Here is a 72,089-nt window from a genome sequence, read left to right on the forward strand (position 1 = left end):
GCGTGCGTCTCTGCAGTGACTGTACTCTTTTCAAAAAGAACACCCTGTGGTAAAATAAGAAAAATAATCCTGATACATTGCAGCTGAAACCTTCATGTCCACCTCCACTCAAAAATACGTTCGACTTATTTTTACTTCACCTTCAAGTTTCACCTGCAGACTTTGACACCAGAAGTCTGTTTTCACTTTCATCTGCTGAAGGTGGAAGTGTTTCTCTGCTTACCTTCAGTGTGAGTTCAAGATGTGCACAGAGGAGCAGTACTTTGTGACATCACGAAGCCACTCATGGTCCGCTCGGGTTTATTTGACTTATTAGTTGAAAATGCATCAGCAATGCAAAAAAAACAAAAAACAATTTGCAATATGGTCGTAGCCCTATACTGTCTCAGAGCAGCCTGTCAGGTCATTAATGTAGTTAACTGAAACAAAGGTTTATGTCCAAATCAATTGCAAGGCTCTAATATTTTTAGAGTTAAAATTTGACAGTTTTAATTTATAGCAAAAACCTGACTGCACCACAGGCCTGTCAATCAAACAGACTCGCCCCCAAACATACCACTCTTTGAGCCGTAGTGAAATTACGTCGTAATAACTTTTGGAAATTTTGTTTTAATGACTTTGTGTTTCACGAGAGAAGTTGAATGGGAGTCTATGGAGCCGGAACCTTTTCAGAGCCGACCCCTAGAGGCCCTCAGTGGTATTGCTGCTTCATGTTTAAGGCGCTAATGCCACTTTGGCTCGCTCCTCAAATGCTGACTGACAGTCAGACAAGTGAAGTCCATGCCCACAGATGCGATTACCGCTAATCACCATAGGGGGCACCAAAGAACATAGCGGAGATCTTTGACTGTGTAACTTTAAAAGGGAAAGCAGTAGAGTTAGATTCTTATATTGATGTATTATGAGAAATAGTTTGAAATCCTAACTAAAATTAACAGTATTACCTACAGTTGGCAAATATGTTCTTTCTAACTACAATACTACATTTTCCAACACTATTTTCACGTGTTTCTGAATCCCCACTTGAACAACAACTAAGAATACATATGTAATCCAGGTACCATGATATTTAGTGAACAACTGAAACCTTGAAAATATGTGGTTGTCTTACTGTCAAAGCAGTTTACCAGTCTAACAATGTTTTGAATAATTTCTATGTACATAAAGTGTATGGGAAACCTTAAAAAACAAACAAATCAACAACAGTAACTATTAGTCTAACAGTATTTTTTTTTTTTTTTTTTTTTTTTTTTTTTTTTACTTATCAGGCAAAATAATAGAGAAAAACATACTTAAACAAAAAAACACACGCATACAGCTACTTTACTTTGTAAGTGTCCACCAAGCTGAACTAATTATGTAAATACTTGAGTGCTGGTGCATCAACGAGTCAAGCGTTAGTAATACAATGTTGTGTCTAGACACAGCATTTAGGTAGTTTTTTTTTTTTCCTTTATTTTTTTAGAGGGGGGCGGGGGGGCTTCGGTCGGTTAGACGCTCAATAATTTATAGGCTCAGTTGTTTTTCCCATTTTCTCCTTGTCTGTGTTGCTGGCAAACGAGCAGTGCCAGAAGTCCTCCGTGTGCATGTGTTATCTTCAGGTTTTATTGTGATAGAGAAGTGTGTGAAAACTCCGCGCTGTTAAAACAACACAGAGCCGTGACTCACTCCCGTGTTGTCCACACTGCCAAAATTAGGTTGTGAATTGATGGGCTCGTGTGTCATAATCGCTAATGGTACAAAACGTTCACTGAGCCCTTCCCCTCTCACGAGATGCTCGAGGTGTAACGCAAAGGCCCGTGACCCCGCGGTGTCTCCGCGCGGTGACACGGTGGTCCTCGCGCGATCGCCGGAGCGTAACGTCCTGTGCCGTTAGAGACAGCAGGACGTTTTGGTACAGTACCTGGTGTTTGACAGCCTCTCACACCGTCTCCGCGTTTTGATGACCGGTGCTTTCGTGCCTTTGCAGGACCGGATCCCCCCCCCAAAAAAAAACAAACAAACAAACAAACAAATAAACAAAAAAAAACAGGACAACTGTGTGAGTTGTTGCGGGTGCGACTGTGCAAACTCGCAGCGTCACCGGGACTTTTCATGTGCTGGTAGTCACTCCATACACATTCGGATGAGATGGTTGCGGATTCATTCCCTCCACGCCTACAGAGGCTTTTATTGTCATGCTGCGGGGGGGGGGGGGCAATGCCTCCCCGAGCTTCCCCTGCACTTCCAGTTCCCTGCTAGTGGGTCAGAGGGATTCACCCAGCAGCCTGTCAGGCCACAGCTTCCAATTACTTGTCTTTCACCCACCTCAACTCTGCGCTGAAGCTTTGTTTTACCAGCACCCTTCCCCGAAAACACATCTGAGCTACACCAAAACCTGTCAGCAGAAGGGCTTTTAGGAGCCCACTTTGCCCTTCCTCTTCCTCTGTTGTAACTTTCCTCACCCCCCCCCCCCTTCTTTTTGCCTGTGTTCCCAGAATCCTCCCCTCTACCTGTGTGTCATCCCTCTGTTCTAATGAGAGGCAGGGATCAGCCAGGCAGACCCCTGGAGTTTGATAGAGCTACCTGTTGTGCCTCCATATTTCCTTCCTCCACAGCTCGCTCTCTCTCTCTCTCACCTCCTCTCACACTCTCTCTGTCTCCGCCTCCTCTCCCTAAACACCAGAGCTGTCGACTCCTGGCAGTTTGATTCTAAACTGTTCCCCCACGTCAGCAGTACCTGCCATGACAGAGAATAAAACGAGTGAAATGTCGAGTTTGTAGTGAACAATGTGAGGATGAGTTTCGTCTCTTCATGGTGTGTGGAAGGCCAGGGAGCATCCTTTTTCTTTTCTTTTGTATTCAGGCAAGGAGGGATTTTTGGTATTTTGCTGGTTTCTGCAAAATAAATAACTTTTTTTTTTCTTTTTTTTTTTGGAAGGACACTTATTTGTTTTCCTTCCAGCAGTAAGCTGGAAAAAAAAAAATCACACCAGTCTTTTTGTCTTTGCAGCAGTGCAGAAGACAGACATGTCTCGCTCAGCATATAGACTGACATCGGGGTTTGCCTGCCCTTTTTAAAACGTTCAAAAATATTGCTTGAGCTCTCTTATTTATGACCTATCCTGTTGATTGAACCTGTACACAAACAGAAATATAAAAGCGACCATTTGTGATATCAAGCAAACATTCAGCTCTTTTGTTAGTGTTGTAAATGTTTTCCTGGATTCCTTTCAGCAACAGACTGTTAGCCTTTATCAACTCCCACATTTCTTTAAGTATGAGCTTCCCAATTATGTTGCCTGCGTTTGTTGATTTCTTTCCTTAAACAGTTTCATGCACCATGAATTCAGCAGATATGTTGTTTTTTTTGTAACTCATACAAGGCTTCATTCAACCTCTTTCTGGCACCAGCTGTAGCAGTATTTACGCATGATTTTACATATTTTTTTAAGGGTCTATTGATTTTAATGTAAACATCGCAGACCCATGTTTGATGGCTTTAATAGAAAAAAGCTATTCTACTATTTAATAACCATAAATCCATTACCATCTTTAATCTCCATGAAAATAGACTGCACAGTGAATGCCATAGACTGTGTATAAAAGTGGACGTAGCTTCCTTGTTTGAAAAGTGAGACCAATGTGGAAGTACCTTAAACTGTAATACCACCAAGGGCCACCAGGGGCTGGATCCAAAAAGATGGCAGTGGCCCAAATGCCAAACTTGGGTCTTCAAAACATCAGTTCGCAGACCAAATGCCATGGTTGGTTGTCACCGGTACTCAATTTGCTGAGAGCGCATTTTTAAAAAAATATATTTCCACCTCTTAACTCTGGAGCTCAAACCACAAAATATTGTTCTGTCTTTCTGAGTGTGTGTGTACAAGTGAGAACACAAAATTTTGTTTTATTATGAATTTACTCATTCTTAATTTTGAGACTTGTTTGCAGGTGCATTATTCATTTATGTTAGGGTCAAAACTTGCCTCCAGTTTTCATGCTAAGCCAAGCTAAACAAACCTTGACTCTATAGCTCCATGTTTAACACACAAATATGAGCTTTATATCAGTCTTTTTTTTTTTTTTCTTTTTTCTTTTTTATAAGATATGATTAACAAACGTCTGCTCGTTTACACGTTGAAGATTCCTTAACTGCAGTTTCTGTGTCTACCTCTTTCTCTGCAGCACCACCTAGCTGTGATGCAGGTTGCCAGATACGAGGATGAGCACCGGTTCCGTTACGATGGCACCAAACCTGGCAACACGTGACTGGCTTATTTTGTCCTCCCAGTATCTCCAGCTCTTGCAAGGGTTGCCAGATTTTGGTCTTGGTCTCAGCAAAGGTAAAATGCTTCCAAACCTGGCACCTCACTGTGACAGAAATAGTTCAGGAGGCGGTGCAGACTTGCTGTGCACAGCTATTATCATGAAATGGAAGTAAACTGCTGTTTAGCTAGAAAAGCTCCAACATGCAGCCAGCATTACATTTCTGTTGGTGAAACAAACAATATACAGTGTTAAGGAGCGAGCATCAATATTTTCATCACTCTCAGGAAAAAAAATCAGCAATATAGCGTGTTTCCCCAGAACTGTTCCTTTATGTGTTCTACTTGGCAGAATTAACAAATGCACTCCGGTTAAAACGATTAAAAAAACAAAACAGAAGAAAAGCAAAGTTTCAAATCCGCTGCAAACAAAACCGTGGTGGTTGTGTAAAATCTGCGGATCCGTTGGATCTGGCTCGTGTGAAAATTCATAAATGTCACCATTGTGGTGAGAATTCCTGAAGTAACATGAAACGCAAACAAACTGTAGGCTTCAGCGCCCACCTCCACTGCCTCGACACTTATTTACTCACACATCGCAGAGATTGAGAAATTGCTCCGCAAATTGTGTGCTTTAAGTCATCCACGTACAGCCAAGAAAACAGGACAGAGAAAAAAAACTTTTGTGTGTTTTTTTTTTTCTTTTTCCTTCACATGTTCAGCTGAGATGTTATTTATTAGGGCTTTTAGCCTTACCAGCAGTTACCATGGCAGCCATATAGTGAGTGACAGCAAGAGCATTTGAGCAGCTACCGGCGTGGTGCTCTATTTCAGGCTGGATGTTTCCAGCATTAATGCAGGTCTATTTGAGGTCAAGTAGATTATCTTAGTTATTTGAACTGTGACACTCTACCAGCTAGACGTTTTCATCTTTCATATACAGCATTACCACCACGCGTTATTGTATTGATTGTAAGAATATAAAATAAGCTCGCGGACGTACAAATGGTTCCCTCTGCAACTTTGTTTTCTTTTCTTTCTAGACAGTGATAATGTCTTCGAAAGTTGTTGTTGTTTTCTTTTTTAACCTAAATGCTCCTCATATGACTCCTAAATATACAAAGTAAGTTAGACTCGTGGCAGTGAAATACCAATTTGTGTTGCTTCAGTTCATGTTGTAATTTACACCAATGCAGCACAACACAAAATGGAGAAAGTGAGAAGAGAAGGAAGAGGAGACAGTGGGAAAGAAAATGACTTCTCAAGCTCTCACTGTTCAGCTCACCACTGTCAAGTAGGTCAATGCGACAGGCTTGACTGATTTCTCTTCTGTAGTGTTTTTGTTCGGGCTCTCGCTGAGTAGGTGCCATGGTGGATTCACCTGTTTGATAAAGCTTACACAAATGCAGAGTGAACGGCATGTCTGATCTTGTGTGGAAAGAAGTCTGCGGGCTTCCTTTAGCCAAAGCCATTGAATATTCACAGACCTAAACAGGGGAGACACTCGTCAAATCACAAAAAAAAAAAAAAAAAAAAAAAAAAAAAATGTTAAAGACTAATGAGGATCATCTAAAGTTGATCAAATGCCATTGGACATGTGATGCTCTTTAAGCTTGGGTGCTTTCTTTTTTTTTGTTGTTGTTGTTTTTAGGGACAGATAATCTCCATGGGGACCAGCTGAGCCGTTCTCATTGAAGTCATCTTCCCTCACAATTGTACATTTTGCAAAACGTTGAGCATAATGACTTGCACCCTCCACTTCACGGGCCCTCTTCCTGCACACTCAGCTGCTTCAAAAAGACCACATCTGACTCATAATAGACCTCATTAGACTCGTATTGAATAAGCTTTGAGCCGGCGTAACTTAGCCTCACTGTTAGCTGCTTTTTGCCTCCGTGTGTATGCTCCATTAGAGAATTAAAGCTTAATTGCTAAATTTCTCCAGTTTAAAGCATTGATTAATTATAGTGAGACTCACTGGTGGATCCAGAAGATTAATGTTGTGAGATTCGTTCCCTTTAGATAGCTATTGATTCTGATTTGCTCAAAAATGCCTGTCTTCGCTTCCCGGGAGGGCGCAGGCTGCATGAAGCACAAGCAACGTGCCAGGCAGCTCTAAATTACATTTTGTGAGGCACGGCTTAAAATATGAGCGTTGTGAATTAACATTCACTTAATTGGGCAGCAAGTGGTTGTGCTAAAGAGGTTACCAATGGCAACAAAGAATCAAATGCGGTATTAAATAAAAAAAAAATAAAAAAAAAAATTGTCTATTCAAATCGGGCATTAGCAAGCCACAGAAGGATTAAATGTAGCCCCGGTTACTGTTGTGATGCCGAAGGACACTTCCTTGTTCTTACATCAAGACGCTGTCTGCTCTGTGCACAATTTCTATTTCAAGATTTCAGTCTAGGTCGCCTTTCTAGCTTCGGCTCACGCTGTCTCCTGCTGCCCACGAGCAACGCACAGTTACAGTACCACAGGCAAAGATGAAGACAATTGTCTTTTTCCTGGTTGTCACATTTTTTTGCTGTTCAATCTCAGTCTCAGTCACAACATATCAGAGCGACTGAGGCATTTCATCTGTTGGAGACACAGGGTTCTTTATTATTTGCGCGCCACTGGGAGGTAGTCTTCCAAACACCGGATTATGCCCATTGTGATCTGCCTAAGCACACCGTATTAGCCATATTCTCATGAAATCACATGAAAGCCACTTTGAAACGTAGGATGCCTCTGATATGCCTGTGTCAGGGGAACACGCAGCATATCTGGGAGCGCGTGATCTCGTATTCAATTATGGTTCCGTTTTAAATGAGATATCTTTGCAGTAAAAAAAAAAAAAAAATCCCAGATTGTAGCTCTTTGAAATGGAAAGGGAGTAATTCACGAGACCTACGTGTGATCTGAAAAAAAAAAAAAAAAAATGTTGTATCAAATGGATTTGCGATGCCGGTCTCTGTAGACTATTCATCCTTTTTTCACAGCCAGCGCAGGTATATTTAACATTGCATGGGAATGGGGGAAAGATATGAGAGCATACATGAGACTGTGTTGATGGAAAATTGCAAATACACAGCTGCTCCAAGTGTAAAATCAGAGGAAAAGCTTGTATTCAGAGGCCTTGGCATTGGGCTGAACATGACTGAGCCTGACTGGGTGGTAAGAGTCTCACAAATATCTCCTTTCTTTCCTCTCCTTTGACTTTCTTTCAGCGCTTGAATATAATTCTGGCACACCATGACAACAAAAATATCCCCCTCTTCCTTCACAGGCGATGACTTCCCTGGACGTTTCGAGTAGACGTCTGCGAGGCCCACCGTCCCAAACCTGTAGAACTCAATCAATGGAGCTAAGATGGGCCGCTGGTTGCGGGTCACGTAGGCTATGTTGGGGGAATGTTTGTCTCTGTGATTGAACCGTCCCCCGGGCCTACGTTAATTGAGCTCCCCGTAATCGCACGCGGGCCCATATGAGCGGTGTCTGCGGCCCCGCAAAAAAAAAAAGGGGGCTGAGATTATCCTCCCACCTGGATGTTCCATTTGGAGTCCGTAATCGAAATAGATTTTTGCCTTCTTCTTCTTCTTCCTTCATTCTGACTGACAGCCGAATATCTGCGACTCACCGAGGCTCCTCACAAACATGTACTCTGTGACGAATCCCTTGAACTTTTTCTTAAAGTTTTCAGTAAGTGTTTCAGTGACGGTTACAAAACACTGGCAGCATATGTCGGTCAGCAGGTCCGCCACTTTGGATCCCGGTTGAAATACCCCAGCGAATTATTGGCATGGATTGCATGAAATGTTCAGGCGTTCGCGGTCCCCACAGGAACAATCCTGACTCGGGTGCCATTGTCACTGCTTTAGCTCATTCAGCTCAAACCTCCTCTGTAACAAACAGAGCTGCTGGTTTAGCACTTAGCCTAGCTATTAGATTTTTACTGAGCTGACACTAGTCTAAAAGCATTTTCTCCAATGGAACAAAAATCCATTTTTAAACGCTGCCTTTGCCACCAAATCATTAATGAAATGTAAATATCAGTGTTTCCACTTCATATGAAGCAACATGCATCACTTATTGGATGGCTGGACAACTATATGTAAATTAGCTATCTTTATCTACCTCACCGCTATCTCCATTTTCTATCTGTTTATTGTTTAATGCAGCCTCCCTACTTTTTCCTGCTCTCTGTACATTTGTAGCGTGGAGACGTAATGTTCAGCCTGCCGATATAATCACATATTTTTCTCTCAAGTTGAAAAATGTTCGAATGGCAAAAATGCGCTTTTACCTTCAATTACTTTTCCCAAGTTGCATTTTTCTTTTACAGCAACTTAATGTGTATCTACAGCTCCTCGACAATTCGCTGTGTGTTCAATCCTGACATCTCGACACTGTTTAAAAAAAAAAAAAAATCCCCCAAATCTATCTTCCTTTTTGGAAGGCTTCGGGGCAAACCTTTATGTTTTGCGCATTTTCTAGAAAGATAAATGAAGCTGAAATGATTATGGATAGAGTGGAGGGGGGGAGGGGAGCATATCATTTGTCTCTTTTTCAGTTACTTCGAGTTCGACATCTATTTCAATAGATCTCTTTATGTGCAACCTGCGAATGAATGAATGTTAATGTATAGGCTACTCTCGAAGAAGGCCCTGGACCGAAGCGGCGCCAAAAGAGTGAGAAAGTCCTCTTTGTCCTCTATGGATTGTTTTCCGATCACATCACAATAAATCCCTTTGCAGTAATGAATGAGATACATGCTCAATTCATCTTTCTGGTGAAGCCGGGCTGTCTAATTTGAACAAATATTTCTTTGGGTGGAAGCAATTAACTGCAGTGATTCACTAAGGTGACACTGCAGCGCTAAATCATACCTCAGATGGTGAACCAAAATAAGATCCAGCGTGTTCTCTTTAGTTAAATTCATTAGGGCGGAGAAGCCATTATCTCAGCTAACTGCCATGGCTGAATAATTAATCATCCCATCACTTGTTTGTTTGACCGGAATGTATAACATTTATTCCTCTCTCCTTGCCTCCTAATGAAATCCTTACTTTAATTTGAGAAAAATGTTGGCTAGTCATGTTTCGCCCTGCCGGGCCCTGGCTGACTTTTGATTTGACTAATGCATAATAAATTGCAATTAGGTGGCACTTTTGAAATGGAAGGTCAGAAACACCTTGAGATATACCGGGAGGCCTTTTGGATTTTCAAAGTAATGTGCGAGTATAATTTGTCATCCAAGACAAATATGTTGTGGGAAGCGGGGACTTCACTGCTCAGTCAGACCTGCTCGTCATAGTGCAGTGACTCATTCATGCAGCCGTGGCGGGAGCACTCAGATCCCTTTAGCTCAGTAGAAGTCGCAATACTCCACTGGAAAATTTCAAGTAACATTGGAATAAAGTAAAGGTATCTCAGTAGTATTGGCAATATCTTCTCAATTACCTGCAGTAATAATAATACTCGGTGCCCCCCCCCCCCCCCCCCCCTTTTACTGTGACACTACTACAGTATGTACGATACCATCGGATTATTCTGGCACATTTTGCTGATTATTTTCATTATTGATTCATTTGCTGATCATATTCTCATTAAATCAGTCCATCAGCTTAGACTGTAAATGATCTAAAAAAAAATAGTGACAGATAGCCATCAAAATGAGTGACAAGGTGACTTCTTCAAACTACTTTTGTCCAAACAATCATCCAAACCACCAAATGATTTAATTCACTGTCGTTAAAGACACACAAAAAAAAGAATTTGAAAAGCTGGAAAGAAAAGATAATGGGCTTTTTGTTCTTAAAGGATGATGTAAGCAATTAATCCCTGATCATAATAGTTAGAAATATTTTATGTGGATCAACAAATTGATTAATAAACCTTTCATTTCAGCTCAAATTTCATTATACTACATCATCTAATTTTCCGCACTGCATGTAGAATCTTTCTTGTGAGGTAAGTAGCAGCCACAGCCTCTGATTAATGGATGTTTTTGAAATGCAGTGAAGTACGAAGACGGATAAACTGCAACTATTAGTATCTCGGTAAAGTATTTGAGAAAATGTATTGAGTTACTTTACACTGCTGGATTCTTTTACAGCTGCTCTGATTCATTGGTTGCTTGTACTGTACAGTAACACACGTTTTGTCTGTTTGTTTGTTTGTTTGTGAAAGGCTGACATTTTGAAGCTGCAGTCCAAGGCTTTCACTTGGCAACGGTCAAAACAACGGCAACAATAGCGGGCGAAGGTTAGAATAGATTTTGGTTGACAACAACCACAGCTAATCATGCATGTGCAGCACGGTACAATGGGGTTCTTGTGCTTTTAAGCCCTAATAAAGTCAAAGTAAAACACCCTCTGCGCTCTCATGTGTCCCTCATTTTCCTGGATTGATTTTTCTTATTGTAATTGATTAGTGGGTGAAATGATACAAGGACCGGCTGTGCGCTGTGTGGTGAGTAAACACGAGTTTTAAAAGCACAGATTGCAAATTGACCTGTGTTTTCTTAGCCAGCTGCAAACAAATGTCCTTTTTAAAGGATTGTGCCATTCACGAGAGTATTGACAAAGAATAGTTTAATGAGCTCAAAGAAATGCACTAATCTCAGATAAATTAGCTCATGATTAACTTTCCACTGGCTCCAGTTTGACCCCTGTGTCTTCACTGTTGAGTGCGGTATGATGCTCTTGATGAAGCAGCACGAACCGGTGTCATCAATTAGGGCACAATGTGTTGTGATGGTGTTATAATGAGAATGCACTATACAAAAAAAAAAAAAATACAAAAAAATAAACAATGGAGACATGGAGGAAAAAAACTGCTGCTGATGAAAGAACTTATTTTCTCAAAAGTCAGTGCATTTTCTTGTATAAAGACTTGTGCCGGAGGCTGAAGGCTCAGACAATTGGCTTTCAATCAGAGAAGAGCTCAGAAACTCGCTCTTCTTCACAGACATTTGGATTTAAAAAGGGGGTGCGAAGATCAAATTGCATTTAAGAGACAAAGTGTGAGCAGTCTGAAGTCGCTGTTTAACGATGCCCTTTGTTTGTTTTCTGGGAAATTCACTTTTTAATCTCTTGGACTGCCTTGCCAGGGAGCGGTGCCACATAAAACCCCTTGATTTTTATTTTATCTGCGGACAACCAAATCGATCGTCGTTTCCCCCCCTGCACCTGCTCGCCTTCCCTCCTTCCCCTCCAAAGAGATAGGCTCGAGCTGTCCATCCTCCTCTCCAATCACACTTGGTTAAACCAGGCTATTTCAGGAGGAGAATGAGGCACTGGGTGGTCAAGCGCTCCTCAGTGTCTACCGGAGACAAGTGTGCGTAACAAAAAAAAGAAGAAAAAAAAAAAGCATTGAAATTTCCCAGGATCTTGACACGTCTAATTGAGATTTCATGCCCTATTTTCTCAGAGATCCGAAACCTTGCTCCGTTATACTGCAAGCAGTATTTCCCCAAGGATCGAGATGAAAGAAATTGTTTTCAGGTTTTATTTGTTTCTTTGTTGCTTTAAGGGATTTTTTTTTTTTTTATTTTATTTTATTTTTTTTATTTTTTTTAGCACGTTTGAGCAGATTTTCAATAAAGTGTCTTTGTTTTTTGTTTGGTGGACAAAGTGACTGTGCTTGATTTGTCTGAAAAAATTAATTCCAATAAAGTTTCTGTTTCTTTCAACAGAATAATTAATTTGACTGCGTGTATAGATTTGTCATGATTGTTGCAAGTAAAAAAAAAAAAAATCTGCAATAGTTTTCACAGCTGGTTTAATTCATTTTGTATTCATCTGACCATCACAGGATGCTTTCAGTTGTTACTAGCTCGGCCGCAAACATTATATTTAAACTAAGGATATTTTTTTACATTGTAAAAGTGTGACCCCAAACTACTACTACTATCATACGTTTAAATACACACAATAATTCAAGTTCAATAAAGCTAATTTCTCCCATATCACATTTTCTTGCTGTATAATGTGCCACTCTGCCACTTTAGTCTCTGTGGTCCTTGTGTTCTTGCGATGACATCACCCAGTTTTACATTACATAGCTCTATAACAGGCACAGTGGGAGCACTGGCTTCCCAGCAGAGCCCATATTGGATGGTCTACAATCAGTGACATCATACACGAGCATCAACCTTAAAATACCACAAGGAAATAAAGAAAAATTGGAAGTGATCTCAGACCCCCTGAAGGCTTTATTTATTTTTTTTCTCCTCTTTTAGTTCAAAGCAGGTTACATGGCAGCAAGTTATTAGCATCACAAGAGCAAAAGACCTTAAGTGATCGTGTTCTTCATTGTGTGAGATTTGATGTTCTTTCTGTTTGTAATTTTCATTTAATGCTCCACGCCTTTAGTTCTAACATAAAAAGGTTTGTAAAAAAACACACAAAAAAAACGGTTTACATTGAGTGAAACATTTTTGTATGTGAAAAAGATGCAGTACAGAAAAGCCATATCAAAGAACAGATGTCAACTACAATTGGGACGTTACATACCTTTCTTCTAGCATAGAAAAGGTCTTACAACACTGTTCCTACCAAGCTTCAGTGTTTGTACTTTGATGATACATGCAACTGGTTTAAGAGTGGACAGAAGTGTTTTATGGGGAGGCGGCTGCTTCTTAAAAGTGTGTAAAAGGAGTGTTTTCCAGGGACTCGATAGATTTCTTTCAAATTCTTCAAAGCAATTTACCAGAACGTTTGATGATTTATGTTTCTGCACCCTGAAAAAGTCATTTTTCTACCGAGAACAAATGCACACTTGACATAAACTTCTTAAACCTCCTTTAAAGCATTTCATGGTCAGAAAGAAGCTTTTTAAACGTTTTCTATCCGAGTTGTTTTATTCACGGGGTGACAGAATGACTGCAAAGGATCAACGAGTTGCTAAATAGCCTGGTCCTGTGAGTGGTTTGACTCCCGATTCATTAGAGACATTCATGTAAGAAAAGCACCAGAACGGGAGCTCGAACTGTATTTCAGCTCAAAGGTTTTCCCTTGTTTGGCGTTTTCAGCAGTCTAAGAAGTGTCCGGTTAAGGCTGCCAAGATGCTCCATAGAAAAGTCTTCAGTGCTCGCAGCTGTGAAACCTTTATATGCGTGGTTCCTGAAATAAAGGTTGTGCTTTTGACATCATTTCTGAGGTGTTTTTTGATGGATTTGATTTGCCTGTGTTTATTTCTGATACTCGTCTTTTCCACAAAAATACAGATATATTGCACAACTTGAACCCCCTTTGGGTGTTAAAGGATTCAGATTTGACAATGCGAGTGATTAGTTGCATGATATAGAATTAAATGAAGTGTAACATCTGGAGAGGAACATGTGATTTAAAATGGGTGGCGTGGCCATTTAATTTTAATGGAAATAAATAGAGTTGTACCCAGAAACACAGTTGTTATCTTTAGAAATAATTGAGCAGAGCTGCAGTTTGTCTCTCGAAGGAATCCTCGGCGATACTCTCAGACATGCCGGTTGATAAAAATCTGCACTGTCTCATTTAACATTCAGCCTCCACAGTTCTGTCTGATCATAGGAATCTTTGGGCTAAAAGAGGAAGAGGCACATTCAAAGAGATCTTTTACAGCAGTTTTGCTTATTACCCTCTTTTGCAGCCTTTCAGGAGCCTCTTCTCAACAGGTTTTTTTTTTTTTTTTTTTTGTCCACTCCCAGCAGGCAGCATTAATAATCACCTCCGTGGAAACATCGGGACTATTGTCACACAAGAGGCTCCGGTACAGGGGCCGTTAATGTCTCAAAGGAACCGCTATTGACATCTTAGTCCTTCTTGCGGGAGTCTATTGGGGAGACGGCGCGCCTGCGTGTGATGAAATGCTTGCCCGTCGTCCGCGCGGGACGCTCGAAAGTGTGCAGGGAGGGTGTCGAGGTCAAGGGCGCTCACCCTTGACATTTAATAGCAGGAGGTGGGGCGCGCTGGATCAGTCATACAGATTATCAATGGACAGCGAGGAGATGAGAGGGGCCAAATGGAGGGGGTTATTTTATGACTTGTACCAGGGCAGTACTTCAGCAATGGAAGTGTTGTTTTCCCACTTTTGAAAAAAAACAAAGCAAGTAAAGACAGCATCAAATGTTATTCATAAAATATAGTTTCCATCAACGTGTTTTTAACATTAGCATATGATTGGGGTTTAGAGTCATTAGTTTTGACTGCTCGCTGTAGGCTGGATCAATGAGGTGCATGTCTGAGGTGGTGGAGAAATATTTTTGACATTTTACTTTAGTAAAAGTAGCTCCCAAGTAAAAATAAATAAATACAAAAAAGTAGAAGCTCGAAGTCGTACTGAACTGTGAAAAGTTAAAGTTCTCATTAAGCTGAGTCTATATGGTGAAACACGGTTGATAATTATCATTATTGATGCATTGTTGAGGACACAGCATAGTTAAATATAAAACATTATATCTGATTTTATGAACTGATCAAATTGTTTTGTTTGTAAAGTATTAATCTGAATAGTAACCATAGTAACCGTGACGAAATAAAACATGTACGAGTACCTAAAATTGCTGAGTGGCCTACTTGAGTAGATGTACCTCCGGTTTCCTCCGTCACTCCTCCCCTCGCACGCAACATACTCCAAGAGACACGTGCGTCCGGGATATTTAGGAGTCACCCGGACAAGAAAAGAGCGCCCCCTACTGTCAGGAGTCGGTGCCCAATTATTGATCCGGAGTAATATTGAGACCTTTGACGCTCCGTGTCACACAGATGGATTAGGTTAATGACCCCTGGCAGCGACCCGCGTTCCCTCTAAGGGGTGAACATACAGTATGACACATACGACTCATATTTGTGCCCCTGAAATGTAGAAGGACGTCTGATCTCCAGTCAGGTTTTGGACGTACACTTGATCTCCGTTGGAGTTACACAGCTCGATATAATCATGACTTGTACAAGAATATTTGGCTTCGAGTGTGTTTCATGTCTTTATACCACTGTGTCCCTTTAAGGCCGCCACCCCCACCTCCCCGCCCCCCCCCCCACACACACACACACACACACACACATTCAGGAAATTGTTTGCCACGCCTACAAGTTCCTTTGAGAAGCTCAGAACAGGAAGTCAGTTGATGCATGCAAACACAGATGGCGGTCAAACTTACAAAACAACAACAGCTGCTGGTGGCAAGAGAGTGTGGACAAAATGAATTCAAGATACCTACTAGCATACATACAAGCTCATAGCTGCTGGTTGAATGCTTTGCATCCACAGTGGGGGTGGGGGGGGGGGGGGGTAACAGTGAGCTAACCATGACCATTTCCCTCCCAACAGGAGAAGGAAGAAGTAGTAGTTAGCTGGTCCAAACACTGAGGAGGATTTAGGGCTCTTGGACTCATGAATCACTTTTCATTTGTTTTGTGTGTGCCGTGTCCGCGTGATCCACCGTCCTTGTTCCTAAAAAGCTGTTCAGTTCTCAATTAATCTTCCATTTGATCAACCGGAGGGTGCTCGAAACCAGGCGAAGTCAAACACGCCCGCCCTCCCACACCGTGCTGGGCTTGCTTTGTCTCCTCGGTGGAGTCAAGACGGCCGGTTTATCTGGCTGCTCCCTGGGTATGGTGTGGTTGGCCAGGAGCATGCTGTGAGGGCCTGACAGGAAGACAGTGCTGGACCAAAGCTACGGGACTCTGGTAAGATTCACTAATGATTGTTGCCTTGGCTGCCGTGCAGGGGGGGGATTCTCCCGAGCAGCATAATATTTAATACACCAGTGTTCAGCAAGTTCTTCAACCCCGAGCCCCAAAGTTATTGACTGCCAGACTGTGATAGCGTCTCTGGATATTCAGCTTGTCAGACTTTTAGGAAGCAGCCCAGCTGTACCTGAAGCGAACCAGTTGATTTGTCAGTTTGTTTGAATGATAAACAAAAAAACAACAACAACAAAAAAGCTTCGCTGCTCCCTTTTTTTTTTTTATTATTGTGTTAATTTGCTGCCTCCGTAATTCTTTTACTGAAAACAAGTCGCACAGAAATACCGATGCCCTTCTCTTCCCCTGGTGTATCTTGATAGTGACCCTTCCTTGTGTCTGATCTTTTAAATATAATCTACCTGCCGCCTAAGTCTTGCTGACATTCTTTTGAGACACACTTTCACAAATCACCATTAAAAATAAGGCCAATAGGTTCATGTTCTCTTTCATTTTAAGAATTCTTATATGCTATCTAAATGCTAATGATCTAATTGATATTTGTGGGCATGAATAACTTCCCCCCCCCCAAAGCCAGAAACCTAGAGAAGCGAGGCTTTAACATGTGCCGTCGTCAAGACGTAAAGCCGGGAAAGAACGTTTACGAGATTGATTTTGATGATTTTCTTTCACCTTAAAATGTTTAAGAAAAAAGAAATCATCAAAAGCAACTTTCTAAATGGTATTTCTAGGCTTTACATCTTGAAGATGTGCAGATTGTGCACATTTTAAGGAGTGCGAACCAAAAAAAAGTGTCCCTGTGTCCAATGTTCTTGACTGATTTTTTAATGGTGCTTTGATTTGCCAGTTCCAATTACTAGAAATGTATGAATTATTTTGTTTTGTACTAACAGGAAACGATGCACGCCCGCTGACGTCATTCATGTTGTCACTGCTTTCAACTGTATGGAGTAATTTGCTTTCTAATATATTTATCTTACAGTTTAGAGCTGCCGCCAAAGCTGTCAGACTGCCGGCCGACACCTTTTACCTATTTTCCAGCTGTGAGTAGCTCTTCCTTACAACACCAGTTGCTATTTACTGATGGTTTCATATATCATGTGGATTCCTCTGATCGCCCCTCCGTTTTCTTTATGCAACCTCAGCGTCCATTTAAAACACTTTGAAATATGATGTTTTTAATACACGTGAACAAAAAAGTCTCCCCATCAGCGGACTACAAATTAACGCACAGAAGTAGTGCATAACATCTAAGAATTGTGAGACATCGCTGCACATTTTAATTCACGAAATTCAGTGTTATGTGTTTGATTTTTGACTTCCTCATCTCCAGTTCTACAACGTATTGTTTGAACACAGCAAAATTCCCCTGTGGCATTGAAATAAATTCCTTAGCTTTCCAAGCTTGTACTTAATGATTGGTTGATTTCAAACGACAACCCGAGAGGTTCTTGAAAGTGTTTACTTTTTTAGAATTGAATAAAAAAACACTCATGCGTACAAGTTTGCACGAGATCTCGTGTTTTTTGTTTGTTTGTTTGTTTGTGCTTTAGATCGTTTATGTAACGCGAGCGTGAAAAAGAGTTTTTATGAGTATTTTGACACGTATCCGGTGAAAGCAGTGATTCAGGTGTTATTTTAATGGCTCACAGATGAGTGCTTAGTTATGGTCTTTGTGTTATATTTGCTGAGGTTGGGGGTGTAAACTAAAAAGGCATTGTATTCAGATCCTTAATTTAAAAGTAACAATGGAAAAAAAAATACTCCGTTACAAGTGAAAGTCCTGCGTGAAAAATACTCGACTTAATGTCCTTTTTGGTCCCATCTGACTGACATATTATTATACATGATATTAGATCATTAATACTGAAGCGTCGGCATCACTGTTGTAGCTGCTGGTAGATTCAGAGAGGTCATCGGATGATTACTGGGAGAGGACACACAAAAAAAAACAACATAATTGTTTTTTGTTTATGGACTTTTTCCTCTGACGTTGGATCATTTCAACATTTTTGAAATTAAACCATGCGAGAAGTTCAGAGGTAAAAAAAAAACAAGTAAAAAAACCCACTTTGGTGGAGCTGTTAACTCGTAGACATTTGAATTGTGACCCCGACTACACAGGTTTTTGTAAGATGTCAGAAGCCAAAAAGGTTGGAAACCACTGGTTTTAATATGTAACGATGTGTTGTATTTGAAAAGATTAGTATATTATCTATCATGTCAAATCTTCATTTAGAAAACAACTGTCAAGTAAATGTAGTGGAGGATGGAAAATACAACATCTCCCTCTGAAATATGGTGAAGTAGAAGTATAAAGTAGCATCAAGTAGTGTGCAGTACCTCAATACTGTTTATACAGTAGAAGTACAGTACTTGAGTGAATGTACTTAGTTACTTCCCACCAGCTTTTACATCCATAAGGACGTCTAGCCATGATCTCAGATTACTCTTAGCAGAATGGTTGTCTATAACTTGAGATTTTAAATTGTTTGTGCATCTTTCAAATATGACTAAAAGTCTGCCGCAGCAGCTGATGATACAGATTTTTCCGTGCAGAACTTTGTTTTTACACCGTTTATTTAACGACTGGGTATTTGTGTCTTTTCAATTAGCCCTTAAAACACTAGAGAAATTGTTGTCTGGCGTTTGCATACATCTGAATATCCGTGTGTTTGTCGGACAATATTTTGAGATGTCATTGCCTGGTTGAATTTACTCCGATACGGGTACTGTAGTGTTGAATTAACTGCAGCGGTGTGCTGCTGCCTGTGTCAGAAAGACACCTTCCACTCCTGTAAGCACCGCTCTCCCCATTCATTTATATGTATGCCAGCCTAACTGTTGCTCCACCCTCCGAAAGTTGACAAAAAAAAAAGATGTGCATGGGATGACTCTCTGCTGTTAGCCCGTGCTTTCCAATCCTCTGCTGTAACATTACTGAGCTCTATTGTAATGTCAGGGGAGCCCAAATTAACGCCCACCTTTGTTTGTAACCTGGAGGTTGAATACTGAGGGCTGATCATTGACTGTAGGTCTCTGAGGCAGACAGAGGGAGGCATGGACTGCTGGGCAGCATTAACGGGGCACCGTGCTGGAGAACTGCGCTGTCCGAGGTGCTGAAACGCTGCAAAGATTTGCTTTCCGTGCCCGTACGGACAAAACAAAAGAAATCAGACGCTGATTTCAAATATATTGTCCTGACAAAATGATGATGCGAGAGTACTGAAATGGCGCAGACAGTGGGGAGGCATGATGTAGCGCAAAAACACGGGGGGAGAGGGGGAGAGGGGGGGGGGGGATGATCGCGGTTGGCCCTTAAGGATAACGTCTCAGTTGTTTTATTGTCTCCGACTGACATTGAATAAAGCCTCCAGTTAGAAAAACGAGCGATTTCCAACACGTGAACGCAACACGGAATGACTTGGGAGAGGGTCGCCTTTTTTTTTTTTTTTTTTTTTTTTTTTTCTTTCTTCTTTTTATTTTCCTTTCCTCGGATGATGGTGACAGCGTGTCGTAAATCAAATGTGTAGGTTACAAAAAAAAAAATATACGTGTATGTACGGTACTCTGAAGCCGTGGTGTTATTCCCGCCCGCTGGGCTTGCCCATGTCTTCGGCAAGGCGATGTTTGACTTCAAATGCCATATTTAGAGAAAAAAAACGCTCGGTCGCTTTGAGTGACTGGGGCGAGGACGAATGGCATCTTGTGATCTGGAGGAGACGGCCGAGCCCGACGAGGACCGCGTTAGAGCCAATAGCGTCGAAGAGCTCGCGTGTGCATGAGCGGTGGATGGAGCCACCCTGCGTATACTTCCGCGTCCAATGCATGTTCATGTGTAGGTTGAATGGATGAAACGGGGAGTGCGGAGAGGTATAGGCATGCTGTGATACGGCCCTATATATATGCCGGCAGGACTATCTTCCTTTTAAAGACAACCTCCTCCTTGCATTGGTTTCCACTCAGTGATGTCGCGTATTTGTGTGGCGCACCTGTAAAGAGCGAGACGGGCAGAAGCCGGCTTTTTTAATTATTTGATTCCTTTTCTTTCTTCTGTTCTTTTTTTCCTTTTACTTCATGCATTTGCTGAAAGGAAATCATTTCTGTGTTTTGATTTAATAAATATTTCATTTCCTCATTTTATCTTGTTTGTGTTGGCTTTTATGTTTCCAAGTTTGATCTAAGAGAGCGGAATTCATCCTTTTACGCGCTATTGGCCAGGTGTTTCATTCAGAGATTGTTTGCCTAAGGACGTCCCTAACTTTCATTTATAGAAACGGTAAGATATTTTTTCCACATTTGCTCATTCACCTGAAACCTTGTTAAATCGACATTGTAGCCTGTTTCGATTCTTTTGAGGACAGTGTGCAAGAGCAGACCGGTCACTGTAGTCTCATTTTATTGCATGGATAGGAAAGTCACCGTGATGCATTCGTGTTTCAACTGACGGCTGATTTTCCAACTCTGAATTGCGGTGCTTTGCCATATGAGAGACTTACAATAGGCTATGTGCGCACATGGGTAAAAAAAAAAAAAAAAAAATCAGACATGGACGGGCGCATTATTGCTCTGGTGTGTAGAAATATAGGCCTTGGTGAAACGTGGGACCCCGTACAGTAGTCGGATATTTTTTTACCGCATTTAACGGAAATAATAGGCTATGTTATTATGTTGGGCAATATTGGACTGGCAGCACCGTTTTAGATGCAGCGTTTCATGGCAGTGGTTAAAGAATGGGCGCAGTAAATAAAACACATTTCATCTATTTGATTTTCAATCTGAGCTCTAAACTTGCATTTAATTCCGATTTAAAAAAAAATAATAAAAAAAAACCATGGCCACGTACAAATGGGGATTTAGATTTACAGCCAGTCCCAGTCGGGGTACCACTTCTTCAGTTTAAATGTAAAATAGCCCATAGGGCTGCAGATTTACTCTAAAAAAGGAGTAATACCGGGCTATATAGGTTAAGTGCAGCCTGCGTGTTGTGCTACTTAAGAGTTGCTGGATGAAGTTCTGCTGTCACGAGCATATTTCTATGCTATTTCTGAATTTCCGTGTAGGTATAATTTATAATGTGTGCACAAGCTTATCCTTCCTGTTCTAAGAAGGAGAAAAAAAAACAAATCATAATGTTGATTTAGAGGCTGTCCTTTTTCCATGTCAAAGGACACGAATCAGCATTTTGATTATTGTATAACCTGCGTATAATTCCACACGTGTGTGTAAAAAAAACAACCAAAAAACAGCTCATGATGAAATCTGAAATAGAAAATGCTGTTATAGTTCTGCCACAATTGGAGAAGATCCCCATTTCTAACGTGTCTGGGTTGTTTTTCCCCTGACTACTCGTGGGACCCTGGTGGTGCAGCTTTCAGGGACCTCTGCTAAAAGCTGCCCCCCCCTTACCTCCCTCTCCTCCTCCTCCTCATCCCCCCCCTGTTGTGCTTTATGTTTTTTTTCCCTTTGCTCCGTCAACGCGTCTGCACCTGCAGCAAATCAATTAGTTAGTAGTTTATTTCCGGGTTAAACACGGGGTCTCCCGCTGATTGGCCCGAGCCGGCTGATTAGTTTACTTTGGATGGCAGCGTTCCCGCCACCGCCCCTAACACCGCTGCGCAAAAAAAAAAAAAAACCCCACTGCGACTGAAAGTTTGACCGTCCCACGCTTTACACCAATAAATACCCGCAGCGGCGTTACGACACCTCAAGGTAAGACACCTCGAAGGAATAGTGTTAAAAAAAAAATAAAAAAAAATGCCGTCGAAAAATGAACGTAGAAGAAAGAAGAAAGAAAACAAAACGTCGCGTTAAGCTAGCAAAAGCCCCTCCAAAAAAAACAACACACCGAGCAGGACGCAGCGCGCCGCTCCGGAACCTCATTGGAAATACTTCGTGTTTTAACTTGGCTTGACGTTAGTCCGGTGTTGGCTAAGTTTAAAAGCCGCTAAAACTTCGTCGCCGAGCGAATAACTAAATCCGGGGCGGTTCGGCTTCGATATCGAGACGTGAGGACCCCGTAAAACTTAAAAAAAAAGTTCGGCGTCAAGTCCCGAGTCAGATCCCCGACAACCGCGCGCGTAAAACCTTAATTGAAATTAGCACCGAAGTTGGAAACTTTTAAACGGAAGATTTCACGCTTAAAATGTGAAGTTAATTTCTTTTTTTTTTTTTCTTTTTTATCCGGTAGAAGTAAATAAAGGTTCAAAGGGGGGGGGCTCGTTATTCTCATTTTGGGGGATTTTTCAGCTGGCCTCCGTTTGCGCAGTTTGGCCGCTGCAGCGCAGGTGTGGCAGATGAGCCAATTAGACATGGCAGCTCTCCGCTCTGCCCCCCCCCTCCACCCCCTCCACCTTGTGCTTCACCTCATTAGAAATGCCTCGCCTTTACCTTTTTATTTTTCATAACAATGGATGTAATTAAAAAAAACCTTCTTTTTTTTTTCCCTCCCCCACTTTGCTTTGAACAAAATAGCAGGGTTTAATCTCTGCAGCGGTTATTGCCAGTGACGTCAAAATACTTTGCTGTAATCTCATCAGTACCTAAATTAACACTACAGAAATGAGCTCAATATTTGTTTAGGCTGTGAATTTGTTCGCTGTGTATACACTATTACTGTTCTACTAATAGTGAGGGTTTTGTATCACCCAGTAAATGAAACTGTATTTGCCTTTGTGTGTGTGTGATAATTGACATTAATGGTTGCAGTTTTAATTTACCGCCTGATCTCGTAGCAGGTGATGCCATTACCCATGCCAGTTATCCTCAGGAAAGATGTTGGGTTTTTTTTTTTAGAGAGATAATTCAGCTCCCAAGTAAAGAGGCGGTGTGTTGTTCGTTGTAGTTTCAGACCTCAAAAGAGCTGCTCGTGTTTGTCAAGACTGTAATCTGCAGTATAAAGAAAGGTGTTTATTTGCGTTCTTGGTTTTGTACGCGTTTACGGTTGTTGAATATTTGAGGGACTCTGTTGAAGCCGCGGGGGGTAGTCAGCGGTGAGGGATCCTCGGTAGGTCGGTTGTGGAAAGATTACATATCGTGGAGTCAGCAGCTGAGAGCCAGACAGGTTAATTCGCCAGGATATTATCCAAGTAAGGGACATCTGTGGATAAAGGCGGACAGGAAAAGGAATGGTTGTTTTTTTTCACTGATGTTTTAAAACGCAGAGCGAAGATGCCTGGTGCTCTTAGATTGATCATATTGTACGAGTAATGTGATTAACAGATGAGTAATGCTGATAAAGTAGTTGTCTGTGTGGTCTTTTTGTCAAATCACCTGATTAAATATGCCATAAAACATAGCAAGTCTTTGTTGGGTGGGGGGATTTAGAATATAATTGCATTTTTATTCAGAGGTGCCACCCTAATCATTTATTTTGTTTCTGGTATTTTATGGTTTTAGGAGCACTATCAGTTAGATAATGATAGTAGGACATCTTTCCATTCATCTCAGTAATGTTGAGAGCACAAGAGATCCTGATATAAATGAAGTGTCACTGCAGAGCTGTTCGCATGTATGCAACGTGTATATATATATATATATATATATATATATATATATATATATGCTGCTTTTAGGCATTTTTTTCCTTCCTCTCTGTTCATGCAACGTCTACAGTTTCAACAACCTCTGTGCTCCTGAGAAGGACAAGAGATGAGAGCGGTTGTCTTTATGTATTATTGAGCCCCCACGTTAGCCTTTCTAAATAAAGGCTGCTGACAGAGTGACTAAAATGCAGGACAGTGAGTGAACTTCCACAGGCCACTCATCACTGTGCTCTCTACAGCAATGCGTGCTGCTGTCAGAATTGGGTTAGTATACAGTGGGTGGCTTCAGCAGCAACAACAACAACAAAAAAAAGAAGCAATTTTCCCCCCATTGTCCTCCTTAAACGTCCATCCCATCCCCCTTTCTTCTCTCCGTGGCCTCGCCCTCAGCTCCCCTCGATGCAGTTGAGCTAGTCGGGGCTCTGTGGATGTTGCACAGGACCGTTTTCATTTATTGTCTGTTGGCCACAGGGTGGCCCTCCCTCTGCATGTGTGGGTCATTACTGGAGGCCAGCAATGCATTGCCCTTGAACCTTGTCACTGCATCACAGCAGCTTTTAAAGATAGCCACGTCTCATGCTCTTAAAGGTGTTGTGGTGTTCAGTGTGGTTTGTTCCTGTATGAGTGTGCAGGCCTGTGATCAGCAGCGATGGTATAAATATACTCGGTGCCGTTTAAGCCTCCCTAGACCTTTATTCCTAATATCCGCAGATTGGATGTCTGAAACCAAAATGTTTTTGTTTGTGAATTGTAAAATCCTCCAAAATAAGTTTTAGGAGATCAAGACCTTCAGATGAAAATGATGAAATAGCTGAGATGTAAATGTGTCAAATTGTCAAAAACACTACATTCAATTTTGTTTAAATACTAATCAGCACCTCTGAATTGGCACTGATGTAGTCCTAATATTGTTGTGTATTAAACAGTTGCAGGGAACTGAAAGAGAGACTTTTTCTTCTGACGATATACTTTCAAGAAATAACAGAAAATGGTGACGGATGAGCAAATATGAAGAATCACATGTAATGACAAATTGATGTTGGTGCATTGCTTCTCTAACAGCATCAAGCCAGAAAGAATAAAACGCCTCTGGTCAAGTCAATATTGATGAACATGAGTTGCAGTCTCATGAGCAATACAATCCACCCAACTGACTTTATTTCAGGCGAGCTCTGTAGTAGTATTGTTTTTTTGGTTGTTTTTTTTTCAAAGATTTTATTCTCCCAACATTGCTGGATTATTCCCTTTTTCTCGCCCCCCCCCCCCAAAGTGTCGGGGAGAAATCCTGCACTTCTACTTCGGAGGCAGACTGCCAATTATAACCCAGAATTGCATCACTTTTCAGTATTATTCTGACATGCTCTGGTTAGCGCGAGGGAATTGCTGCATAACTACCCTGTTCTCATCCCAATGTAGCCGTGCATCATCAGGACGAACTTCGTCAAAGTATTAAGAGTCCATCTTTTATAGAAACATTTTTTTTACTCGTCTTTAAATGTTAAGCTGAAGTAAGAGCTGACTTGCAAGTAAGAGCGGCAGGGCAAAGATAAAACGGTGCACTGTGCAGAGTTTTGATACGTGGACTACCGAGAGACAAACCTAAGAGACCGTGTGTGTGATGCAAATGTACAATCGGTGTTGCCATATCAGCAAATTAAGTTGATTTGCAGAGTTCAGTGGACCAGGTAGACACTGAACTTTGATGTTTTTATGGCACCGACCGAATTGCTTCGATACCTCCTAATATAAAAAGATCATGTCGTGCCATTCAGCACCAACATTTTTACACCCACGCTACATCCCCACTAATACGTTATGATCTTTAAAATTCATATGTTTTGCTCCTTTTGCGCAGGAATAAATCCCAACGCAGACTCAAGTGAGCCAATTCAGCGCTTCCCATAGATATTCTCTGCTTGGGTGACCCGCCCAGGTAGATACAAATCACTGTTTCTACTTAAGTAAATCTCACTTTAGGGCACCTTATTTCATGCTTGTGGAGCTGATCTTTGACCACACACCTGTCTGAGATCTATCTGCTGCACAAACTCTGGGGACTGGAAGAATCTGTATGCAGCTGGCTAGCTAGCATCAATCAATAGCATGCATGTGAGGCGTTTAGGGGACATCTGTAAATTGGAGCTACAAAACAAACAAAAAAACCGAGGTTGCACTCTCTTTCCTCTAAACGCATGAAATCTAAAGATTTGTACCGTAATGTTGAATGTAGTTTTTTTGTTTTTGTTCAGATGGATTTGATCAAATTGGTATTGTGAAAAGTGTTCTTCACCAAGTCACAGCAGCAGGATTGAAAAATAAACTCGTTCCTGTTTAAAAATAATTTGAGGTACACTTGATACAACTGCGTGAAAACCCCATTCAGTTCGCATGAAAATAAAGTTGACTGACTTTGAGCAAAAAGATAACTTGACTAATAGTTAATTTTATAATCGCGCCTTGTATTTGTTTCATCAGGGTACAAATAGTCGGGACCGTTTGGCAGTGTTGTCTGTTCTAGCATTTGCCTTTTGTACACTTAGCGTGTGGGTAGACTAGTCACATCTGTGTTTTCAGCTGGGATATTTTGAACCGTTACTTGTGGGCTTTTAGTTTTCAAGGACAGGTTGTGCATGTCAGCGTGTGCACTCTGGAGTTCTGTACTCTGCAGCTTGTCACGCATACTTGGTCAATTTAATCCTCCAAGGAGGTAGTAGCAGAGATTCGTGCCTCCTCGCTTTAAGTGCTCAGTGTCACATCAGTACATGCTCATCTCACTTGGCTTCAGGTTCGAGTTTAAAAAAAAGTTCTACAGTCAGTCGGGTCCGGAAATGAGCTAATGTCAAAATCTTAAAGCTTCGTCCCGCTGCAACTTTTCCCTCCATTAATGTTGTGTTTCTCACGACAGATCTAAAAGAAGCTATTTACCCAGCGCAGCTTTTTATATCATTCCTGAAATTGACGAATTAAGATATCTGTCTGCTCCTTCGAGGCAGAGGGAGGACAAGGAAGTCCAACCACAAGTGTACAGACTGACTGATGTGGAGTGCAGTGCTTTCAAGTATGGCAGTCACACAATGCTTCACGAATCAGACTCACGTGTTAGATGGCCTTTACTGGTGGTGCTGTTAATTTAAACTAAAAGGACAGTCAAAGTATCCTGAAGTGGCCGTTGTGACTCGTACACGTCGACTGGACTGATTTTAATTTGGTGCTGAAAGAGGCTCTGTATTCATAGTTTTAGGCAACGTTTGTTGTAATGACACAAATCAGGATCAGGGCTGCAGCCAGGAATTATTTTCATGATGTGTTGAGTTGTTTTCTGATTAATCTGTTAATTTAGTACATAGACCGGGAGATAGCTGAGAAAAATGGCTTGTCACGCTTCCTGGGACCTTGTGTGAAATCATCACATTGTTTGAATTGTCTGACTAAAAGTTCAAACCTCAACAATGTTTACTTTCAAATAATTCAAATGCATAACATCACATTAGAGCCGTTGAACAGGCAGCGGTCTTCTCAAAATAACCTACATTTTTAATTCATGATAAAAAAAACGGTTTCATAATCATTTTCTTCAGATTTGCCAATCGACTAATTGTTTTTGGGATGCAGGTACGAGATGTTCGCGGGTTGTGATCGATTAAGCATCAGTTGATTTTTTTTCAGCAGTACCTCAGCTGAATTTGATCAGCTGTGAAATCTTGCTTCCAACCACCCCCTCAAAGTCACTTTTCCATGTAATTAATTAGCACAATCAGTGAGCTGCTAAAACAGAGCCAGCACTACCAGCTTCAGAGGTGGAAGGATGACACATGGCTAAGACGAAAAACAAAATGTGACCGCTTGAATATAAAGCAAAGCCTCGTCTTTGTGACCAGATTTTGAACGTGACTTGCACTTTTTGCGTTACGTCACGGTAACGGTATAGAAGTCGGCAGCCTTTGCTGTATTTGAATTGCCAATTCCTGCACTTTTCCCCACAGCACCACTGTCTGCGGAGCCTTTTCTCCCCCTTGCGAGAATGCTGTTGGATCTGAACGTACCAACAACTAAACACGCTCCACTTTAATGAGTCCTAAAAGGCAGCCTGCACAGTGGATGGGTTTTTATCTTAGCAACGATGGGAAAACAAACAAAAAAAAGAACCTTGTGGTCTTTATCTGGGCCTGGTTTCTGATGAAAACGGTGAGGCATGGCCTCTCGGGGAACAAGATGCCTGCACTAAGAGGAGTCTGCTGGCTGGCTGCACACACGGAAAGACTTGACTCCAATTTTTGGGGGGGGGGAACGGCGTCTTGCCAAGCTCCCTGTTGCAAGTGTTTATCTAATGAAATATTCCTTGCCTCGTGGCACTATCTCAAGTGGGACAATAGCCAGTGTTTGAGCTTTGTACTTAGAATAAAAGGTGAAACACATGAAATGGAGATTGAAGTAAGTCAATTTCTCCAGCAACAATATGTTCTGTTGTGGCCTGTGTTTCTCTGTCACTGTGGATGTGGGGGAGGCGGCTCGTGGAGCAGATCGCTGCTTAGAATTGCAATTTTTGGCGAATGGAAAAACTTTGGCTGAATATCACGTACAGTATGTTTTTTTTTGGTTGTTTTTTTTTTAGATGTCTGTCCTTGTGCCCTTTCAGTCATGTTAACAAAATGGCAAAAAAAAAAGTTTTGCAGTCCTCGACTGGTTTCACTTTGAGACAAATAACAGATGGAAAGAGCAGCAGGAGGGTTAAGTTGACCGGTGAAGCTCTGAACTCCAGCCTTCTGCGACTGGAACGCTTGCCGTGTATTCGGTGTCATGTTGACTGTACTTTGCCACAATTGGTAGTCCTTTTAATCCAATGGCAAACTTTCGTACGATCTATAGGACGTAAGGATGTTGTGGACCTAAAGCGAATATCCTTGGAACTTGTGTATAGACCAAAATCTTTTAGTCAGTTTTAGGAATAGCAAGAATCAAATACTAGTTGTATAATGGCATATCATGGTTGTTGTTTGATATAATTTATAACAGTGTAATATAGTCCATTGCCTTTTTTTCCCCCTTTGATAGGGAAACAATATTGATATATTCACATTTAAGTTTCTGTTGTCTGGAGTAGAACAAGATTTAAACAAAAACTGCATCCTAGTCTTCTTTACGTGTAGTGAGAGTAGTTTATGCAGTGTTGAACCGTTCAACATATCTCTGTAGTACTTAATATAACACTAATGCTGTTAATATTCTCCGTATGGAGCATTTTAGAGCCCGACCGATTTATCGGTTGGCCAATAATTTCATTGGCAGATGTGGGCCTATCAGATTTATCCATGTGCATACTGTTCAATATGAAGTCAATGTATAAATCAGATGTTTTTTTTTGCTTGCTGATATTGATGTCTTTCCCAAAAATCCAGTATCGTTATGTCTCTGGAACATCTCCAGTAACTGAGTCTGAGATTATGAGGGACGTTAATGATGAATTGAAGAATAATTTGCATCCCCGGGACATAATATCCTCAGGTTGTAGTTTCCTATTTGAGAGAGTGGTAGTGGACAATATGGATAAAGTCTTCTGTTTTGTAATAGGTATTTTTATATCACGACTTTGTGATAGAGTAAATGTTCTGGAAAATCAATTGAGAAACTTTTTATGGATGAAATAACAGGCACAAATATTTGCTTCTTTTTAAAAAAAAATTTTTTTTATACCTTATCATCAAATCACTGACGAATACGTATTCATCGCAATGATGCGAAGAATTTAATAAAATCCAATATTTAACTGGCTTCCACCGTTGGTCATAACGGTTTGATGCACCCATAGATGGTAAATGCTACCTCAGTGTAAATACTATGGAATAAGTACTTAAATTTTTATCCCATCTCAGCAGCCACTGTTTAATATCGCAAAACCCTCTCAGATAGCATCATAGCTATCGTATTTATACCCTCCAAGGTTTAAATGTACTCAAACCACAATACGTGCCTGTAACCTGCAGCTCTCCATTTAACTAGTTTCCTGCTTCTTCTCCTTCTTGCAATATTTACAACCTGTGTACTGCATCAAAAAAGATCCAGGGAAAAAAACAGCAGTTGTTAGGCAAGACTTAACAGAAATAGTCTGTACACACCACAGACAGGATTGCTAATTGGTCACACACAGATCATCATGTACATCATTTATGAACCTCGCTCATCCACCACGCCTTCCTGGTTAAGCGTATTTCTTGCAGGTGAAGAGTCAACACAATCGGTGTCAAAAAGAAAAACGCCAGCGACGAGGTTCACTTTCAAAAATTGCTGAATTGGCAGTTTTTGAATATCCAGACAAGATTTTGATGCTTAGCTGTTGTTGATGTTTATAATAACTCGTGGGGTGACGAGATAGCTTTGTGAAGACGGATAACCGGTGTCATCTATGAGACTCGGCTTCACTGAGACGTGTGGTGAATTGTCGGTAACCGTACTGTGTAAAGAGCACTTTAAACTCGCCCTGAAAACACGGCTGTCTTTGAGACTTTCAATGTTGCCGTTCTCCAGTTCATCTGTCACGTCACAATCATGCACACTGCTGAGGGTTTCGTTTCTTCTTGTGAGTGAAATGTATAGGTCATGTGGGCAAGAGCTGTTTGCTGTGTGGCTGTATTTTCTATTTTTGCTTGGGTTATGCAGTCAGTGGGTTTTGACCTTGGATTAGGGACACGCCAGTGAATCAAATGACTCATGTATTTGTGCTTGTGCAGTGCAATGTTGGTGCTGCAGTTTATGTCGAGTACATTATGAAGCCGGAAAATTATTATGGTAAGAATGGATGTATTATATAAATAAAACAAATCTCCATATGAATGTCTCGTCCAAACCTGCAAGCAATGTTGGCCTGAATGTCCAACTTCCACAGTAGGAAGTATTAACTTGGCATTTGCAGTCATCCTCACAATTTCACTGAAAAGAAATGTTGCATGTGATCAGTGCAGCATGTTCCTGGGAGAGATTTGGAATGATCATTTTTTTCCAATTGTTTAAAATATTGAAAATAAAGACATGTTCACGAAGTTCACAGCCTGAACTGATGTCTTTTAAATAGCTTCTTTTTTTTTTTCTTCTTTTCAATTTATGGTTAAAAAAAAAAAAACATAACTCAAGGAACTTATTGAACCGTATGAAACACGAGCAGCAGTTCTGAATGACAAATTGAGTTATCACTGGCCTTAAGATGGAACAAGTCAGTCAGTAAGCACAGCTATTATGAAATGGCAAGCTGTTAAGTAGGGCTGCTACTGTACGGTGTATTTTTCCACGCGTGCCCTCAGTAATCTGAGCATCACGCCATTTTACACATGGATTCTGATCTGCCAAATATCTGGAAACAATGGGATGAGCATATTGTCTTTGACACGGGAGGATTTGAAATTTAGTTGATCATGCACTTTTGTGTGGCGGGTTTTGCACAGATTTCACTACTCTGACACGGCTGACTCAATTGAAGTACTGGCGAGAGTCCACTGTGATCTTGTCACAGTGGACTCAACAACAATGGGTACACACACAAAAAAAAGTTAGCTTTTTTTTTTAAATTTATTTTTTCCCTCTAACAGCTTGCTTGATACGAAGGATGCGAGGACAGTCAGGGTAGCTACAGTCAAATGAGGGGAAAGTAATCATCCAGTGATCAAAATCTAGATTGTCACATTGGACTGAGGAAAAACAAACTGCCTGAAAGTGAAAGCTGTCACATGTAGACGACCTGTCCCGAAGGCAGATTAGGCTTTTGGTCTGAATGCTCGGGGTGCGTTGATTAGTGCACTTCGTACTGGCACTTTTTTTTTTTCTCTCTCTGCTTAGTTTAGTATAATGAGTGCATTTCAGTGTTCAATTCACAAGTCTGGATAACGTTTTGGAAATTGGAGGCATATTTTGATGCATATTGATAATATTACAGCTTGAAAAATGGTATTCGTAATAACACTAGTTAATTTGGTCTTATTGCTGTTAACTGTAAACATTTTTGTATATTTGTTAATTAAATTGACTTTACATCACTAACATGCAAATTAGCATGCAGCATTGCCCAGTGTTACTTTCAAATGGGCTTTGGACTTTCAAAAATAGTTGACAGCACTGACTTCCATGCACCACGGACACTCTGCATCTGACGGTGGCAGTGTTGTAACACAATGAACAGAGAAAAGAAGTAAACAAAAAAAGAAAAGTCCTGTTTTAAAAAAAATGAAACCAATGTGCTCAAGATTGAATTTACTGCGAATACAAAAAAATGAAATGAAAGAAAATGTCAGTGGGGTTGAAAAGCTCCTTTTTTAATCTAGGTGTAAAAGGACACGTGTTTTCCAGATGGATGCATTTAGACATAAAACAGTGCAATCAAGAAGGCATACATAATTGAATCTATTAAATGATTTCTGTGAACTCATAACAGAATTATAATGTTTAATTCAGACATCACCCCACTCTAAGGCAGAGTATGATACATTAACAAAAATCGCTATTGACTTCTTCTTTTTCCCTGACTATGCACTAAGACGTATTGATCAGGTTTATTGGTTTTTACCTGTCAGCCTGACAGTTGCAACGCTGTTGTCATTGCTCGAGTAGAGAAAATCAATTTGCATTTGGGTTATGGCAGGTTGACATTTTCACTATATGCATCCAACAAAGTGAAAGAAATTGAAAAATAGGGTGTTACATGCTCAGTCATCTCTGAGGTTTTTTTTTGTTTTTTTTAACAAATTTGAAAAGCGGCCTGCAGCCTAAAAAAAAGTCTTGTCTGTGTTTATCTCTAACTTTAAATTTACAGATGCAGGTAAAACATAATGTCTGTAGTACAGGAGAGTGACATGGTTCAAAAAAAATGTGACATTTAAAATGTGCCTACCTTATTTTAGTTTAACATGGTGGTGCGCCTGTATGCTGCTTTTTTCTTTTACTTGCAATACACAATTTGGTTATACAAGAAGTCCTTGTACAATTTCTCACTCTGGAAATTGATTAGCACAGGTGGAAGGTCTGTAAAAATGTAATAATTTCTTCTGATGCCTGGGGAGCGTTTTTATTGCAAGTGTGGCTACTATAAAAAATGTCCTGTATAAAACACAATGAGAATTCTTGGTGTCGTGGTCAAATCAATACATTTTCTGTTAACGGCGTCGATGTGACCCGGATGTTAAATCTCCGTTATAAAATTTTAATTCATCCCTTTGATGGTTAACTGTAGTCGTTGCTATTGTGGCGCTCACATCAGAGCTGGCAGTGTTGGGAATGTGAATTTGGTTCACATGGTCGTGGTGAGCGCTCGTAGAATAATCTCACAGATTACTATGGTTTACTATTGTTTTAAAAATGATGGCATTTAATAGACGTTGAAAATGCCGTGGCATTTGAACCCTTTGTTTCAGTGATTGAAGTCGGTTATAAGTCTTCGTTTCAGGCTCGTTGTTTGCTGATGAACTCTGGCGCTGTCTCACCTGAATTAATGAGTCGTAAGCGTTTAGTATTTCTTGGTAGGAGCATGTCAAGACAAAGTAAATTTGTAGATTATTTCACACTGTGTGTGTGTGTGTGTGTGTGTGTGTGTGTGTGTGTGAGCCCGGATGACAAATGCAGGAATGTGTCATCTTAATTTAAGCAGCAGCTCTGTTGCTGGATGTGAGCAGTCTTTACAGACCAATTGATTTGTGCTTTCCAATTTCAGTGAGCATCTTTGTGCGACACCCTCATCAATTTGACCAATTGCCGTTACTCATGCTTATTGTCCCCGTTGTTGTGGCCAGGTTTCTCCGTTGACTGAACACCCTACACTTCTTGGTTCTGCTTTTCTCTCCTTACTGTAGATGAATTGTGACTAAGTGAAACATCGCCTTTTGCTTCTCCCTGGTTTCAACCAATCTGCATGGACAGCCAGTTATAAAAAAAAATATATAGCCTCTCTTTCTCCCCCCCTCCAACATTGACATGTGATCATCTCTGACTGTTGCTTTTGTTCTTGTTGATCTAACATGAAGTACTTTTTGTGTCCACATTTTCAGACGGCAACTCCAAACTAACATGGCAGTCAGACTGTGCGATGTGGCTTCTCTGCTTAGAAGTGGTTCGTGGGCGCCTGAGCCTTGGACTGGGGTCGGTGGCACTTTTTATTTTTGAAATCATCTGGGCAGAAGGCCCGCTTTTTGTTCTCAGTGCTCAGGCCATACCAATGATGTTAGCTCTCAGTCATATTCCCATGTTCAGTTCAAACTAAACTGTTTAATTTGGATTTCAGGCACATTTGGGGTTTGTGTATGAAAAGCTCCCAAGTTGTTAATGTTTGACTGTATTGGTGTGGTCTAAACCTGTCTGCCACTGTCTTCTCTGATATGTTTATCTCATAGAATCACTTCAAAATGTCAAAATGTGATTTCCTTAAAAATAATATGGGGAAAGTGGTGTGATTACACCGATCTGCTTTCTGCACATGGTGAATCTGTTAATTAAGGATGACTCTTCATGCATTAACTTGTTCCTGGTTACCTTAACTGATTTACGCTATTGTTCAGGGCCTGTTGTTTGATGGCTGCCAATTTGGTGCTGAAACAAAACATCGTTTATTTTATTCCGAATGAAGTGTTTCACTTCGGTTGCCACATTTATCTTTGAAAGATATGTTTAAACATGCCACTTAGTAATGTCAATATTCTGAGCAATGGTTGAGCCTCTGACAATTTAATAGACCTCACATTTTTTATTTTTTTTTTGTAGAAAGCCTCTTCTGTTTTCCCAGAAAGAAAAGCAGCAATTATGAATACTAGAGAGGGAATTCATTATGCAATTTAAATTTTTTTACCAATTTAAACTTTTTTTTAATTTGTTTTTATTCATCCTGCTGGAGCAATATACAATGTAATATGTTAGATTTGGTAAGGTATGCAAAACTCACATTTGTGTAATTTATTGTTTGCCCAACATCCAGAATATTTTTGACAACCAGTACTTTTGATGCATTTCCTGAAGCTTGATTGTCTGATGTCTTGTGTTTGAGGTACAAATCCATTTTTAATTTGGTGCATCTGAGAATAAGCAGTAGAGTAGAAACAGTGTTTTAATGTGTGAAGAGCGTCCTTTTTTTTTAACTGTTGGTAATGTGGTGCTTTTTATTTTTTGTTAGCATGTGGTTTTGACTTGATTTTTTTTATTATTATTTTTTATTATTTTATTTTCCTTTTCTTTTTCTTTTCTGTCTCTTTAGCAGGTAATTGCTGCCATGGAAACACAGCTGTCCAATGGGCCAACTTGCAACAACACAAGCAACGGTCCTTCAACAATGTCAAACAACTGCTCCTCACCTGTAGAGTCAGGGAGCATAGAGGACAGTAAAACTAACTTGATAGTCAACTATCTGCCTCAGAACATGACCCAGGAGGAGCTGAAGAGTTTGTTTGGGAGCATCGGAGAAATTGAGTCCTGTAAACTAGTTCGAGACAAAATAACAGGTAACGTGTCTGTTTGCATTGCTGCGGCTGGTTAACCCCTCGGGCCTTACCGATGCGTTGTGCTCTGAAATTATTGGTGGCAAATATGTGCATTTTTAATTGGATTTAGAACTTTCATATAAAATATATTTAATGTAAGCTGAAAGTAATGAAAGCAAATATTTTCTTTTGCATATTAACATGCATGTTGAACCTACATAATGTATCGGTGGGGCCCTTTGTAACAGTGTTGTCCGTGCCATAAGCTTTTCTTTTGCATGCACAGTATGTGATTTTCTTTCCGTACGTTTGAAGTCAAACGTCAAATGATGGACCTGGTTTACCCTCCAATAAATGCAGTGGCCGTCGTTTTGAAAGTCCTCCTAATCTTTCCAGATCTCGGTATGGAGTGGAGAATAGCCGGCACATTACATTCTTCCCATAGTATTCACTATAAAACCTACAAGCAGTAGCATAAGGACTGATATTAATTGCTGTATACTGTGCTTCAGCGTGTGGAAATATAATATTTCCCCCCAAAAAACCGGTCTCTCTGGGGACATTGCAGTTGGAGGACTTACAAATGATTTCGGGTTGTTTTAATGGCAGAGGCGCACACTGGCATGGCTTTTGTGACATGAGCTGGTCGATAATGGCTGAGGCTGCTGCTGTGTGTGTATATATATATATATATATATTTTGTTTTCCTACTCATGGTTTGGAACAAGGTTATCGAGACCTTCCTCCATCTGCTGCTTATAACGCAGTGCAATGGTCAGGTGCATGAAGCCTCTCTGTGCCTGAGACCAAACACATCTGCTTCATTTGCATTTGGTCCTAAAACATCAATAGTCCGTGTTGGGCGAGCAGATCTTTTCATTGTAATGATCCTGGAGGACGCGGACTGATCATAGATTGTCTTTATTCTGTGACTCCCAATGTCATCGCCTTCATTAAATTAACATGGAAGATGTGCACCCAGCCACATCTGGCTTTGAAATATTCATAATGTTAAATATTTCACACTGCTTATGTATAGCTGACCATTATTTGCAGGTCTATCTTTGTGGGATTGCTGCAGTTCCCTCGAGTCACTAACAGCCTCAACTCTTTAAAAATGCTGTCGAATGCGCTCAGTGTGTTGAGTTTAACCGTTTCTCTCCTTGCTTCTATAACAACACTGTGCTGCCTCCTTTTAAGCTTTCTCTGAAAAGCATTTCCATTATAAGTACATTTGTTGTAAAGATCTCCTTTTTAAAAGATAAAACTGAGTGTTGGCTCAATTGGAGTGGCACAGTACTGGTGATCTACATACAAATTCAGAGCTTTTATATTTCATGTGTCTGGAAATAAATTGTAGTCGGGGGTAGACCACAAGCCAAGGGGGGTCTGTTTGCGGGGATGGAAGGCGTCGAGGCTCCTATTATGTATTTACTAAATTCAGACTTTTTGGATGCAGTGATGATGAAAATTGTCAAGTGCTAAGTCTGGCATGGTAAAAAATGCTCTCGTGTAGCCATGCATATAAAAAATGCATTTGATTGTTAATGTGTGAAATGGGCTGAGTTGAGTTGACAAGTGATCCTTGTTTAAAATCAGTGTTGGGCACAGCCTGCTTGGGTGATTGAACGTAAACAAGGCCTGATAGGTTGCATATTTAGTCGAGCAGGTGTGAACGTAGCACTCCAAGTAATTCAAGAGCAAAGAGTTAAATGAAACGAGTTGTTTGAAATCGGCCTGACCTCGAGTGGAAATGATTGAGGCACCGTATAGGTCCTGATGCTACATGCCTTCAACGTGGAGCAGTTGAAATGTAAATGATGTTTCAGTACTTTGGCATAACTGCTTCTTTATGGTTTGAGCAAGAAAACAAGGCAATCTGATGACTAGAATTTATAGACTACAGCTTAGAAATCAGGTTTGATCTTTTCCGTCACCTGCAATCAAAACAACCAAACGTTAATTGACGAAGAAAGCGTCGCCGATGCTGCGATCTGTATGCTGCCTGTTGCGTTATAAAAAACTGTCTATTCAAACAACATTAAATGCAGAGAAGATGTGTTTAACCAGGCTGGTTGACCTTGTAGATCTGCCCTCCCTTAAATGTTGATTTTCATTGTTGGCAGCAGCAAGTTGTTTACGAGGCTGTAAATAGTTGGTTCATGTTTTGTCAATTTACAAGTTCCGAGTCCATTAAATAGAATGAATCACTCACAAACATTATTCTTGTTCTTTTTGCTTGTTTTGACTCTGATAATGTGACATTAAAGTTAAACATGCAACAAGAAATTTACCAACTTGCTTTGACAACTTTGTGCAGTGAGAATTTGCAGTGCTCCAACAGATCCTATAATATTAAACCTAAAACGGGAAACCAGATTTCTATTCTACCCTAATTGAGTTCACGCTTGCCTTCAAATTCTTAGTGCCCACAGCCATTTACATTCTTCATGCTGCACACTTGTTGTGTCATTGAGCCTCAGTTTTGAGTTTTTGGTAACGGTTCAATTAGAATTTATATATTCTTTAATTTTGATGTTAGTTAATATATTCAAAGGAAGCTAAAACTTGTTTAAAGCAGCAAAAATAATTGCTTGCTTTTAGTGTTTTCCTATCCTTCCCTCAAACGGTACAGTAAATATGTCAGGTTTTTATTTGGCTTGCTCTTTGACTTAAGCTGCCATTGTAATTTCCGAACTTAATATTTAGTGGAATAAAAGCAGCTGTTAGATTTGTGCATGTCCACGCATCGCAGTCATGTCAGTGTTGGAAAGTTTTACACATCTATAAACAATTTATCTTTTAATTAGTATTATTTTGAGCATGTACCGTCATAACAGGAAGCCATTAATGTGAAGAATGAATTGTTTGCTTTGTTTTTAAACTCCTGTTAGATTGGATAAGGGATGACAGTTGCACCAGCAGATGTGGTCTGTTACGGCAAACTCTTAAAGGCTCTTGGTGTCAACAGCTACTTGATTTAAAGTAATTATTTTTATTTTGAAGAAATACAAATGCCAACTGGAGTGAGTGAATTCTTAGCTCTCCAGCTGGCAGAAGATACTTGTCAAAGAGGACACTTAAGGAAGGCAAATTTCTATTTAAGTAAATGTAAAAACATGTATACGTAGCCCCAGCTGGAATAAATTGAAGCTCACAAAAGTATTAATCCCTTCTGTCACTGCAGGAATTCATCAGCTATCATTTTGATTATACGCGCTGCAGTATGGATTGATAATGGATTTACAGTGATCTTTGCACATCAACAGAGTCTAACCAGCATGCTATTAATACATTTAGCAGTTATAGTATTTCTTTAAAAAAAATAAAATCCTTTTTAGCTGATAAAATCTTGAATTGGGGTGGGAAGAATTAGACCCTTAATGTTATTCAAAGCCTCCAAGTCATTTCTCAGGAATGGTGCTCTGATTTCAGCTCTACATTAAAAAAAAAAAAAAAAAAGCTTTCCCCTCCAGACTCTGTTGCTTTTGTCTCTCCTGTGGCCCTGTGGCGATGGATTTAAACCAGCCTACATCTGTGTACTGGTGCTACATCAGATGTTAAGTAATCACCAGAGAGATGCATGCTTCCTCTTTGCTTTAAATGTTCACTCTTTGGCTGCTGCCGCAGAAGCAGCTTTAGTCTTTTTGTGTCTTTTTCCTCCCACTATGGACCGTATATTGTCGTACTGGAAGCTGGGGTGCAGCTCTCGGCTTCAAAGCGTATCCCAGTACGTCTCCTCTGTTCTTTAATGAAAGCTAAATTTAGTTATGACAGTGGATGTGGCAGATAGTGGACACTCCATAGGAAGGCGTCTCTATAAGGCTTGGCGTGCTCATGTGCAGCATGTGCCCTCCAGGTTTAAGTAAAAGTGTCATTTTCACCAGCTCATTTCAAAGGCTCGGCGTATTTCTCCTGGCTATAACAGTCCCTGACATGCAAGGTGAAATTAAGTTTATGAACTTTACTTGATCACAGCAGAACAACCCGTGAGAGCAGTGACTCATGGTGCTAAGATGCATAAAACTAGTATGGATGAATATCAGTCGTTCAGCTGTGCAGAAGAGAAGACTTGACAGCAATGCTGCAAGCAGTATTTGACAGTAGGGTGTCTGTTTTTATTTTGTGTTTTTTTTCCTTTTCTAATGTAGTGTAACTATAGAAGAAATGAGGGTTCTGTATCTACCTCTACGTTGGAGTCACGCTTGGTGTTTGCTTTTTGGACAGCAGATAAACTACGAAATGCACTGACATTTTGTTTTTGAAAAATATCCACATTTGACTCATTAGCATATGAAATGCAATTTAAAAAAAAAAATAAAAAAAGAAGCCTATTAAGTCAAGTGCAACGTATTAATGTAAATTAGAGTCAGTAGTGCGATATCGGCTTTAGAGCTGTACGAAGTAACTCTGCCTTTCCAGCCATCCTGTTTGGATGAAACTTTATTGGAATTTTTACTGGGTAAAATTCAACCAAGAGCTTCCGCTGATAGACTTGGGCCCGAGTCAGCAACTATTACTTCATGTAAAGCGTAAAGTTTTTGTTTTTACCTGATAGTCTGCTTTAACTTTGTGTGTTCACTTTTCTACCCTATTGTTACCCTAAGGAGAGGGATTACTCACTATGACACATCAATTTCAAGTTTAAATATGTACATGCATCTATGAGCGGCTTCATGCTTACGTTTAGTTTAAACTCCACACCGTGTCGGCAATGAAGGTTCTTGCCGTACAGGAAGGCAGATTTAAACGTGCGGTACGAGTATACGTACAAAACATGTCATCAAATTTGCACACTGTCTGCGTAGCTCTGAAAGCTAACCCGAACAGCATTGGATGGATAACAGCTGGTGCACTGCCGGGAGTTTCTGGGTAGAGATTGTTACTGCGGGAGTGCGTGTACGTAGGCCTCGATAGACTGTTTTATGAGGGTGATTGTTTGGATCCCTGAACAAGTCTCACGCCGAATATGTGAATAATTGATATCCAATTTGTGTATTGTGACGATATCTAAACCGTTTACAGTATGTCATTTGCTTGTGCTGACTAGGAATCGGATCGGCTAATAACGACAAAAGAAACAAATGTTGTTGTTTTGTTGTTGTTGTTTTTCCCCAGTGATAACAGCACGAGTGACTCTGCTCTTTATTTTAAAGCAATCCGTTTTCAGTTCTTGACAAATGCACTTTGCAGTCTAACAAAACTCCATCTTCATTCTCCGTGTTCCTGCTGCTGCTGTCGTCCGCCGGCTCCTTCAGCATCACTCTTTTCTCCGTTCTTCTGTCTTTGTGCTGCACTCGCGTCTGCAGCTGAAGCCTGAAATTACATTTTTAATGTACATACAATTACTGTTTGAAATTATCGATAGTTGACTTCAAATTATTTTTCAATGATGCCTTTTATTTGTCACTGACTGTTACCTCATGAAGCGGAGCTGTGTTTTTCCATGTGTGTAATTGAATAGAAAGGGAGTGAGAACAAGAAACAAAGAGCAGGAAATCTCTCCTGAGGAGAACAAAGTTGTTGCTGCAGAAACAACTTTTATACGATGGAACGATGATAAAATGATAAAACAGACCTAAACGCAGGTTGATGACAGCAGCTGTGCTTTGAGTTGAGCTATATGAACATGGAGATGAGTAACGGGAGTATTTATCTAATGACAACTAAACTTCAATCAAAGAAAATGTAGGTTGCTTCTGTATTTACTGTATTGATAAGATGAAACTGCTTTAGCTGCTGAACTTGACCGGCAGTGGAATTGCGGAGAAACCCAGCAGTGTGGGTGGAGGAAATTGAATTGCACATAAAGAGTGGGTGTCAATCTATTGTACATTTTAGAGATAAACTGCAGAGGGAGGGGAACACGGTGAGCCTCGGCTACTTCGCTGTGTCATAGACGAGTTGGTGTGAAAGCAGAGCAACTGCTTGTCATTTTTAATTTAAAATATGTTTGTCAAAGAGCTGGTGTGAGAATTTGCCTTCGGTTTGAAGCCAAATAGATATTTGTTGAAAACGGACTTTGTGACCTTGTGGGTTCTCTGCCAGATAAAAAAAAACAAAGTAAAGTTAATCTGTGTGATGGTTTTACTGACAGTTTATTTTTGGGGGGTAAACCGGTAATCATGCCATTCACCGGTGAGTCATAAAAGGCTGTCTCAACCATATTTGCTAGTTGTACATTGTCTGCAAACAATTGAGTTTGTACACACAGTGTGATCCTAAATCCGTTTTTCTTTTTTTCTATTTAAATTTTTTTTTTTTTTTGCAGGGCAGAGCCTAGGATATGGATTTGTGAATTATGTCGACCCGAAGGACGCAGAAAAAGCCATCAATACCTTAAATGGCTTGAGACTTCAGACCAAAACCATCAAGGTAGGATGTCGTATCTGTTACAATTCATGACCGGTTGCAACAAAAAAAAAAAAACCCAAAAAACCATCAAGTTATGCTGCTCATGTCTAGCTCTCTAGGTCGAAGTATAATGAGGCTGGAGCAATGTGGGGTGGAAAGGGAGCCCATTGTTAATCTGGGCACAGGCGGCTTTGCTCGGGCCTCAAGTAGAGCAGAACTGTTTCTATGGTTGCATGTGCTGTAGCTCTGCTGTATGCCTTTACAGGGAGGTGGCTTCCATTAGCATTCATCAGGCAATGTAGCTCTCAATGCGCTGGTGGAAAAACTCATTTGCTTCATATAGTGCTGCAGGATTTGTGGATGGTGGAACCAGATTATTAGATGTGATATATATATTTTTTTTTTTTTTCTCACAGTGGCCTTACAAGGAGCTGTCCTTCTCATATCGGGCAGAGGGGTGTTAGAGCAAATGTCTGTGGGCACAAACACGTTTGGTGATAGAAAATCCACGTTTGAATGTCACCAAATTTGTAAGCTGTACGCTTGATTATTTCTGTATTTAACACTTGAATATTGTGCAGATGTGGCATGTTATGACAGTGGAAGATACGGCGTGTTATGAGCCTCGCCACTTAATTTCCACGTATCAAACGGAGCACATCTTTTCTCTCCACGTCTGCCTCAGTTCATTCCTCTGAAAGTAGAACATGGGAACGTTTCTTTATGTATCACGCATCCAAAATTCTCTGGCTGCTCTGTCAGAAGTGCAAATAAACCCTAGTGAGGTGGAGGAATATACTTTGCAAATATCAGCATTAAATGATGTGTGAAGGTGAGAGGAGGCAGAAGGCAGGGATGAGGAGAAGCAGGAGAAGCCTGGCTGTGGGCGGGCAGCCTCAGCGTTTCCGATCACTCCATCAGGCGTCCCTCCAGGTTCGGTACGAGGCATGTTTCTATGGTGGACTTCTTCCTGACCGGTGGCTACAAACAGAAAGGCTTTTTGAGAACACTTTTTTTTTTCTCCATGCAGGCATTGCATGAGACTGCCAACCCAGACTTGAATCAGTTTACAATGATAACAATTCGGACACTAATTTGCGGTACAAACGAGTCGGAACAACCTGCAGCCGTCACACAGAGAAGAGGAAGATGCAGCAGACTCGTGACTGTCCTGTTTCTTTTGCCTCTCTAACTCTGTCATTCATTCCTCCACGAAAGAAAGCAAATCTTACATTAGCTCCAAAACGTCAGCTGTCTTGGTTCCTTCATCTAATTAGATAAATGTCCACATGACTGAAAATGTGACGGTGCACCGAGAAAAAGGAATTAATGAATCCTCGGGTGCAACGACGTATCGATCCACATGACCTGGGAGATGATTCTTTGGTCCCCCTCTGTTTTCTGTTACTCGTCAGGGTATAGATGTTTTTTTTTTTTTTTTTTCTGCTGCTGCTGTGTCTGTCCTGGTGCTGCGGGTCTCCAAATATGTCCTGACTTCAAAGACAGGAATGGGCAAGATTAGTTTTAAGAGGCAGCCTCCCTACTCTTGTCTACAGCAATATTCAGGACATGTTAAATTTATATTTAAATAAGAGCTGTCTAGACAGGCCTGATGCTGCAACTATTTCTGTCAAGACTCTGAGTTTGATGGACAGAAAATGTTGGTTAAACTCCTCTTGGACGGGCAGATTTGTCACCGTCTACTTAGCCAGGAGGAGTCATTCTTAAGTTTGCACTGAGTAAAGAAAGAGACGTTCACAAATGCACAACAGGGAGCAGACACATTATTGCAATGCACCACTTTGTTGTTGTTGAACCCAAATGATGATGGCAGCAATTTAAAAAGGAGAAAACCTGGCTTGGATGAAGAGAAGTTAACAAAACAAGTGATTTCTATATTGCCGTTGTCTTATTTTCCTTATTTTCATGTGCCACAACACCCCAGAAAAAGTGTTTCTCCCTTTAAGGGAACATTTTCGTTTTTGCCTTATCTGAGCAAATTTAAAAGTCTGTTTATTTGCAACATACAGTCGATGACTGAGATGTTTGCTGAAGCAGGCAATGATGTGAGGAGAAACCGCATTTGACTAAGACCAAACTCCATTATCTTATTTTCGCCTTCTCCTCTTACATAACGGAGTCCCACAGCTTTGGGATAAACCGGAATTTTTTTTCTTGGCCTGGAACATTGTAAAATGTAACAGACAGGTTTGGCTTCAAGTTGTGCCACCTGGATCAAACCTGTGTTTATTACCATTTGAATTTCACACAAGTCTTGACGTCATTGTGTTGAAAGCTTCCGTTCATATCAATATTATCTTTAATGTTATCTGAACACCCCTTTGAAAGTTGTTTGCCCTGTCATAAAAAAATGTTTAAATCCTACAAATACTAATTGTTTGTTTGTCTGTCTGAGAGGAACCCTGTGTTTTTGTGTCCTGATAAACAATATAGTTGTTCAATGCAAACTGAGAGGAGTTGTGTCGGTGTGTTTGTGGATGCGACGTTGGTCTCGCAGTAGACTTGGTGTGTTTCCATCCTCTCTGCTATAAATGGGTCACAGCATCTGCTCTGCTCGCGTTAGTTTGAACAAGTGTAGCCACGAAGGTGATGAACAGCCCGCCCTGATCTGATCTCTGGTATTTGAGTTGAGTACTGCGTGTGCTGGAGCTGGCTGTAATTGGTGGTCATGTGAACTGTCTCCACCTGTAGGTTTCCTATGCGCGTCCAAGCTCCGCCTCCATCAGAGATGCAAACTTGTACGTCAGTGGCTTGCCAAAAACCATGACTCAGAAAGAACTGGAGCAGCTCTTCTCTCAGTACGGACGCATCATTACCTCGCGCATCCTGGTGGACCAGGTGACTGGTGAGTGCAACATGACAGCCCCCCCACCCCCAATCCCACCCCACCCCTCCTCCTCTTTTTGTTCCTTTTTTTACTTTGCCACTTTGGTCCCTCCTTTTCCCTCGAGACTGCCGAACAAAATGACACAGCCAAGCCCGAGAAATACATCAGAGGTGGTGGTATGAGGTTTCCAAAACAAACAAAAAAAAAATGCAATTTTCCACTAGAGGTGTTCATAAATATGCAGAGATAGAATATGAAAATGGGTGTAAAGTAGCAGGACTCAATGCTTCATCATTTCTTTTCCCCTCCAATCTTCCCTCTGCCTGCACTTACCTTCCCTTGCTTTATTCTCCCTTTTCTCTTCCCATCCCCAAAGGTATACGTGTGATGCCTGTTCTATGGCAAGAAATGAAATGCATTTAGAGCAGTTCTATTCTCTGTTTTCCAGCTGTCACTGTGACGTGAAACACTAATAAACAGAATCGTTCACCGAGACATTTCCCAGCGGTTTTGTCCCAGTGTAATATTCCTTCCGGCATGCATTATGGGAACGGTTGTCTTTATTTTTCAAACACAAAACCACTTGTTCCCGGAGAATCCACTTCCAGTTTTACTTTCAGCCTGTAATCCAGCTGCAGGGACACCAGACCACCAAAATGTAAAGCAGGAATCGCAAACCTGCTGTTGCTCCTAAACTAACAGAGTAACACCTGATGCAGAGAGGCTCAGGTTTTCTAATGCTGTTAATACAGTGACAAAATGCGTGAGAATTAAAACATTGAATCAAATACTGCACAACCTGCAATACATGCTAAATACAAAAAGCACAAGGTTTAAGAGAAATACGCTTGACAAGAAACAAAAAACGAAAACGCCAAGAAGTGGAAACACGAGCAAAGTGGAGGACTTCTTACTTTGTAAAAGGCAAAAGACACTGAAGCTCACTAGCAGGAAGAAACCAGACCAAAAGACTAATGACATGCCTGAATGTCCCGAGAGGGCAGGAAGAGGTAAATAAGTTAAAGGAATAATTTGTAAATATTCTTAAAATATCTAATTGCTGCAGTATATTTAAAGGAACCTGTAGCTGTTTGAGTTTTATCCAAAACAGCCAGCTGTTGCTAACGTGCTGATGTTCTCGTAAATCACTCTCACTTCACACAAACTTATTAGCAACAGTCACCACAACGCTGCTGATCTGGTGATATTTTAACCCCCCCCCTCCCCCCCGCCATCTTGGGACGTGGTGCTCGTCACAATCTTCGGTCTTTGCTCTCGTTTCTTCTCTGCTGGCTTGCCAGCGTCCTGTGAAGGGAAAGCCTCGTATTGTTGCTGGTTCTCAGTCAAAGCAAATCCACTTCTTCACCTCCTCTGTTTATTCTCCGGCTGCCTGTTTCCCTGCTCTTCATTTGTGTTGGATCACCACTGATGGTTGTGCTGCTGCCTCTAGTGTCACGTTTCTTGATTTGAATCCCACTTTGATGTCGAGGTAATGTTAGCAATTTTTTTTGTAAAACATCAAAGTGAAAGAGGGTCTGTATTTTTGAAAAGTTAAAAGGGAACTAGACAAAGCAAACTGTTCTTTTTTTTTTTTTTTTTTTTTTTTTTTTTTTTTTAATTAACAGGCATCTTCACATACCCACTTTTATCCGATTTAGTATTAAATATTGATCAAAACGTTGCAGTATGGTAGAATAGTGTTGCACCTTCACAGCGGTTATCTGTGCTGTTTTTTTTAATGCACCATTAATATGTCATATTAGCATTCGATAAGGAAACTCGGGTCTTCTACCCCGAAGTTACCGTTTACGTGGTGTCGGTGATGTGCAAACTGCAGGAGCTTGCCAACATACGGCCGATCTGAAGCTCGCGTATTCTCCTCAGGTGTTTCCAGAGGCGTCGGCTTCATTCGTTTTGACCGGCGAATTGAGGCTGAGGAGGCCATCAAGGGTCTGAACTGTCAGAAGCCGCCCGGTGCCACCGAACCCATTACAGTGAAGTTTGCGAACAACCCGAGCCAGAAGACCAGCCAGGCACTGCTGTCCCAGCTGTATCAGTCACCCAATCGAAGGTACCCAGGACCCCTCGCACAGCAGGCACAACGCTTCAGGTAAAAGGGGCACACCAAAAAGAAAGAAAGAAAAAAAACATTAAAAATCTGATTAGAGGCCAGCTTAGTTAATACTGCTAGTGGAGTGGATTCTGTTGACCCTCTGAGGCTTTTTTGAAATTAGCATTTAAATTGTCTCTCGGCAGTATAGCGAACATATTCTGTGTTGGAGCTCATCAATACTCTGGACAGAATAATTCATCCCCATATTCACATTCATAACTTTGCTGTGTTCCTCCTGTTGCAGACGTAGGCCTACGACACAATCCGGGTTTGAGCAGATTTTGACAAATGTGAAAATGAGATGAGCAATGCTCTGGTGGAAAATACAGCAGATGGGCTGAAAGTCTTTGCATGATTGGAATAAAATGTACACATTAATCCAAAAATACATTTGCTTTTCAGTCCACTCATTGATGATTTGTGGGAAGAGAATTTGTGTAATAAGCTGCGGTATTTTCAGCTTCGACGACCATCTTCGTGAAGTGAATGTCTCCTGGGTTGTGTAGGTTGAATATTGGAAAAACAAGTAGAGTCAACAGAATAAAATGCACATAAAAGTCTTAGGATTCTCTTGAGTAGAACGACTGACTGTAATCAGAACTATTCCTCATCTCTGTCATCCTGTCAAAACGCATCAACCTCCTATAAAGCTCTCTTCATATTAAAATGTGTGTTGGCGTTTGTTTGTTTTTTTTAAGGTTGGACAATCTGCTGAACATGGCCTATGGAGTCAAAAGGTAAATTGATTTTTGTTTTTTAGATTTCATAGTCTGCTTTAATGGATCCGCAGGGAAATTCAGATCTAATGTGAGGAAGCTGATTTTCATTTCCTCTTCTTTTTCTTTCTTTTTTTTTTGGGGCCAGTCTTCCTGATTGAGCGCTCTGCAATATTGTGTAGGTAGTTAATGCTGCGCGAGGTAGCATTGATTCAATATCGGATTGAATTTTACTTGTACTCTCAAATATACATATAATTCAGTTAATGTGAGTAAATCAGACTGTTTGTTTTAACAGCAAGTGATGTAAATATTTAGAGACTGCAGGAGCTGCAGAAAGATGGAGAAGGGAGGACCCCGATGAAGGCCGTCACACGAAGACTATCTGCTCCTCTTGTCCTGGGACATCCACTCTGCCAGATTTATGGGCCCAGCACTTATTTAGTGATACAACACATGGTTCAATATACATGTGCAGCAGCGGGAAGAGAAGAGACCTCGACACACTTTTACTTTAATCACTTGAAATGGTATTATTAGAGGTGATGGTAACATTTTTAACTGAAGTTTAAGTCACTTTTCTTTCTTTTTTTTTTAAAGCTTGAGTGGACATTCGTTCTTCTACATTTAACCCATCCTAAGTACTTAATAATAAATAATGGCAATAGCGTGAGACTCTGCAAGAACTGTCAGCACCAGTCGCTGGGATGTGCAGTTGTTTATCACTTATTTCCAAGTTACAATATCTAGTTGAATATTTGTTGCTTTTGTTATCAAACGCAGTACATCGTCTGCTCAATGGAAGGATGTTAGAAGCCGAGTTTGAAGTGCAGTGCTGGACAAAATGGAACGACATCGGGTCTCTGTGTCTGATGAAGGGTCGTGAAGATGAGCTTCCAGTCCTGGCCAGCTTCAACAACAGGCGCCTTTTCCCCAGTTTTAAGTTAAATATGAACAAGTGTAGTTATTTATGCTTTAAATTAAATGTTGACTGATAATTGAAATGAGGGAAATGGCTTCATAGGAGAAGGTCAGTGACAGTAATGCAGCGAAATGCTTTACACTCGACATAATGTCACACGTCTGGATTAAAGCGTCGTCTGTCCTGCTGGTCTACATAACAAAGGACAGAATTTTACAATCTTACTTGCTATTGCACAAAATTGCATACTTGTATTTTGAGCTTCGTGCTCCTACCTTGATCTATTATGGACAGCCCTGTCCTGCTTCAAACTTTGTTGCATCAGACATCTTTCAGGATTCGACAGGATACCAGTTTGTCTAAGTTGAGTTTTATAAGAATGTCTTCCTCGAGGATGATTGAAGTCCGGTCCCCTGAAAGCTCAAAGACCCGTCACCAGCAACAATACACGTGATTTCTCCTCTGCCTGGCTCGTTGGCAAATCTCTCTACAGGACCTCGACACTGGGCGCACACCTGTCATAGTGGATGTTCCCTGAGAGGCCAACTGGAGCAGCTAATCTTATGTGACACCTGCTGCAATAATTCATAGGCCGTCCATGCACTTTGAATTATGTTTCTTAAAACTGCAAAACCACATTTACCGAAGGCCAGAGGTTTCCTGTGCCTCCATTCTGGTCACGGCTTAAATAGGGTTTTTATTTCCTCTGATATACCTGCTTTTGATTTTGAAGTGTATAATGTTGTGCTTCTGTTTTGATGCGCATTAAAAGCAGCTACAATTTCTAAGAAAATGTGAAAGAAGCTTGTTGTGTTATCTCAAGTACGAGATAACTACACATGCTGCACATTCAGGATAACGGCTCCGTTTTTAGGGTTGTTGTTGTTTTTTTTGACAAGAGGGCCTTTTATAACTTACTGCCCAGCTGAAAGAGAAATATGAAAAGGAGTAGTGTCTGAAATGAAAGAATGGTGCTAACACTGACTGTTAAAGCAACACAACCGTGGATGAAGCGTGGATTCTGCTGATCCCACTGGAGACTTGTCAGATTCTGTTAGGCTTGTTGGCACGATCTCTTGTTTTTATAAAAAGGCCCGTTTTGTGCTCATTTTGGCTCTGGCCTTGAACCGTGTTACTTTGTGTGTTTTACAGCAGGTTCTCCCCCATGGCCATTGACGGGGTGACCAGCTTGGCTGGCATCAACATCCCGGGGCACGCGGGCAATGGCTGGTGTATCTTCGTCTACAACCTGGCTCCAGATGCAGATGAGAGCATCCTTTGGCAGATGTTTGGGCCGTTTGGTGCCGTCACGAATGTCAAGGTTATCCGCGACTTCAACACAAACAAGTGCAAAGGATTTGGTTTTGTCACCATGACTAATTACGACGAGGCAGCTGTGGCCATCGCCAGCTTGAATGGATACCGCCTCGGGGACCGAGTTCTGCAAGTCTCGTTCAAAACCAACAAAACACACAAAGCCTAAAACCCACTGAGATTGTTTCTAGAGAACTCGCGAGAAAGTGGAAACAGAAAATGGAAGCGTATTGACCGTAAATTTCTACATTAGTAAAAACAAGCTTTGTAAATCAGTGTTGCGAAGAAAAACAATATTTAGCGTCCAACAATGTGATTCTTCTTCTTTTTTTTCTTTTTTTTTTTCATTGCTTCGCTTTGAATCTTCATATGCTTTAAAACAGGAAAAAAAAAAATACTGCAGGTTTTGATGCCTGTGATGTTGAATTCTCTTGCTGTCTTTACAGATGCACCATCTAAAACGTTACAATAGGTTTTGTCATTTTGTTGCACATCTGCTTTGAAACAGTAAGTCTCGTAAGGTTATGTGTGGTGATTTTCTTTGTACTTCTGTGTCCTGATTTGCCATAGGTGCGTTATGCCTTCAGTGGATTAGCAAGTACTTATTTTTGAACTATTTGAGGTTTAGTTGATTTTGTAAGTATTCTGTTTCTTGTAATATGAGTTGGTTATTGGTTGGCTGCAAAATGTTGCTTATTGTAAACTTAACGGAGAAAAAGACAAAAAAAAAAAATTCTTAAAGCAGTACCTTGCCAAAGAGCTAAGAACCTCTTTGATGTGGGTTTAAAAAGCATCTATTTTTATAAAAAGAAAAATTTGGAGAAACTTTTTACTGGACCTGGAACAAAATATTTTGACTTGGATACTTTGAAAAATATCTTCATATGACACCTTGTGAGCTTTTGAACTTTACAAGAAAGTTTGCAGTGGTTGAAATTTCTGGAGAGATTTATGATGTAAAAGATACCTTTTGAGATCTTTGTATTATCTTTAGATTATAGAATCAGTGGCAGTGCTGGTTTCATTTGTAAAATCATCTGTGGGTCCCCCTGTCATCCTGGTTGTTAGGACTAGCAACTCGCTTTCGGATTTGATTTGGAAACAGACAGAACTACAAAGGTTTATTTGCCAAAAGTGCATGCAAAATTATAACACGGAGATATCTTAAAAGGTAAACGGGGGATTAAAAAAAAAAAAAAAAAAAAATCAGCTCTTCCTCCAAGATTCCCTTCAGATGGAGCTCATGGTGTTTTGTGGTGTACCTACGATATATCATTCGACTGATTTTTGTCCCAATAAGGGTTTTTACATACTTTGTATGAAATCTTGAGGACGAGCCTACGAAGGCAGCAGCTTAAAAAAAACCTAGTCTGAAGAATAGAAGGGATTACTCCTGAGCTTTGAGCTATGTAAATAAGTCCTTTTTTATGTTGAGTATTTGGCAGACTTCTTTTGGTTCTCGTTTTGACTTCATTGGAAAGTGTGATATTATATATATCGTTTTCTTTTTTCTTTCACGGAGTATGTAAGGTATTTTCTTTTGAGATATTTACCTTTTGATTTCAGTTTCCCTTCAGTTGAACTCCTTGGATTCGTTGTCCTATGGACTAGCATTACAGTGCATCAAATTTGTTGGTTGTTTGGTCTGTAGATAGTCTTGCTTCGTAAAAAACAAAAAAAATAAGAAGAAAAAAAAAGAAAAAAAAAAGTATTAAGAAACTATAGACATTTGTTTTGTTTTTTATATATAAACATTATAGATATATATTTATGTGGTAAAGAATGGATATAAACCACAGTTTTGAACTATTTGATTACTTTTTTTTTTTCATACTCATATATATACGTAATGCATATAACCTGTCTTTAAAATCGTAAAAAAAAAAAGGTGTATATTGCTTTATTCACTTTGGGGGAAGGACAGCGAAGCGGTTCCATTAACGACCGCAAAATTGGTTGCAAAAGTTTTGTCGAACAACATCTGGCTCGCCTCGAACAGACGGATGGACGGAGGCTGGTCCAGCCTCACATGCACTGAATACTGCACCCGCATCCTGCTTGGTATTTCAACCAGTTACTAGTCATGCTTCCCCTTAACTGAGCAGTGTGCTATGCATTATATGATTATCTTTGCAACTGCTTTTTCTCGTTTATCTATTCCTTCTTTGTGTTACTTGTACAAGTTTAACTTTAAGTCTAGATGAGTTGTGATATTTGCTGCTGTGGGGTAGAGACTACACTTTTCACGCCTGACCTGCCGTCGTCGGAAATAGCATTTTGTTTTTCTTTTTTGTAATCTCCTCCTGATTATTTGGTCTTGGCAAATTGTGCCGACGGTCTGGCGTGAAAAAATGTTCCCTCCCGACCCTCTTATCTCCATTCTTAATATGAGAATGATTATTTATTTGAAGTTGTATAGTCTGACTTGGTTCACAGCATTTTTGGAATAGAATATCTTTTGTTTGAATATTTAAAAGGATGTACATGTTCTTTACTTTGTGTTTGGATACTTTGGATTTTTTCCATGTTCAGTACATCAATAAATAAGTTGAAGGGCAATGCAGCTTTGTGAATTGATCCAATCATTCCTATTTACTGTTTGCACCAGGAAAAAAAAAGTTTCATGTGTAAAAAAAAATCTTGTTAAACTGTTTTACTTTAAGCATGAAATGTTTATTAATCTGATTGCTGTGCTCTTTTTTTTTTTATCACTTTGGTTTTTGTACATGCGATACGATGCGTTGAGGTTAAAGGTAGAAGTTGTTTAAATCGTGTTTGAAAAGCGCTGAACTTCCCGTCTGGAAGAAACGCTCATCTTTTTTTCATCTTGAACGTCACGAAGAGCAGCACGAGGCTTGAAGGAACGAACCTCATAGAGAGTATTGATTTTATTTTTTTGATTTCTTTTTTTTTTCTCTCCCTCTATTTTTTTGATTTTGTAATGTTTTTTGTGTCTCCTGCTCCACTTGAGGCTGACAGTCGCTGAAGATGGAACGGCCGGCTTTGAAGTGCGCCTCCCCGCTGCGCAGCCACCTCACGGCCCGACTGTCATTTTAGGGGCATCGGAAAGGACGCAGACGGGAGCCGCTGAACAAACCGCAGTGGCTTTCTGGAAAGAAAGCTTCTCTAAAGCGTTCACTGTTTGGGAGGAGAGGAAGAAAAAAAGTTCCAGCACATTGCTCAGTTTAATGAAAACAATATTTCTATATATTCTAGCCGTGTTTGGCTCCAGCAGATAAGGAGGCTACTCTGTGAGCTGCTTAAAAAAAGCTTTACTGTTCCATTAGCCTGCATGTTGGAACAGAAGTCCTCTTCCCTGAAAGCAGTTTTGACTGTGAAAGGAGTCATTTTTTGCAGTTTAAAAGCATCCGAATGTCAATATATAGAGCGCGTGTCACTTCCCTGGTTTTGTGGAGCTCAGCTGGAAACGGATATTGACGCGAGGAGCTTTGGCTGAGTGACAACACATTTGGTTCTTACGCGACGCGTCGGACGGAGGCTCGTCTCGTGGCCCGACGCTCGGCCATCTTTTGAGCCTCTCCGTCAGCAGCGAAAACGGGATTGGGCCTCGGCGCCGAACGGCCGTCTCCGACGTGTTGGTGCGACTTGCCGTTTGTCAGTTATTTGACGTGAAGAATCCGATTCTCGGCGAGTTTCTTCCGACGGAGCGGTGAACCGTTAAGTGTTGGGTCCGATTCTTGAAAACTGCTTTTACTCCACCTTTGAATGCTTTGCAGTCGTCGGGATCTCGCGATGAAGAAACGGTCTCGTCGTCTTCGAAGAGGAACACCATATTATCCCCGGGCGACAGCCACAAAATGTCAATTGTATGTTTTTAATGGCAACTAACCCAGATGATAAAGAGGTTTTCAAACTTCTTTTTTTTTTTTTATCAGGCGAACCTTCACAGCCTTTTCAGACTAACTCGGCTAAATCGTTTCTAAACTGCAGCGCTATTCAGATAAAGTAAACATTCCCACCTTTTCAAGTATTAAGACAGAAAAATACAATAAATGTCCTTTCCTGTGTGGGGGAGAAAGTAAGCAAACCCACGGCATCCCCCTTTTTTAGTGGAAATACCTTCTCGTGGTCGTTTCGCACGACTGTCCGCCGTCTTCGACGTCGGCCCGCTGAACATTTTGACCGCTCTCCCGTGCAAAATCCCGTCAGTTGCATCAAACGGCCTTCTCTTGGTCTGAATCTGCCAGAGTCCTGGACAAACTGGCACTCGTTTGAAATCTACGTCGCATGTAACCGTAGAATGATTTACTTCAAATAGTCCTTTTTGAATCCCTCGCCAGACTCGGGCATCCTTGATTTTTTTTTCTTTCTTTCTTTCCGAAGCCCTTTTAGATCTTGACATGATGACACTTGAATAGCAAAGAGAATACCAGACCTGAGATGCCGGAGGTTTAAATACAACAAGTTTGAACCTGTCACTCCCTGAGGAGGCTCTAATCATCGGTGCCAGATCTGGAACCCCCGAATCGACACGGATTGATATGAAGATCTGAACCGTTTCCACAGGAAAAAAAAAAAAAGGGGTCACAGATGGTCTCTCCATTATCATGACACCCATTTTTGACTCTCACCCTTATAACAAGCCCCCTCACCCCCCCCCCCTCCCCTCCATTGCACTTGTGTTTGTGAAACCTAACATACTGTAACGCGGTACGTAATAGGACGGCAGATAAATAAAATATACTTGTACATTTTTGTTCAGAGCTGCTGATGTCAGCAAGGCGCATGTAAACACATTTGCATACGGTCTGTCTGCTGATGTGATTTATGGCCCACCGGGTTTTTCCTCTTGCGCTCATTTATAATTTGCACCCCCCCCCTCCCCCCCCCCCTCCCCCGTTCTGTTCAGATTCTCCAGCAGCACCGAGACACAAAAGGCCGTTTTCAAACCTCATGGTTTCCTCCCGTTGTGCGCGTGCCGAAAGCTCGTCATCTGTCGCTGATGAACGAGACAACGGGACTTTTGTTCACGTCGGAGCTGCCCGCGTACCGACGACTTCCCCGGCGAGGCGAGCCACGGTGAAACCGGTGTGCGCTGCTGAAGGCTTTCTTAAAAAAAAAAAAAAAAAAAAATGTGGACGAGATGCCGTCCTGTGGGTCGAACGGGAGGCGACGGAAAGTCATCCTTGGCTTGAATTTTCGATTAGAAGTTAACAGGACGGCTTCAGTTGGGAAGTTTGTTTTTTTGTTTTTTTTTCCCAGTATTAACATAAAAAGCCTCCGGTTTGATTTGGCATGGTTAAACGCTACGAACCCACTTGACACTGCTTTTCCATATGGCCCTCTCGTCGCCGTAGTAACTACGCCAGGAGGAGGAAGGCACACGTCTTGAGGAGGTCGGGGTGGATGACTGGGACGACGGGAAAACCATTGACATTCACATGTGAAACTACTGTTCGTTGGTTTCAACCGCGGCCGTCATCAAAATATGTATTATTGTAACTGGTTATTGTATCCAGCTGCTGACATCTGGTTCGTCAGTCCATTGTACACAAATCCAAATCGGTCATCCACAAAAGTTGAAAACAGCGAAATGGAGTTCAAGCAGCATTTTTGACAAGCTCAAAATTCATGTAAATGTTGAAGGTCAAAGGATTTTAGACCCCCCCCCCCCCCCAATAAGCTGCATTCAGAAATGCCCCGTCCTTGCAGCCGCTGAAGGAAATGCAGCTTGGCTCACAATGTTGGATACTTTTGCGTCATATTTCCATTTGTCAGACATCAAAGATGCTCGGGCTCAGCATAGGACCTCGTTCCGCCGTCTTCCCATTTCTCGCAGTCCACGGTCAAACATGTTCGGTGATTGGATTTAGGTTCTTACATCACCGGCGGTTTGAGCTTGGCTTCCTCCAGCCCCCGTCAGATCAGCACAGGCTTCCGCCAACGTGGCATCATCCATCTCCTCCTCCTCCTCCTCCGACGACGACTCCTAACGGGGCTCCGCGTTATTCTCCCCATGCGGCCTTGGCACCTCCGTCCCATAATGAGGCGGCGAAGAAAAGGGGCGCAGATTAGAATAACAGCCTGAACTAATCCATAACGGGCCGATGAGGCGCCACGTTTGGGGAAACCGTGTCATTTCTCATTTCGCAGCGCCGTGGCAAAATCTCTCTCCTCTCTCTCCTCTCACAACCCCCACGCAAAACAAGCCCGGAGAATAGTGGCTGTGGCAAGCCGCCGGCACGAGGACGGCAATCAACAAACCATGGCTTCCTCTCCTCTCTCTCTCTCTTTTTCTCAGCTCTCGCCAACAGTGTGAGGAGAACACGGAGGAAACCCGATGCCTCCGACTGTTGACTTTGGAAATCCAAAGATGAATTTCAGCTCCTGAGTAAACTCCAGCCCTCATCTCGGGGACAGAGGCTGCCGGTGATTGCCGTCGATAAAGTCTTAAGTTCTTCACGGCGACGGGCAAACGAGGTTTTCTTGAATCGGCGAGGCTTTCCAACCTTTCGGTTTTTTGTTTGAGTAAAGGGGGGGGGGGGGGTTCATATTAATCCATCACAGGCGAGAGGTGCGTTGAGGAGGGTCACGTTTATTATCTGGTCCGGTCATGTGATCTAAAAGTCGGGGGAGCGCGGCGCCGTATCATTACAACATGTTCTGACGATGGTCGTTTTCGACGTAAACGTGACGCGACGTCTGAGGTTGTTTACTGCGCGAAGATATTCTGAACCCGGACTGGCCGGGACCGGACCCCCGCGCGGCGACGCCACCGGGGCGCCATTAGTCAAAAACCAACTTGGCCCGGCCCGCCGGGATCCTCTGCCGTTTGAGGGCGAGTGGATCCCCGAGTTGTCCCTAAATGGCCGCGGCGTGGCGTCAGCGGCCGTCTGGCGTCGGACCCGGTTCCTTCGCTCGCCGCTGGGGCGTCGCCGCCCTTCCTCCGTTTTCAGCTGTCGCGTTCGTCGTTCCGTTCGTCGCGAGCGGTTGTTACGTCTCTCCATTATCATGACACCCATTTTTGACTCTCACCCTTATAACAAGCCGCCCCCCCCCCCCACCCCCCCCCGACTGAAAGCGACAGAAAAATGAGGATAAACAGCGCGGCCACACGCTCGTTGTCGTTTTGTATTCCTTTTTTTATTTCTTGCTTCTCTCTGGGGTTGTTTTTCTGGTCATTTTACATCTATTTTGCAGTTGTGTGCGTGTTTGCAGTCGCTGCGTGTCTCTTTCGTTGTCCCTTTTGAGGTCGATTTGCACGTCTGCAGTCATTTTGGATTTCTTTATCAGTTATTTAGTGTTTGTCCCGGTTCTGTTTCTTTTTATGTTCATCGTCTTTGTAAAAAAAAACTTTTTTTTTTTTTTTTTTACTCCTGGTGGTAATTTCTCTTCGGTCGTTCTTCACCTCCGCGAAGTCATTCAGTCCTTCTTTTGTGGTGTTTTTATTTATTTTTGCATCGCTTTGTGGTCGTTTTGCATCTGCGGTCATTTTTTTTTGCACGTCTTTGTTGAGCTTTTCTTTAAAGCTGTTTTCATTTCTTTGGGGTCGTTTTGTCTCTCGTGGTGGTTTTGTACCTGCGGCGGTTATAACGTGTGTGTGTGTGTGTGTGTGTGTGTGTGTGCGTGCGTGCGTGCGTGTGTGTTTGTAGTTTTTTTTGGGCATCATTTTGTGTCATAGGTAAACTGTTCGCCCATTTTAATCACGCCGCCACGGAAGGAGGTACGCAAAGTTGTTTGTGACCGCTGGATGCTGCCGTCTCGGTGCGCTCCGGGAGGGGAAACTTGGAGCGGGGGCCCGTTACCGGCAGCTTGATGAGAGTGCAGCGAGGCGAGTTAATTAACACAACGTCCCCGGGCCCACAGGCCAGGCTGCGAAGCTAGCCCGAGAGGGGAGGAGGAGACGGAGGGGAAGATGGTGTCCTCGAAACACTGGGAAATGGTCTCTTTCTGTGCGCGCAAGACGGCTCGCGTCCGTCGTGCTTGTCCCTTCGCCCGGTGGCTCCCGAACCATCCGAACCGGAAAGGTGAATGACGATTCCCGCACTCGGCCGAATTTGCCGCTTTGATCGTCCCGCGTGATTATTCTGGCACTTCAAAGCGGGTCCCTTTCAGATTGCGCAATCGGAGCCAAAAGGCACTCCGGACCACCGACCCGGTCGTGACTCGCCGTCTTCTGACTCCTCGGGTTGATCGGCTGGGTGATCACCGACGCCGGCCCGTCGGCCCAAACGTTGAAACTTTGACACAGTTTTATGACTCGGCGTGAACCTGGAACCATCCAGCTGGATGTTTATTTTCCCCTTCCCAGGGAGAACGGAGAGTGCGTGGTGGGTGTGTACCGCATCGCATACAGAATGTGCACCCATTCATTTTGGCACAACGCTCCATTTGAGAAACATGTTGGGTTTTTTTGCCGGGACGTTGTGAGACGTCACAGACGCTGCGCCGGATGTCCTCCAAGGCGGCACAACTGCGCGAAGTGGAAAAAAGCCGGCGAACGTCTTGACGGCTCGCGCTGCCGTCGCGTTGGTCTGATTTTGTGCTGTTCGCGAGTTTACGTCGGGATGTCGGAGTTCACTTTCGGGGCGGGCGGGTCGTACTTGACGTCGATTTGAGGCACCGGCTCGGCGTCGAGGTTCCTTCGCCTCGCCGTGTTCTCTCGAGAGTCGCACCTCAGAGGCCTCGACGCCGACTCGAATTCAGAGTGGCGGCGCGGGGCGAGCTCGACCGTGCCGGATGTTTGAGATTCTGATGCGTTAAACGTGCGTCTGGTGGTTTTCTTTCTCCGCCGTGAATAACTGAGCGACCACCGCTGAAGGTAGAGTGAGAGTGAGACTGAGAGAGGGCTTCAAAAAGTCAGTTCATCCCGTTTCCAACATAAACTTGAAACAAATGGATCCACTGTCCTCCATCACCTCTTAAACAAAGCTAAAAAAAAAAAAGACCAACTGACCCCCCCCCCCCTCTCCGCCCCCTCCCAACCGATTTTTGGTAAACTGCAAGCTAAGATGTTGTCACCCAGGGCGCCGCGGTTGTTGCCTCCCCTTAACTTTGCCCGAGGAAGAAAACTCTTGCCGGTTGAGCTCCATCAAACAAGAGAAAAACTTGCCTGGAGATAGAGGAGTCCATTGGGAGGTCCCCGCCTCCCCGCCTCCCCCCTCTCACTCTTCCTCTCTCTTTCTGTATCCATGTATTTTAGCTGGCAAAAAAACAACTTTGGGACCATGGAGTTGTCAAAAACACCTTTTTTTTTTTTTTTTTCCCCGTTCCCCTGCCGAGGTGCAGTCTGCGGGGGGGGTAAAACGGCAAATAACAATCTGCAAAGTCAGCTTTTCCGAGAGTATTCTTTATCGTGACGCATAACGACGCAGGCAATGAAAAGAATTCACGTTTTGAAGAGCAGCTCGGACCGGCCGGCTGCCTTCCGCACGACGACGTCGTTTTTAATGACAAAGCTTCGTCATTCAGCGAGTTCATCGCGTTTGGCAAATCGGCCAACTTGACGGCTGCAAAATACTGTAAAAAGCACGGCGGACACAAAAGAGAAGATAAATAAAAATCCTCCTAATCAGTGAGCGAGAAGCGCTCGTGTTGATGCAGGAAACCGGTGGCCGGATCCCATTTTAAATGCTTCGGCCAGCTTTTCCTTTCGGTTAGTGTTTAGAATTCACGTGATAATTACCATATTAAAATGCATGTAGGATTCTGTGCAGTTGTGGTGGGAAAAGATAAGGCTGTGAGAGTAGAGAGGGGGGGGGGGGGGAACAAAAAAAAAAGGAAGCAAAAAAAAGTTAACCAGAGGCCTATCAGTCAGTTCCCGAATTGCTTTATAATTACTGAGATGCACAGACATAATTTCCTTCTAAAAATAATGCAAAGTTTCATTTCCCCTTCCGCCTCTTAATAGTGTGTGTGTGTGTGTGTGTGTGTGTGTGTGTGTGTGTGTGTGCGCGGGCGCCCCTCTCTCGCCACCGAATGCATTAACTTAACCTCTTCCTGTACGAGGCGGTGCGGTGCCATGTTCAGCACAGCGCAGCCTAGTTTCGGCACAGCGTGAACGTCGCTGCCTCCCCGTTTTGGGATCGGGGAAGAATCCAAATTCTGACACATTGGGGTTGTATTCATGAGGATGACACACCGTCTCGCCACAGTCCTTGTAACTTGTCGGGAGTTTTATTTGCATAGATTTCTACTCAGTTGTTTTTTTTAATATCTTTTTGTACGCAGACACAAAGTCAAACGATTTGTTCTGAGCACAGACGACACTTCCCGTACGGCGCGGTCGGATCTGGCGGAAATGTTTTGGCCTTAATTAGACACAACCTGGAGACAGCTGACTATTTAATGGGCTTCATGACGGAGGTTTGGCGATTAGGGTCTGGGTGAACTTGAATTTTGAGGCCGGATCTCAAGTAACAAGTACGTCTGCCCTGTTTGTACAAGGACTTAGACTCTAAGGTCATTTGGAACCTTTCGTTTGCTTAAAAACCTTTTTATATTTGAACACGCATATATATGTGCAGCATGCGCAAGTGCTGTTTAAAGGGTCGTTTTGTCATTGGTGACTTGGCGGTGTTATCAGGGCACGAAGACAAGACGTCTGTAGCAGAGAAGTTGAGTTACAAAATGGGAGGCGAGGACCGTGGAGGTGCCGGCCATGAATGTCATGGTTGTGACCTCGTGGTGGTGTTCGTTGTGACGCCGTAAAGTGTGTGTGTGTGTGTGGGGGGGGTATGGTCGTTCTTCAGGCGGTTTGAAGCCCGCAAAAAAAAAAAAAAAAAAACAGTTGCCAGCGAAAGCAAAGCACAGAAAGGGAAAGAATTGGAAAGGGAAGGTAGCAGGAAGGAGGCGGGGGTGCGACGACCGGCGGGTTCTCCTGTGATGAAATATTGATGCTGCCGACTTTGATTCTGCAATAGGTACTTTTGATCCAGATCTGTCGCGGCAGAAGAGCCCCCCCCCCCCCCCGCTATTCTTCCTCAGGTGCATCGTTGGTCTTTTCGATTTTGAAAAACGCCATCCACCCTCCGCCACCTTTGATCAAATGTGTAGACTTTGAAGAACTTATCGAGATCAGTGACGTGTGCGTACGGGCGGGCGGATGCCATCGGTCCGCAGCTCAATACGTTGCGGCGGGCGTTGGGTCGGCGCCGGGGGCTTCGCAGTTAGTCCGTTTGTTGACTTTTATTTATGCTGCTGCCGTAATTGACGACTGAATCGACGCAGTCTGGAACAGCGACCGTGTCTTCTTTTCCCTCTCGGCATTCATTCCTGAAATTTAAATCCAATACTTCCAAAAGAGGGAGGAGAAGAAGAAGAAGAAAAAAAAGAAGGCAGCAAGCTTTATTATTTAAAGAGACCGATTTTATTAATGAAAACTCGGAGCGTTGTCCGGGCCGTAAATCCGGAGGCCGCGCTGGCGGCGTGTTCGCGTCTCTCGCTCATCTCTTTGCAGGTTCGTCGACTGCCCCCCCGATGCTGCGCACTTTTCTGCCCCTTTTATTCTGTCGAAAGAGTCCCGAGTGCTCTTTTCTTTTGTCTGCCTGCAAACCGGTCCGGTACGGCGCTGCCACCCCGGGGTGACGGAGCGGAGAGCCGTCTGTCTGTCCGTCCGTCCGGCCGGCCGTCCGTCCACATCCCCGGGTCCCATCAGTGAGCCTCACCTGCTAATGAGAAGCTCGCAGGTATTCTGCCGCAGCCCTTAAAATGGATGACTTCCCTGCACAGCGGAGGCTCCCGTGCACCCTCGCCGCCCCCCCCCCCCCCCCGTGACTCTTCCTCTTTGTCCCCTTTCTTCTGTAACCCTGCCTGCAGCGAGCTGAAGCTCGATTCGGACCGATTTCCAATTAGACTTTTTTTTTTGGAAAGAGGCCACTAAATTTGAGGCATTTCAGCTGTGAGCAGATATTAGCTGCATCGGAAAGCTCGTATCATGTAAAGTGTAAATTATGATCCCTAATCTGCATAGTTTTCCTTTCTAAATGTTTTTTTTTTTTGTCTTTGAAATCGAAATTGGCTCCTCGTTGTTTACCCTCTTCCTCAGAAGAACGCAGCGCTTACATTTTCTCTCCCTGCTCACCTGTGCCGTGCGAAATGAAAAATAATGGCCCGCGCTGTACGTTTGAAATGCAAAGCAGCAATGTATAGCTGTAACTTTGTTAATAATTGCCATAATTGTATAAGTATGTGGAAACTGCAACACAAAATAGAGCAATGACTATTATCAGCTTGATAACCAATAATTACTTACAAACTCTGCGCTCATTAAGCAGCTCCTGCAGAGAAACTGAGCTCGATATAGCCCTCCAGAATCCCCTCCCCTCGCCCACCAGGATCCCGCTGCTCTCCGTCTCCCTCTCGTTATATCCTGATTTTTTTTTTTTTTTTTTTTTGCTCTCCTCTTTCTTCGTGCCCATTCTGCTTTTATTCATGTTGTTCTGCTTCAATCAACTTTCCATCTCCTCACCCGGGCCTGCTCTTCCCTGTCCCTTCCTCTTCCTCTTCTCTCGGCCTGCCGTCCTTCTGTCTGCGATCGCCGTCGTTTTTCTTCCCTCCGCACGTTTTCCCGATGCATCCTGTTTATTTATGCGGCGGGCTTCGCCGGTCTCCACCTCCCTCCTCTCTCCGGTCTTTCTCTCCCTGAAAGATTAACCATCCCCTCTGCATCTCTTCTAATCTATCATCCTAATGGGGGGGCTACAGGAGGGGGGGGGAACCCAACAATTTGCAGAGGGAGAAGCAGCCACAGGAGGGCAAGGAAAGCGTCTGGATTGCCACTGTCGATCAAGTTCCAGTCCGTCACCGATTTAATTTACGCGGCGCTGTTGGCACAGGATCGGGCCTCATCCTAACTGTCATCTGCAATGGTACATGTACATCTTGCACTGTAGATACACGCAAATACTTGGATCAAATTTATGCTCACGTCAAAGTGGCGAGCAGAGGTCCTTCCTTTTTTATTACCGAGCGTGGTCCAATCCGGAAGTGTTGCGCGTCAACACCATTTTAATTAAGTGAATAAGATTGGCGAATGGATGAGTGATGGCCGTGCGTTCGACGTTTGGTGATATCTGTGACAAATTGCAAAAATATAAAAGAAATTAAAGTCGTTGTTAAAAAGTAACATTTTAAACAAAGCTAAACAAACCCGTGAACGTAAAAAAATTAATTTCTAATGTTAAAATGCAGGAACTCGACTATGATGCTGCTTAATGTGTTTCACTTATTTAAAAAGAAGAATTTTAACTTTAAGATGCGCCGTTTTTACACCTTTTTTCTATAGAAAATCTCCCATGTAATTGCATTCTTATCTGCCATGTTCTCCATACTTTCTGTGATGCCTGATACTGAATTTCTTTGAAATACAATGACGTATTTTAAATAGTAATAGTACTATGACCAATGTCAAACTATAGCATGTCATCCAAAATGTGACCAGAAAGTCATACTATAGCATGTTGTCCAGAATATGATAAAAAAAAAAAGTTATACTATAGCATGTCGTCTAAAATATGACTTTTTGTCATATTTTGGTCGACATGCTATAGTTTGACTTTTTTTATCATATTTTGCACGTTATAGTATGACTTTTTTCATATTTTACACGACATGTTATAGTGTGACTTTTTGTCTTCTTTTGGACGACATGGTATAGTATCACTTTTTGTCTTCTTTTGGACGACATGCTATCGTGTGACTTTTTGTCATATTTTGGGCGACATGGTATAGTATCACTTTTTGTTTTCTTTTGGACGACATGCTATAGTATGACTTTTTTTAAATTATATTTTGGACATGCTATTTTATGACTTTTTTCACTTTTTGGACGACATGCTATTTTATGACTTTTTTCACTTTTTGGATGATGCTATAGTATGACTTTTTTAAAATTATATTTTGGACATGCTATTTTATGACTTTTTTTCAATTTTTGGACGACATGCTATTTTATGACTTTTTTCATATTTTAGACGACATGCTATAGTGTGACTTTTTTATTATATTTTAGACGACATGCTATAGTGTGACTTTTTTATTATATTTTAGACGACATGCTATAGTGTGACTTTTTTATTATATTTTAGACGACATGCTATAGTATGACTTTTTGGTCATATTTCGGATGACATGCTATAGTGACTTTTTTATTATATTTTAGACGACATGTTATAGTATGACTTTTTGTCATATTTTAGACGACATGCTATAGTGTGACTTATTATATTTTAGACGACATGCTATAGTATGACTTTTTGGTCATATTTCGGACGACATGCTACAGTGTGACTTTTTGGTCATATTTTCGACGACATGATATAGTATCACTTTTTGTTTTATTTTGGACGACATGCTAAGGTATGACTTTTTTTTTATCATATTTTGGACATGCTATTTTATGATTTTTTTCACTTTTTGGATGACGTTATAGTGTGACTTTTTTTTTCATATTTTAGATGACATGCTATAGTATGACTTTTGTTCATGTTTTGGTCGTTATAGTATGACTTTTCATATTTTGGACGACATGCTAGTTAGCCTTTTTTCACATTTTACAAGACTAGTCCTCCTAGTCATCTCCTAGTCCTCCTAGTCATATCATAGTCCTCCTAGTCATCTCCTAGTCCTCCTGGTCCTCCTAGTCACCTCCTAGTCCTCCTAGTCAATTACTAGTTATCTCCTAATCTTCTCCTAGTCCTCCTAGTCACCTCCTAGTCCTCATAGGAAATTACTAGTTATCTCCTAGTCCTCTCCTAGTCCTCCTAGTCATCTCCTAGTCCTCCTAATCATCTACTAGTCCTCCTAGTTATCTCCGTCATCTACTAGTCATCCTCGTCCTCCTAGTCATCTCCTAATCCTCCTAGTCATCCCCTAGTCATCTCCTAATCCTCCTAGTCATCTCTTAGTCATCTCCTTGTCCTCCGTGTCCTCCTAGTCATCTCCTAGTCCTCCTAGTCATTTCCTAGTGACTTCCTAGTCCTGCTAGTCATCTCCTAGATCTTCTAGTCCTCCTAGTCAACTACTAGTCCTCCTTGTCCTCCTGGTCCTCCTAATCATCTCCTACTCCTCCTCGTCATCACCTAGTCATCTACTAGTCCTCCTAGTCCTCCTAGTCATCTCCTCAACCTCCTAATCCTCCTAGTCATCTCCTAGTCATCTCCTAGTCCTCCTAATCCTCCTAGTCATTTCCTAGTCCTCCTAGTCATCTCCTAGTCACCTCCTAGTCCTCCTAGTCCTCCTAGTCATCTCCTAATCCTCCTAGTCATCCTAGTCCTCCTCGTCATCTCCTAGTCCTCCTACTCCTCCTAGTCATTTCCTAGTCCTCCTAGTCCTCCTAATCATCTCCTACTCCTCCTAGTCATCTCCTAGTCATCTACTAGTCATCCTCCTAGTATTCTTGCCCTCCTAGTCCTCCTAGTCATCTCCTAGTCCTCCTAGTCTTCCTTGTCATCTCTTAGTCATCTCCTAGTCATCTCTGAGTCATCTCCTAGTCCTCCTAGTCATCTCCTAGTCCTCTCCTCGACCTCATCGTCCTCCTAGTCATCTCCTAGTCCTCCTAGTCATCTCCTAGTCCTTCTAGTCCTCCTCGTCATCTCCTAGTCCTCCTACTCCTCCTAGTCATTTCCTAATTCTCCTAGTCATCTCCTAGTCCTCGTAGTCCTCCTAGTCATCTCCTAGTCATCCTAGTCATCTCCTAGTCCTCCGTGTCCTCCTAGTCATTTCCTAGTCATCATCGTCCTCCTAGTCATCTCAGTCATCTCCTCGTCTCCTACTCCTAACTAGGAGATGACCAAGAGGACTAGGATAGTATGACTTTTTTTTCATATTTTATAGACATGCTATAGTATGACTTTTTTATCATATGTTATACGACATGCTATAGTATGACTTTTTGTTTTATCATATTTTAGATGGCATGCTATAGTATGACTTTTTTAAATATTTTGGATGACATGCTAGTTAGCCTTTTTTCACATTTTACAAGACTAGTCCTCCTAGTCATCTCCTCGACCTCATCGTCCTCCTAGTCATCTCCTAGTCACCTCCTAGTCCTCCTAGTCATCCTAGTCATCTCCTAATCCTCCTAGTCATCCTAGTCCTCCTCGTCATCTCCTAGTCCTACTACTCCTCCTAGTCATTTCCAAGTCCTCCTAGTCCTCCTAATCATCTCCTACTCCTCCTAGCCATCTCCTAGTCATCTACTAGTCATCCTCCTAGTCTTCTAGCCCTCCTAGTCCTCCTAGTCATCTCCTCGTCCTCCTAGTCATCTCCTAATCCTCCTAGTCCTCCTAGTCATCTCCTAGTCATCTCTGAGTCATCTCCTAGTCCTCCTAGTCCTCCTAGTCATTTCCTAGTCCACCTAGTCATCTCCTTTTCCTCGAAGTCCTCCTAGTCATCTCCTAATCCTCCTAGTCATCTCCTAGTCCTCCTAGACCTCCTAGTCATCTCCTAGTCATCTCCTCGACCTCATCGTCCTCCTCGTCATCTCCTAGTCATCTCCCAGTCACTTCCTAGTCCTCCTAGTCATCTCTTAGACCTTTTAGTCCTCCTTTTCAACTCCTAGTCCTCCTAGTCCTCCTAGTCATCTCCTAGTCCTTCTAGTCCTCCTCGTCATCTCCTAGTCCTCCTACTCCTCCTAGTCATTTCCTAATCCTCCTAGTCATCTCCTAGTCCTCGTAGTCCTCCTAGTCATCTCCTAGTGCTCCGAGTCCTCCTAGTCATTTCCTAGTCATCATCGTCCTCCTAGTCATCTCAGTCATCTCCTAGTCTCCTACTCCTAACTAGGAGATGACCAAGAGGACTAGGATAGTATGAATTTTTTTTCATATTTTATACGACATGCTATAGTATGACTTTTTGTCATATTTTGGACGACATGCTATAGTATCACTTTTTCACTTTTTGGACGACATGCTATTTTGTGACTTTTTTCACTTTTTGCATGACGTTATAGCGTGACTTTTTTCATATTTTACACATGTCATAGCATGACTTTTTGTCATATTTTAGACGACATGCTATAGTATGACTTTTTTGTCCTATTTTGGACTACATACTATAGTATTACTTTTTGTCGTATTTTGGACGACATGATATAGTGTCACTTTTTGTTTTCTTTTGGACGACATGCTAAGGTATGACTTTTTTTTATCATATTTTGGACGAAATGCTATAGTATGACTTTGTCATATTTTATACGACATACTATAGTATGACTTTTTTTTATCATATTTTGGACGACATGCTATCTTTCGACTTTTATCACTTTTTGGATGACGTTATAGTTTGACTTTTTTCATATTTTAGACAACTTGTTATAGTGATAATTTTCATATTTTGAACGACATGCTATAGTGACTTTTTTTCATTTTTTGGATGTCATGCTAGTTAGCCTTTTTTCAAATTTTACAAGTCTAGTCGTCCTAGTCAGCTCCTAGTCATCTCCTAGTCACTTCCTAGTCCTGCTAGTCATCTCCTAGACCTTCTAGTCCTCGTAGTCCTCCTAATCATCTCGTAGTCCTTCTAGTCCTCCTCGTCATCTCCTCGTCTTCCTACTCCTCCTAGTCATTTCCTAGTCCTCCTAGTCCTCCTAATCATCTCCTACTGCTCCTAGTCATCTCCTAGTCATTTACTAGTCATCCTCCTAGTCTTATTCTAGTTCTCCTAGTCCTCCTAGTCATCTCCTCGTCCTCCTAGTCATCTCCTAATCCTCCTAGTCTTCCTAGTCCTCCTAGTCATCTCCAAGTCATCTCCTAGTCCTCCTAGTCTTCCTTGTAATCTCTTAGTCATTTCCTTGTCATCTCCGAGTCAACTCGTAGTCCTCCTAGTCAGCTCCTAGTCCTCGTATTCCTCCTAGTCCTCCTAGTAATCTCCTAGTCCTCCTAGTCATCTCCTCGACCTCATCGTCCTCCTAGTCATCTCCTAGTCATCTCCCAGTCACCTCCTAGTCATCCTAGTCATCTCTTAGACCTTTTAGTCCTCCTAGTCATCTCCTAGTCCTTCTAGTCCTCCTAGTCATCTCCTAGTCCTCCTTGTCCTTCTAGTCATCTCCTACTGCTCCTAGTCATCTCCTAGTCATTTACTAGTCATCCTAGTCCTCCTAGTCCTCCTAATCAGATCCTACTCCTCCTAGTCATCTCCTAGTCATCTACTAGTCATCCTAATCCTCCTCGTCATCTCCTAGTCCTCCTAGTCATCTCCTCGACCTCCTCATCTCCTAATCTTCCTAGTCCTCCTAGTCCTCCTAGTCATCTCCTATTCCTCCTAGTCTTCCTAGTCATCTCCTAGTCCTCCTAGTCATCTCCTTGACCTCCTAGTCATCTCCTAATCCTCCTAGTCCTCCTAGTCATCTCCTAGTCATCTACTATTCCTCCTAGTCCTCCTAGTCATCTCCTAGTCACCTCCTAGTCCTCCTAGTCATCTCCTAATCCTCCTAGTCCTCCTACTCCTCCTAGTCATCTCCTAGTCATCTACTAGTCATCCTCCTAGTCTTCTAGCACTCCTAGTCCTCCTAGTCCTCCTAGTCATCTCCTAATCCTCCTAGCCCTCCTAGTCCTCCTAGTCATCTCCTATTCATCTCCTAGTCCTCCTAGTCATCTCCTTGTCCTCCTAGTCATCTCCTAGTCCTCCTTGTCCTTCTAGTCATCTCCTACTGCTCCTAGTCATCTCCTAGTCATTTACTAGTCATCCTAGTCCTCCTAGTCCTCCTAATCAGCTCCTACTCCTCCTAGTCATCTCCTAGTCATCTACTAATCCTCCTCGTCATCTCCTAGTCCTCCTAGTCATCTCCTCGACCTCCTCATCTCCTAATCTTCCTAGTCCTCCTAGTCATCTCCTATTCCTCCTAGTCTTCCTTGTCATCTCCTAGTCATCTCCTAGTCCTCCTAGTCATCTCCTTGACCTCCTAGTCATCTCCTAATCCTCCTAGTCCTCCTAGTCATCTACTATTCCTCCTAGTCCTCCTAGTCACCTCCTAATCCTCCTAGTCCTCCTACTCCTCCTAGTCACCTCCTAGTCATCCTCCTAGTCTTCTAGCACTCCTAGTCCTCCTAGTCATCTCCTCGTCCTCCTAGTCATCTCCTAATCCTCCTAGCCCTCCTGGTCCTCCTAGTCATCTCCTATTCATCTCCTAGTCCTCCTAGTCATCTCCTTGTCCTCCTAGTCATCTCTTAGTCCTCCTAGTCCTCCTAGTCATCTCCTAGTCCTTCTAGTCCTCCTAGTCATCTCCTAGTCCTCCTTGTCCTTCTAGTCATCTCCTAGTCATCTCCTCGACCTCATCTTCCACCTAGTCATCTCCTAGTCCTCCTAGTCATCCTAGTCATCTCCTAATCCTCCTAGTCATCCTAGTCCTCCTCGTCATCTCCTAGTCCTCCTTCTCCTCCTAGTCATTTCCTAGTCCTCCTAGTCCTCCTAATCAGCTCCTACTCCTCCTAGTCATCTCCTAGTCATCTACTACTCATCCTCCTAGTCTTCTAGCCCTCCTAGTCCTCCTAGTCATCTCCTCGTCCTCCTAGTCATCTCCTAATCCTCCTAGTCCTCCTAGTCATTTCCTAGTCATCTCTGAGTCATCTCCTAGTCCTCCTAGTCCACCTAGTCATCTCCTTTTCCTCGTATTCCTCCTAGTCATCTCCTAGTCCTCCTAGTCATCTCTTAGACCTTTTAGTCCTCCTTTTCAACTCCTAGTCCTCCTAGTCATCTCCTAGTCCTTCTAGTCCTCCTCGTCATCTCCTAGTCCTCCTACTCCTCCTAGTCATTTACTAATCCTCCTAGTCATCTCCTAGTTCTCGTAGTCCTCCTAGTCATCTCCTAGTACTCCGAGTCCTCCTAGTCATTTCCTAGTCATCATCATCCTCCTAGTCATCTCAGTCATCTCCTAGTCTCCTACTCCTAACTAGGAGATAACCAAGAGGACTAGGATAGTATGACTTTTTTTTCATATTTTATACGACATGCTATAGTATTACTTTTTGTCGTATTTTGGACGACATGATATAGTGTCACTTTTTGTTTTCTTTTGGACGACATGCTATAGTATAACTTTTTTTTATCATATTTTGGACGAAATGCTATAGTATGACTTTTTGTCATACGACATACTATAGTATGACTTTTTTTTTATCATATTTTGGACGACATGCTATAGTATGACTTTTTTGTCATATTTCGGACGACATGCTGTCGCGTGACTTTTTGATCATACTTTAGACGACATGCTATAGTATGACTTTTTTTCATATTTTAGATGACATGCTATAGTATGACTTTTTTCATATTTAGGACGACATGCTATTTAGCCTTTTTTCACATTTTACAAGACTAGTCCTCCTAGTCCTCCTAGTCATGTACTTTTCCTCCTAGTCCTCCTAGTGATCTCCTAGTCCTCCTATTCATCTCCTAGTCATCTCCTAGTCCTACTAGTCCTCCTAGTCACCTCTTTGTCCTCCTAGTCAATTACAAGTTATCTCCTAGTCCTCTCCTAATCCTCCTAGTCATCTCATAGTCCTCCTAGTCATCTTCTAGTCCTCCTAGTCATCTCTGTCCTCCTAGTCCTCCTAGTCATTTCCTAGTCCACCAAGTCATCTCCTAGTCCTCGTAGTCCTCCTAGTCATCTCCTAGTCCTTCTAGTCCTCCTAGTCATCTCCTAGTCCTCCTTTTCCTTCTAGTCATCTCCTAGTCATCTCCTCGACCTCATCTTCCACCTAGTCATCTCCTAGTCCTCCTAGTCATCCCCTAATCCTCCTAGTCATCCTAGTCCTCCTCGTCATCTCCTAGTCCTCCTTCTCCTCGTAGTCATTTCCTAGTCCTCCTAGTCCTCCTAATCAGCTCCTACTCCTCCTAGTCATCTCCTAGTCATCTACTAGTCATCCTCCTAGTCTTCTAGCCCTCCTAGTCCTCCTAGTCATCTCCTCGTCCTCCTAGTCATCTCCTAATCCTCCTAGTCCTCCTAGTCATTTCCTAGTCATCTCTGAGTCATCTCCTAGTCCTCCTAGTCCTCCTAGTCATTTCCTAGTCCACCTAGTCATCTCCTTTTCCTCGTAGTCCTCCTAGTCATCTCCTAGTCCTCCTAGTCCTCCTAGTCATCTCTTAGACCTTTTAGTCCTCCTTTTCAACTCCTAGTCCTCCTAGTCCTCCTAGTCATCTCCTAGTCCTTCTAGTCCTCCTCGTCATCTCCTAGTCCTCCTACTCCTCCTAGTCATTTACTAATCCTCCTAGTCATCTCCTAGTTCTCGTAGTCCTCCTAGTCATCTCCTAGTGCTCCGAGTCCTCCTAGTCGTTTCCTAGTCATCATCGTCCTCCTAGTCATCTCAGTCATCTCCTAGTCTCCTACTCCTAACTAGGAGATGACCAAGAGGACTAGGATAGTATGACTTTTTTTTCATATTTTATACGACATGCTATAGTATGACTTTTTTGTCCTATTTTGGACTACATGCTATAGTATTACTTTTTGTCGTATTTTGGACGACATGATATAGTGTCACTTTTTGTTTTCTTTTGGACGACATGCTATAGTATAACTTTTTTTTTATCATATTTTGGACGAAATGCTATATTATGACTTTTTGTCATATTTTATATGACATACTATAGTATGACTTTTTTTTATCATATTTTGGACGACATGCTATAGTATGACTTTTTTGTCATATTTCGGACGACATGCTATCGCGTGACTTTTTGATCATATTTTAGACGACATGCTATGGTATGACTTTTTTTCATATTTTAGATGACATGCTATAGAATGACTTTTTTCATATTTAGGACGACATGCTATTTAGCCTTTTTTCACATTTTACAAGACTAGTCCTCCTAGTCCTCCTAGTCATGTACTTTTCCTCCTAGTCCTCCTAGTCATCTCCTAGTCCTCCTATTCATCTCCTAGTCATCTCCTAGTCCTACTAGTCCTCCTTGTCACCTCTTTGTCCTCCTAGTCAATTACAAGTTATCTCCTAGTCCTCTCCTAATCCTCCTAGTCATCTCATAGTCCTCCTAGTCATCTTCTAGTCCTCCTAGTCATCTCCTAGTCCTCCTAGTCATCTCCTAATCCTCCTAGTCATCTCCTAGTCATCTCCTAGTCCTCCTAGTCACCTCCTAGTCATTTACTAGTCATCCTCCTAGTCTTCTAGCACTCCTAGTCCTCCTAGTCATCTCCTCGTCCTCCTAGTTATCTCCTAATCCTCCTAGTCCTCCTAGTCCTCCTAGTCATCTCCTATTCCTCCTAGTCATCTCCTTGTCCTCCTAGTCATCTCTTAGTCCTCCTAGTCCTCCTAGTCATTTCCTAGTCCACCTAGTCATCTCCTAGTCCTCCTATTCCTCCTAGTCATTTCCTAGTCCACCAAGTCATCTCCTAGTCCTCTTAGTCATCTCCTAGTCCTTCTAGTCCTCCTAGTCATCTCCTAGTCCTCCTTGTCCTTCTAGTCATCTCCTAGTCATCTCCTCGACCTCATCTTCCACCTAGTCATCTCCTAGTCCTCCTAGTCATCCTAGTCATCTCCTAATCCTCCTAGTCATCCTAGTCCTCCTCGTCATCTCCTAGTCCTCCTTCTCCTCCTAGTCATTTCCTAGTCCTCCTAGTCCTCCTAATCAGCTCCTACTCCTCCTAGTCATCTCCTAGTCATCTACTACTCATCCTCCTAGTCTTCTAGCCCTCCTAGTCCTCCTAGTCATCTCCTCGTCCTCCTAGTCATCTCCTAATCCTCCTAGTCCTCCTAGTCATTTCCTAGTCATCTCTGAGTCATCTCCTAGTCCTCCTAGTCCACCTAGTCATCTCCTTTTCCTCGTATTCCTCCTAGTCATCTCCTAGTCCTCCTAGTCATCTCTTAGACCTTTTAGTCCTCCTTTTCAACTCCTAGTCCTCCTAGTCATCTCCTAGTCCTTCTAGTCCTCCTCGTCATCTCCTAGTCCTCCTACTCCTCCTAGTCATTTACTAATCCTCCTAGTCATCTCC

The 72,089-nt window shown here is 42.1% G+C and overlaps 1 protein-coding gene across 5 annotated transcripts; it reads left to right on the forward strand.

Annotated features, from left to right (window-relative positions):
- The first annotated feature begins 19,745 nt into the window (after positions 1–19,745).
- On the forward strand, positions 19,746–51,736 carry elavl2 (ELAV like neuron-specific RNA binding protein 2). 5 transcript variants are annotated; one of them, XM_069170374.1, is made up of 9 exons: positions 19,748–20,204; positions 25,325–25,402; positions 33,492–33,582; positions 34,688–34,931; positions 41,182–41,285; positions 43,977–44,130; positions 45,997–46,222; positions 46,924–46,962; positions 49,016–51,736. In XM_069170374.1, exons 3-9 carry the CDS (start codon positions 33,511–33,513, stop codon positions 49,344–49,346), a joined length of 1,170 nt encoding a protein of 389 aa, XP_069026475.1. In that variant the 5' UTR covers positions 19,748–20,204; positions 25,325–25,402; positions 33,492–33,510; the 3' UTR covers positions 49,347–51,736. The 5 variants fall into 5 exon arrangements, with proteins under 5 accessions (XP_069026476.1, XP_069026477.1, XP_069026475.1 ...); XM_069170375.1 differs by lacking the exon at positions 25,325–25,402 and having other exon boundaries at positions 19,746–20,204; positions 34,691–34,931; XM_069170376.1 differs by lacking the exon at positions 25,325–25,402 and having other exon boundaries at positions 19,747–20,204; positions 45,997–46,183.
- The last annotated feature ends 20,353 nt before the right edge of the window (positions 51,737–72,089 follow it).

This window comes from Embiotoca jacksoni, unplaced genomic scaffold, assembly GCF_022577435.1.
Source record: "Embiotoca jacksoni isolate LCO1_2020_lvr unplaced genomic scaffold, fEmbJac1.0.p SCAF_49, whole genome shotgun sequence".
NCBI classification, from domain to species: Eukaryota; Metazoa; Chordata; class Actinopteri; family Embiotocidae; genus Embiotoca; species Embiotoca jacksoni.

What these genes read in the sequence shown, in the direction of transcription:
- elavl2 (XM_069170374.1), top strand. Translation starts at nt 33,511, where the DNA reads ATGGCAGTCAGACTGTGCGATGTGGCTTCTCTGCTTAGAAGTGGTTCG. An exon ending in TTCAGACCAAAACCATCAAG is followed by an intron (nt 41,286 to 43,976) that starts GTAGGATGTCGT and finishes CTCCACCTGTAG; the next exon opens with GTTTCCTATGCGCGTCCAAG. An exon ending in ATGGCCTATGGAGTCAAAAG is followed by an intron (nt 46,963 to 49,015) that starts GTAAATTGATTT and finishes TGTGTTTTACAG; the next exon opens with CAGGTTCTCCCCCATGGCCA.